This window comes from Myxocyprinus asiaticus, chromosome 37 (assembly GCF_019703515.2).
Source record: "Myxocyprinus asiaticus isolate MX2 ecotype Aquarium Trade chromosome 37, UBuf_Myxa_2, whole genome shotgun sequence".
NCBI classification, from domain to species: domain Eukaryota; kingdom Metazoa; phylum Chordata; class Actinopteri; order Cypriniformes; family Catostomidae; genus Myxocyprinus; species Myxocyprinus asiaticus.
In genome coordinates this window covers 30,055,348-30,127,393 of record NC_059380.1, presented here as the reverse complement: position 1 = coordinate 30,127,393, position 72,046 = coordinate 30,055,348, and the positions used below count along the sequence as shown (strand labels likewise).

General features: G+C 40.4%; 1 protein-coding gene across 1 annotated transcript; it reads right to left on the bottom strand.

Moving 5' to 3' along the window:
* Positions 1-12,446: 12,446 nt before the first annotated feature.
* ube2v1 (ubiquitin-conjugating enzyme E2 variant 1) lies at positions 12,447-42,181 on the bottom strand. Its single transcript, XM_051676693.1, has 4 exons — positions 42,086-42,181; positions 28,614-28,762; positions 20,606-20,731; positions 12,447-12,931 (listed from the first exon to the last, which is right to left on the bottom strand). Exons 1-4 carry the CDS (start codon positions 42,105-42,107, stop codon positions 12,785-12,787), a joined length of 444 nt encoding a protein of 147 aa, XP_051532653.1. The 5' UTR covers positions 42,108-42,181; the 3' UTR covers positions 12,447-12,784.
* Between the last annotated feature and the right edge of the window lie 29,865 nt (positions 42,182-72,046).

Genomic DNA, 72,046 nt, shown 5'->3' with positions numbered 1-72,046 from the left:
GTGAAAAATGTTGCCATTAGCTGAAAGGCAATTCTTTCACAGTTTGGACGGATAATAATCCTTGACATATTATGACAAAGCCAAACCTTGACACCTGTGAGCAACGTTGGGTTGCCAAACTCGAACCCTACACATCTGACTTAAAAATATTCTGTGGACTAATAATACAGTAGCAGATGCCTTAAGCTGAGATCTTTTCACTAGGTCAGTGAGTCAAAGGCTGATCAGTGAACCTTACATGGAGCCTTTGAAAGAAGCTGACAGACAGGCAATGCAGTCCTTTGAAGGTTCTTCAATGAAATCCGTTGGAAATCAAGATAGATGTGATATTCAAGCCCTTTGTGAGAACCATACAGAGTGGGAGTAAGCAGTGAACACCACAAATATTCACTTACTTGGCTCTTTCACTCAATTTGCTTCCATTGGACCAGATCCTCTCCAAGCACTCTCTCATGAAAAGCTGCAGCAGTGTCAAGAATCGGATCCCACTTTCCTTCGTAGAGCTCAGAACAGCCATCTAGACATGAGAGAAGAGAATGGAATTCCAGGGCTTTGATGTTACTCAAGCAGTGGAACTAACTCAGAGTGCAGGATGGAATCCTTTATAGGATTACCAAGGATCCTTTGAGCAGACTAAAACAGTTCCAGTCCATCTTACCTACAAGTTTGAAGGAGAAGGCTTTGGTTGGAGTCCACGATCTTGCAGGTCATCAAGGCCAGGCCAGGATGCTCCATCTGGCAAGGCAATGCTTCTTTTGGCCTAGAATGGAGGGTGACATTAGAGAGTATGTAAAATGTTTCCAGTGTTGTATTCTTGCAGAGACCCCAGAACCAGCCACCAGAGCCCCTTTAGAGAACATTCGAACATCTGCCCCATGGAACTTGTGTGTATTGATTTTTGATCTGCAGAAGACAACAAGCAAAGGTCTGTTGATGTTTTGGTCATTACGGACCACCTTACAAATTTGGCCCACGTGTTCCCCTGCAGTAATCAAACTGCGAAACAAGTTGCAAAGAAATTGTGGGATAATGTGTCCCGTACCACTGCTGACCACCCTTTGGGGAATGGAGGGACAGAAAGATTCAATAGAACACTTGGGACTATGCTACATACTTTGACCTTGAGATCCAAACAACATTAGCCACAACAGATACAAACTTTGACCTTTGCGTACAATGCAACAGTACATGAAACAACTGGGTATGCACCATTTTACCTGATGTATGGGCAAATTCCCAGACTCCCAGTCAATGTGGTTTTCAAACAAATTCTGAAAGACCTTGTTGTAGTGGACTACCACACTTATGCCAGAACACACTTGTCAGACCTTCACGAAGCTGCCAGTATTGCCCAACGGCACGCTAGTAAAGAGCAGTAGCATCAGGCTGAAGTCTATAACAGAAAAACCCATGCCGTAGGCTTGAATCTGGGTGACAGAGTACTTCTTGTTAATAAAAGAGAGAGGGGAAACCGTAAATTGGCAGATAAGTGGGAGCCTACGCTCTATACCATCATTGCTCGTAACACCCAGACTCACATCTACAAAATTGTAGATGGCAATGACAAAATGAATGTTGTCCACTGAAATTTGCTTTTGGATGTGAGCTTTTTGCCAGTGTCCCAAGTCAATGAGAACCAAGACCAGCCTGTAGCTGACAGTGCCAGTGATTCTGTAGATCATGATTTTGATCTACCCAGCATTCTTGAGGTTGAGGCCTCTGAGGAACATGCTCGTTCAAAGCTGAGCACTTCCAACAGTGATGAGTCTTTGATTGAGCAAGATGACATGTCTGATCTGTCATTAAATGAGTCTTGTCAAATTCCTTTTGTTCTCCTGGTGTTTGTGACAGTGAAACTGACATAAATAGTCCTGCTCAGATTTCACAGTCATTTAAAACTGACTATGCCATTGACGTTTTAGTGAACTTACCTGACACAGACATATCAGCCACTGTAGACAATCCGCAGACAGACAAGACAGATGCAATCTGACCAACACATACTGAAGCATTTACAGATACCAGAGAAGCTGATGACAAACTGACACAGAGTAACAGTAACCTAGATCCAGAGATTTAAAACCCTGTAGTTCCAACACAAGCAGGAAGGGTTATTAGGACTGTAAATTGGTTGATTGAGAGTATGGTGCAAAGACATGTTAGGAAAGGTCTTAGGAGTAAATAGCAAGGGTCAAACTCTTTTTTTTTTTTAATCCCCTTTTCTCCCCAATTTGGCATGCCCAATTCCCACTACTTACTAGGTCCTCATGGTGGTGCAGTTACTCACCTCAATCCGGGTGGCGGAGGAAAAGTCTCAGTTGCCTCCACTTCTGAGACAGTCAATCTGCTCATCTTATCATGTGGCTCGCTGTGCATGAAACTACGGAGGCTCACAGCATGTGGAGGCTCATGCTATTCTCCGCGATCAACACACAACTTACCATGCGCCCCACTGAGAGCGAAAACCACTAATTGCGACCACGAGGAGGTTACCCCATGTGACTCTACCCTCCCTAGCAACCAAGCCAATTTGGTCGCTTAGGAGACCTGGCTGGAGTCACTCAGCACACCTTGGATTCCAACTCTCGACTCCAGGGGTGGTAGTCAGCGTCAATATTCGCTGAGCTACCCAGGCCCCCCAAAGGTCACACTCTTAATTAATTTCTGTTTGAAACTGGCTTATTGAAAAGGGGTAAAAGCAAAAATGCACACAGACTAAATTGATGGTATCTCTTTTATTTGGGGTTTACAAAGTTATTTTACATTTACTTTGTGGTGAGAACTATGTGCCAAGGTTTTATGTGGTGTACAAGGCACCATGTCTTCTAGGAGGGGTAGAAGCCTGATTACCTTCTGTTTCCACTGAACTTGAGAATTAAATAGCTTTTATGATGGTATACCTTGAGCCAGATGTATTGGGTGATCTAAGAGTTTTTTTTTTTTTTTTTATATATGATGAAATTCAGGAAGGGTGAATGTAGCAAATATTAAAAACTCATTTCCAGTTATTTGTATGTTTCTTTTATTTTTTAATGCATTCAATATAAAGTTAATTTCACCATATTGTGAGCGATATTTTAATAGTCTGTGCTGTAAATATTATTTCATTTCATGAAATTCATGTTCAAATAAATTTCTTAGAGTTCATTCATTGGGGGACCTCTATTTTGAAAAAAGGTGTCCAGACGTGCTTTCCGTAGACACTCGTTGTCTACATTGGTTTAACATACCCACACTCAGTAAACCCGCTGAGCTTGAGACTGAGAGGTACAGTGTTGAAGCGCTCCAATATTGAATTTATATTTCAAGATTTATGTTTTGATAAATGTGTTAATATGTGTTTAATGTTCAAGTGGGTTAACGTGTAGGTGGAGTATTTTGTTCAAGTTGATTTTAATAGAGCATATAAATGTGGGGCCATAGGTGAATTATGCACTGGGCCAATGGGGCGAGTGACCAGGGGCCCTTGACTACCAGGGCCCGGGGGGCCCTGAGTTGCAAGGTCTCATGGCCCATCAACTTTAAAAACAAATATTTGTATATGCTTAAATATGTGGGCCCCACAGCTTATACAAGGCCCCCTCAACAGGGCCACGTGACTATGAGGGCCCCCAGCACTCTTATAGGACCCTTTTGACTTCCTGTTTCTACTAAAAAAATTTGAGCCACTCTTTAATCTTATAACGCTGCCTGGTGAAAGTTTCCATTCTCTTCTGGAAGTACAAGATCTTGTAAAATAATTTCCAAAATAGTTACCTTCATATTTTGATGCACTCATCTTTTTATAAGAACTCTTTTGATTTTTATAAAATAAAATTAACATTAAAGTTTTTATTGTTACTGATATTTCAAAATGAGTATTTATTGAATTCAAGCGACGTGCTTAAAATTTAATTATTTTATAGAAAAATAGGTTTAAACAGGTTTAAAAAATATACTTTTCTGACTATTATTTCATATGTTAGGCTTTGTATAATTAAGGTTCATTCTTTGTATGAAAGGGCTGTTGAACAAAAACATTATACCATTTATTGCTATAACTGCAGGTTTTCCCTACATTACAAAAAATAACTTGGCTTAGGTGGTTTGGAAAAATAAAATATTGATATTTTACTTTGTGTGGTTCAAAAGTACTGATTCAATTAGATACGTAAAGTTTGTTGAGACAAACTATAATGTTGATCTGATAAAGCCTTGCCTGAAAATTTCAAATGCTTGAAGGTTTAACAGAAAGAAAGAATGTAAAAAGACTGAAATGTAGCTCATTTAAATATTCTGTCAAATGTTATGTAGTCTAGGGGATTTTTGGACACTTTGAAAAGGCTTAAATTATGCCTTAGGCGGGCTTTTTGATGGAAGAGTAATAATGGTAGCCAGAATTTCCCCAAAAATTACCAAATGACCACTATTTTTGAGCCCCACACCTTTCAGCCCTTCAAAAGCTCTCACAATAGAGGGTAAAGTCTTTGAAGGAAATAGGGTGTAGGGATGATCACCTCTGAACAGAACACACACCATCATTCAGATCAGTTAGAAAAGATATAGCAGTGCGAGCCAGAACTGTCTGAACTCTTTGTCAAATTTCACCAAACCCTTGCATAGATACTGTAGGAGCCTACTGTATTTGTTAAATTCATCAATATTTAAAGAGTTTGATGAAGATAAAATATTTCATAATTTATTATGGCCCCTTTAAATATATGCATTTTGTCTGCATAATTTGTAGTATTTACATTGAGTTTACAATATGTATAACAAACATTAAAATGGTCTCTTTAAGAGCAGTGGCTGTTCAGCAAATATGTTTCGGTTGAGCGGTTTCTTTACCACATCTTGCTGTGTGTTTGAATTATTCTGACTGTAAATAACAGAACAGGTATTAAAAGAGACTTAAATCAATGAAAATCTATTGCATAGATCTCAACTTTAAAATATAATTTGACCTTCTAATTGGATTCATACTCAATTTTAAACCTTTATTTCTGTGATATTATTATAAATAAAAAAAATCTTTTGGTCAAAACTGTTAATTGAGAAAAAAAATTATAATATTATTTTCATATATTTGTTAGATTTTCATAAATAACTCAGTCTGCGCTGAACTTGAGACTGAGAGGAATGAATTCACGGCCAATAAACCAGCCAAGTTGAAATTGTATACCAGCATCTGATCTCATTACTCTATATATATACACACACACACACACACACACACACAAACACACACACACAATTCAGAGTGGTAGCGCAGGACAGCGCCGGTTACACTGACATCTAAAAGATTAACATACATTTTCTTCTGTTGGAACTTAGCCAGATCCATCAATAAGAAACAAGTGAAACATGACTTAATATAAAATGTAAAACATTCACGTAAAAATTTCTCATATTATTATTAACTAAGGCTGTATTGGCACGCAACCTTTTTAAAGTTAACCACTGATTCAGTTTCTGTACTAATGATCAATTATGACATTGTCCAAGGGTGCATCTCAAGCAGCTCCCTAGTTCAGCCCTGAAAGGCACTTCCAAGGGGGAACGATCGTGGCCGCCATGTTGAAGGGTTGTTCCAAACCGGAGGGCTCATAAATAGTTGCTTGGAAGGGCCCTTCAAAACGGCATTTCCGTAGAGTTCACCTGAAGTACACTTTGGGTGCTTCCACTTGTATATAAATAGAACTGGATCGCTGATGCAACGCTAAACTTCCAGCTGCAGGTGAAGCCACCAGAAGTGTTCGAGCGGCCATCTTAGTATGACCAACCTCTCATAGAGCGTCAATGACCGACAAGAGAAAACACCCAGTTTCATCGTCTCCGACCTGCGGATCCGACAGATGCATTTATTGGAAATCATGTTTAAAGGAATAGTTCACCCAAAAATGAAAATTTGCTGATAATGTACTCACCCTCAGGCCATCCAAGATGTATGAGTTTCTTTCTTCATCAAAACAGAATTTGAGACTTTTAGGATTTCATTTCAGGCCTCCTCCTCTAAATAATGCAATTGAATCAAACTAGCCGCCGGTTAACATGTTCACTAGCTACCTATGGTTTTCTTTGCAGTATTGTTTAGCTTCATCCATGACCAAACTCACTTGAAGAAGCTAACCAAGGTCTTCAGAATTGTTAGAAAGTTACAGGCAGGTGAGTTTGATCATGGTTGGCGCTAAACACTGCAGGACAGTGGACCTTGAGGGCCAGAGGTGAAAAACCATTAAGTACATGATTCATCGAATCAAATCTCTTTATCACTATTAATTGCACAAGTGTAACAGTAAGTGAAATTCTGTAATGCTTGTTTCATCAGTGTGCAGTCCACTTACACAATTTACACATTACAAATCAAAATATAGTCTGCACTACAGTATAGTCCGCTTTATGGATAATGCACTGCATTAATAAGTAAGTGACCTGCATGTTGACTTTTTGTTACATTGTATTTAGACTCCTGTACCGATCAGCAAGATGACCTGGAGGAGGCACAGACTTCCACGAGCAGTACTGCCTCATCACATACACCGAGGAGCAGAAGAGCAGGTAATGGCATTGCTTTGCACAACAAACATTATCCAAAAATATGCCTGTATGTGTTATTATGACACTAGTTTCCTTTAAATTGTGTTCGAATTTGTTACTGTTCTCTTACACAGAAAAAAGAAAACGTGACAGTAACTAGGACCTGCTGGAATATTTTCAAGCTGCAGATGAACGTTTCATGCTGCAAACAAGAGAGATGCATAAAGACATCATGACAAGTATGAATGATACCTCAGCATCTCTGCTTGGACTTCTAGGGCACATGGTCACCATCATGGAGGATGAGCAGAGGAAGGCGACCTAAAAACAGCTTTTTTTTTTTTTTTTTCCATGTCAGCACATTTGCTAAAGACATCTTACATAGTTTTTCATGCACTGGACATACTGTACATCAACTATTTTTGCACTTAACACTTTGTTTATTTTTGTGCAGTTGTTCAATGTGTTTGTGTGCTTGTTCAAAGAATGACACTTAAAGGAATAGTTCACCCAAAAATGAAAATTTTCTGAAAATATACCATCCAAGATGTATCTGAGTTTCTTTCTTCATCAAAACAGAATTTAAGTCTTTTAGGATTTAATTTCAGGCCTCCTGCTCTAAACAGTGCAAGTGAATGTCCTCCATTTTTTGACAGTCCAAAATGCATATTTAGGGTGCATCAAAATAATCCACACGACTCCAGTCGACAAATAAAGGTCTTCTGAACCCAAACGATTGATTATTTTTGGAAACAAAACATTACTTATATACTTTTTAACTACAAATGTTCACTTCCGTACATCTCTGTGATGTGCGCTCATGAGAGGGATGATGTAAGCTCGTTGGTAAGGTCACGCGGAGGAGGAGTCGGGAAGCTTGTCATTGTTTACATTAATTTTTTTTATTATTATTATTATTTGGAAATTTTTTTGTTTGTTTTATATTGTTTTAATATTGTTTTGGACTGTTTTGGTTTGTGAACAGCACAAGTTTCTCTTGTAAACAATGATGCGCTTCCTGACTCCTCCTCCATGTGACGCGTGACCTTACCAACGAGCTTATGTCAGTACCTCTCACAGAGATGTACTGAAGCGAACATTTGTAGTTAAAAAGTATATAAGTATTGTTTTGTTTCTAAAAATAATCAACTGTTTGCGTTCAGAAGAATGTTATTTGTCAACTGGAGTCGTGTGGATTATTTTGATGCACCCTAAATATGCATTTTGGACTGTCATAAAATGGAGGACATTCACTTGCTTTGAAATCCTAAAAGTCTTAAATTCTATTTTGATGAAGAAAGAAACTCAGATACATCTTGGATGGCCTGAGGGTGAGTAAATTATCAGCAAATTTTCATTTTTGGGTGAACTATTCCTTTAAACCTTGTATTCACTTTTTAATCACAATTTCTTGTTGTACATATTTTACATTTAATTGAATAAATCTGACTTTTAACACATTCTGTCTTGTTTCTTCACATTATATCCAAAACTAGCTACTACAAACTAACATATTAAGAACATTTATTTGGTGAATAAATCTATCATGAATACCAGTTAGTATATTAAGAATGTCATTCATCCTGCCTGCTGAAATAGTGGAATAATGCAGCTCGCACATCATTTCCTTCTGGTTGCCTATGCTCAGGTACTGGTTGGACAGGGGGCTGTATGTTTGAATGCAGCGTAGAAAGGTGATCCTCACTGAAACTGTCTCCATGTTCCTCACAGATATTATGGAGCACACAGCAGGTCAGCACCATCTTCTTTTCCAATTCCAGGTTGCAATCATTTCTCTTTAGGAGACAGCACCATTTTCCTTTCAGCCTCCCAAAGCTCATCTCCACTACAGACCTTGCACTGCTTAACTTGTAACTGTACGTCTGTTGTTGGGGGGGTCAATCTGCCAGTGTCTGAAAAGGGTTTCATTAGCCAGTTCTGCAGGGGGTAAGCAGGGTAGTGTCCGACATCACAGCCAGCAATGTTCATCTTGTTTTGACTTAACAGATGTACATCACTTAACCTCTCCCACAAGTGTGACTGCTTGAACACCCTCGCATCATGCACACTTCCAGGAAAGCCAATGCACAAATCCCAAAAACACCCTTTTTCATCCACTACTACTTGCAACACAACTGAATGCCATCCTTTTCTATTGAAAAAGTTCTGATGATACTCTGTGGGTGCAATTATTGGGATGTGGCTTTCATCTATAGCACCAACACATTGTGGTACTCTCCTTCGCTGTTCAAAAAAACTAGCCATTTCGACCAATTTCCTGGCATCTGGGAACCTGATGTGTACAGGAAGAAGTACCTTATTCACTGCGTTGCAAAAATCTTTCACACTGTTGAAAACAGTGGTTAGGCCTACCCCAAAAAGGTAACTTATACTTCTGTATTCACTTCCAGTGGCCAACTTCCATAGGGCAATGGCTACCCGTTTTCTCACAGGTACACACAAACGGTAATTGGTGTCCCTTCTTTCCAGAATATGACGGAGACGATGGCAAATGTAATCAAAAGACTCTCGGGAAACGCAAAAATTCTGGATAAACTGCTTCGGATTAAATCCAGGAACGATGGTATCCCACAAGTGGCACGCTCAAGGATATGCCCACACCACAGCCAAGCGTCTTGCCCTAATCTGCAGAGCTAGCTGTTAAAAAATGAACAACTGAAAAATAAATTAGTTTCAGTGTGATTATTATTATTATTAGAGCGTACAACAATAGCTAACAGCTGAACTGAGCTACCTCGGGTAAGCTCATCGTAACGTTAGAGGTAAAATATATAAAATATTAACGTATACTTACTCTTCTCTGTGCCCGTTGTCGTGCCTTGCGAGAAGCTGCACTAACTCCTTGCAGGCGACGAGCCAAACGATCGAAAGTGAGGTAAGTTTGTAAAACTAAAAACAGACATTTGATATCTGCTGCGAACGGTGCCATGTTTGTGTCTGTTGTGTAACTTCCACATTGTTGATGACGTAGTGGGTTCAGCTCGCATTGTTGATGATGTAGTGTGTTCAGCTCGCTTGTCAGTGGAAACGCGAGCCGGTTCTGAGCGAGTGCCACCTTCTGGCGGAGCACCGGCTCCAGCTCCTCCACCAGCCCTGGTGGGAAAGCGATATAAGCTGCAGCCTTCCGTTTGAGAAACCCAGAAAATAATTCCCCATGCGTTCCCTCTGGATTTTCCTATGGGGTTTTATAATGGGAGTTTTGATTTATGAGTAAAATAAGGTCTGTGGTTAACATTTGACGATACTTGGTCGTTTGTTCTACAACACACTTTGATACCTCAAACACGAATTTTGAAGCCGTACTGATTTGCATATGTTTTTTGTTTTTGTTTTTATCATACGGCGGCTTCAAAATTCATATTTGAGGTATGGAAGTGTGTAATATATGTTGTAGAACAAAACGTCCACGTACTGTCAAGTAATGTTTACTGCAGATCTTATTTTACTTTAACGTAAATTTATGTGACGCCGATCACCTCTGTTGACCCTGCGTTAGGCCCCAAAGAGCTCCTGACCAATCCTGACTTAGCAACTGTCGCCCGGCTGCCATTACTCTGACACGCGTTTGCTATTTTCCAGTGACAGCCTATGTGAGTAATGTGTGTTTGAGTATTTTTAAGCAAGACTGTATCAAAATAACCCCCCCCCCCAAAAAAAAGGTTGTTGCCATTTGAAATAGTGACACGAGTTACCCAGAGGATACCAGCAGTGTTTTTATTTACTTATTTATTTTTATTATTCTTTAAATAAATCTAGAGAAGAGCATGTTATGGATTTAACTGTGTCAGCCCTCATTCCCAAATGAACTGCAACGACACCTACAATTTCTGTTCACTTACGGTAATGTTATTAGATGTGTAATCGCTATTACATGTTTTTCTCTTTACAAGTGATTGTAATAATCGTTTGCCTTGATTCTGTCTCCGCAGTTTTTAATCAAATCACTGTGTAATTTAACAATTTATTTTACAAAAAACGTAGAAAATATGCATTACAGTGCCACTCTTCATACCAGCCCAAGTACAAATATTATCCATTCCGTTTATAAGAATATTTTTAATGTAGTCATTAAATCTGCCCCATTTTACACCTAGCATTAAAGGAATAAAAAACTAAAAAGAACACAAAGATATTTTAAGTTGTATGCTTTTTTTTTTGTCCATACAATTTAAGTCAATGGACCCTTTCCACAGACTGTGATGACGTGTTTAACCCTTATTTAGCGGCGTAAATCTAGAAATAAATTTTATATTTGCAATTTTTAAAATTTAGTGTAAATGTATAACATTACACTGGAATGAATTTTAAAAAACGAGTTACCACAAATACGATGAGATACAGCTGCTGAGAAAGTGACAGTAAATTTCCCATCTTCTTCTGTCATAATCGATCGTTTAAAAATGTTTTCTTAATTTGAAGTTGTGGAAACGTAAAAGTAGCATTTTTCTTTTGATGATGGAGCACATAGGTAAGCAAAAATTATTATATTTGGCATGGTCTCCCATTCACCGCTATCATAGTTTAACCTGCAATCGTTTACTTCGGCATTCCAAAACCTGGAAGTGTGAAAAGGGTCCATGGGGTCCAAAACTTTCATGCTCCAAAAAGGACAAAGGCAGCATAAAAGTAATCTATATGACTTGAGTGGTTTAATCCATGTTTTTTTAAGCGATATGATAGTTGAGAAACAAAGCAAAAAAAAAAACAAAACAAAAAAAAAAAAATCTGTCCATAGTCACTAAAACACTACTCAGCTCTCCAATGCACATTCATACAAGAGAATCTCATTCACCCATACTCACGCTTGAAGCAAGTGGGTTTGCATGTTCATGCGATAATTGGCGTGTAAGCAATACAACTGGAAGTTCGCACGTAACAAGGTTTTTTCATGAACATGTTTAGGAGAGCTGGGCAGAAGTGAAGCGTTTTGGTGAATAAGATTATCTTGAATAACTTATAACGTAATATTAACTTGACCACATTAAATGCCAGGTGTAACTGCAACCAAGATGCATTATAATTGGATCACTGAAACCACAATTGGAGGTGTTCAGAGACAGATTCTGACCACATTTAAAGGTGTAAATACATATGCACGTTCATTATCCGGATACAACTACAAAATTACCCAATGAGGTTGCATTACAGTCATCCGTTCGTAAAGCTCTGTAATGCAGGTTCTTGGCTTTTTCAATTTTTTCAGCCATCATTATGTGAAGAACACAATTAAGCACTACAGTCTTACCACCTGATTTAACAATTTCCCATTAATTATTCCATTTGAATACACTTATTTTGAGTGCACACATTTTCTAATCACTTAGCATCCTTTGTTGTGGAAATGTTTCTAGAGATAGATACCTTATTATTTAGCTGTCAAAGTGATGGATAGCATTTGAATTACCCAATGTTTTTAAAATTCTCTAAACAACATAATTACTGCAACCTCTTATGTAATATGCAAGTAGCCTTTTATCATTTTGCGCAGGTGTGATCTTTTCTCTGTGTCAATTTTTTTTAAAGTACGGTAAATGTCCACGTGACCAGCATGCCCCAAACACCCCCAAATTCTTTTAAATTCCACTGTAGCAAAGAAAGTACTTCACCTTTAACCATACCAGATACCTTCACCCAAAAAAGAAAAAGGACAGTTCACCTAAAATGTTCACCATCATGTTGTTTTAGATCCATATAATCCGTACTACTCTTCAAATGGGCACAAAAGAAAATGTTAGGCAGCATGTTACTGACTGGACTAACAACCTCAAGCACCATTCACTTGCTTGTGTGGAAACAAGATTAGGGTGAGTATATGACAGAATTTAATTTTTTTAAGTGAACTAACCCTTTAATATTCCCACCACACAGTCACATGATAGCACAAATAAATTTTCAGTTGCAGATCAATCTCAAATGAGGGTGGCTTTTACTTTTGAAAAACAAGGCACACAAAGTACACTCAATAAGATCATTTATGTTATTTTTACAATTTGCATGTATAACAAAAAAAAAAAAGAAAGAAAGATTAGTAAGATGTACAGTATTCTGCTGTGCACACCACTACATCCATTATTTCTGTTGTCCAATGGGAGTTCCTGAGGCAGGACTGCTCATTGGTTGCTGCAGCACAGGGGGAGTGGTCAGGAACTGGGAGGAACTGTCCTGAGTCCAGGGTAAGAAGAGGAATGCTCAGCCTTGCGTGTGTGAATGTGTTGTGAATGAAGGTAAAGGAGGACGAAAGAGAAGCTCAGTTGCTGTAGATCTGTCCCTCAGGCGGCTGAGGCAGCTTCATGTTCTCTTTGCACATCATGAGTCGTCGCAGCTCCTGCAGGACCACACGGATGCTGTAGGAATTCTGCCACTTGGCCAGTGAGGATACAGCTCGTATGTCAACCTGAGTCAACAAAGGACAATTACAGAATTCATTATTAGGGATGTGTGAGACTAGTCGACTAAACGGTTCTGATGCTGCTAGTCGACACTGGAATTACTAGTCGGTTAATATTTTTCCCCATTAAACTGTTCAACATTTTTACACATTTACGTTTGGCTTTATATTTTACAGAGGCTGCGCTTAAATTACTGTCATATTAATGCTACACATTTTAAATATTAAAAATAATATAAATATAATATAAATAGTCCTCTTGCAAGACAAGCAAACTCAGCAAAGTAAAGCTATGAAATTCACTTCGGTGGTGGTGGTGCGGGAAGCAGATTTTTGAAACGTTGGCTTGAAAGTCGGATGTTTTCATATTCGAGTCTTCCTTAAATCTGTTCGTGCTTTTAAGTTATTTTCCCGCTGAGCGGGCTTTTTCAAGCACAGGATAGCTGCCTCAGTTGAGTCAAGTCCCGTCAAAAAAAAAGTTAAAAAAGTATGCTTTTAAGTAGCCCAGAAAATGACTGTTTTAGGCAAGGAATGGAATTTTTTAATCTGCTGATTAAATCTATTTTCAACGAGGTGCCGACTTAACGCGTTCAACGATCTTTTATTCTGTGTGCACGTCCTGTTTAGAATATATTAGGTATATTGTAGGCTACATCACAGGCCTATTTTTTCTATAGTTTTTTTTTTTTGTTTGTTTGTTTTTTACATCGTAACTGTTATTGGTTAACGTTCTTTACAGAACAGCTGTCATTTTAGATCAATGGCTAATGCACGACTGCACATCGTTTCAGCACATTTCTCTCTCGTAGATTTGGCTTAGCCTATTTGTTAATTATTTTCAACATTGTCCTGAATGTTTAATATGTTAAGTAACTTTTACTTGGTGAATTCCGTACAGAACAGGCTATTAGGGTTGAGCTATTGGTCCTGCACTATTCATTCAATTGTTTTCAGTAAATAAACCTGTATTTGCTAAAGATGAATGCATGTCATGTTCTATATTTAATGTACAATGATTATAATGCATGGTGAGTATGTCGCAGATAATTGCCCCTTTTCAGCGGAATTTAGCGTCGGATTTGGAATAGATTAAGTATTTTAAATGGGTCGCATAAACTATTTTTTGACTTTTTTCTCCACAATTTGGCATGCCCAATTCCCAATGTGCTCTAAGTCCTCGTGGTGGCGTCCCATCTGGCACAAACAATCATCCATGTGATTATCTAATTAGCCAATCAAATCATAATCATGGAGATACGGGTCAGGAGCTTCAGTTAATGTTCACATCAACCATTAGAATGGGGGAAAAAAATTTGATCTCAGTGATTTGGACCATGGCATGATTGTTGGTGCCAGATGGGCCGGTTTGAGTATTTCTGTAACTGCTGATCTCCTGGGATTGTCATGCACAACAGTCTCTAGAATTTACTCCGAATGTTAGGCAGGTGGTTTAAATGTTGTGGCTGATCGGTGTATATATAGTTAAAGTCAGAAGTTTACATTCACTTTAGCGAAATACATTTAAAATCAGTTTTTCACAATTCCTGACATTCAATCGTAGAGAACATTCCCTGTCTTAGGTCAGTTAGGATCACTACTTTATTTTAAGAATGTGAAATGTCAGAATAATAGTAGAGAGAATGATTTCAGCTTTTACATTCAACATAAAGACATACACAGACAGCTTTGTGCGTCTCTCCCTCGAACTGCGGTTCCGGCTACACCTTATCCCTCTCCCGGCTGATTGCAATCATTCTCCCCCAGCCGTCCCTCATTGCTTGGCCATGCCCCCCCGCTCACCACATACCGCCATCACCAGACTCAGGCCAGGGAGCCATCCGGTCTGACTTACTCCCCCCAATTTCTGGAGGAGTAATATTGCCCTTTCGGCCCGTCCTGCTGCCGGATGGTTTTCCCTACCTCCTGGGAACAGGACGAGGGGGAGGTGATGGGACAGAGAGAACGAGATAGAGCAAGAAGGGGAGGGAGAACAGAGAGAGAGGGGGAGAGAGAGATGGGCTTGTCGGCCCCAGACACACTGTCGACTGGTCCTCAGCTGCACTACCTCCTAGCGGACGGCAGCGGGCTCCTCCGCCCCCTGACGTATGGCAGGGTGGAGTCCTCAGTGGTGAGGACTCCACAACACTGTATCCTTCCTCCTTCCTTTGGGTTTTGGCACCAATGTAATGGATTTTAAGGAATGCATGGGAAAGAGGACGCTGGGACTGGCTTGACAATCCACGTCACATTTATTGACAACACTTTTCAGTGTGACATACACAATAACGTTCAAAAACACTGCTTTTCAGCATCACCAAAATAGTCGCACACACAGCTTTGTTGCGTCTCTCTCTCTCCCTGCCTGCCGCTGTCTCCTCTCCTCTCCTTAAATACTCCCACCGCCCCTCACTGGAAAGAGACCAGTGTGGCGCAAAGGTGGAACTTGTTTACCACTTATTTTCCCCGCCTTACTCTGCCCAGATGCCGCTAGGCCCAGCCCTGCTCGCCACAGTAATATTCACTTTAGTAATATTATTAATAATAATAATAATAATAATAGAGTAATAAACAATAATCACAAGAAAGAGTGCTGTTGTACTGAATAAAAATGTGTAAAAAAAAATATATATACAATGGTATGTTGAAAAGTAATTGATTTTTTTTTTCTTTTTTTTTTAAGTTTTAAGAATTAATTTCATTATACATCATTTTGATGATGATGAAATTAAACAACTTTAAAACATGGATTTCTGAAAAAAGAAAAAGGAAAACAGTTTTTGGGAAAAATAAAAACAGATTTCAATAGGGCCTGGCTTAAAATCACTTAAGCAATGCATGATTAATTGAGAAAAACTTGAAGGAAACATGAATTTCTTTTAATTATTTACATTGAAATTAACTTTAAATAGGCAAAAGGAGTGTTCAATAGCACATTACCATATTAGCATATTTTTGCTGTGGTATCGAAATTTCACTGGTATCGGTACCAGCTACTAAAATTCTGGTATTGTGACAACACTATATAGAATAGTTTTTAAATTCTGTGAACCTTCTTGATTTGAACATGGGCTTTATCTGTCTGCATGACATATTTAATTTGTAATTATTGATACAATAAATGTTAACATTTCATGATATGCAAATCTATAAAGCATATATGATGGTTTACATAATCAGTTTGTATGTGTGGGTTCGCAAGTCATTACATGGCATCAGACATTACGCTATCCTTTATTTACATCGGATCTATAATGCATGTAACACTGGCTTGCTGGCTGGCCTGGGGGGGGGGCCCTGGGCCAGTCTGCTGGTGCTGTGGGGAACCTGGACATTTTCAGGACCAATGCCAGGTGATGGAGGTGGGGGCATTGGTTCGGGTACCTGATGTGCCACAGGCTACCCCCGATCGAGCAGGGACATACAGGATACCAGTGAGTATTCAAGGGGGTACATACCAAGCCTTGGTGGATTCAGGGTGTAATCAAACCTCTATACACCAATGCTTGGTTCAAGACGAGGCGTTGGATGCATTACGGAGCGTGAGGTGTGTACATGGGGATGTGCATGAATAACCTTTAGTGGCAGTCACAATTCAGTTTTGGGGACAAAAGCGTAGTGTTGAGGCTGCGGGTTAGTACCCGCCTCAACCATCCACTAATATTGGGTACCACTTGGCCTGCATTCCAAACATTATTGAAAGGAATGTGTGTGGATGGGCCCTGCAACAGAGTAATACGGTGTGGGGTGTGCAGCTCGCTGACTGGGGAGGCGGTGCTGGGGCAGTCCTCGTCTGGTCCTTGTCAGGATGACGCAAGAGAGGGGGGCTCATCTCTCCAGCCCTTTAGAGGGAATCCCCTAGGGGATTTCCCTCTGGAGCAGACGCAGGACGAAATCCTGAAGCACGCTTTTGACCAAGTGAGTAATCGATGGGCAACAACTTCAGCCGACGGTTGCTCGTAACCACATTTGTCAATTATAAAAGACCGGTTGTATTGGGTGACACAGGACACTCAGACAAAAGAAGATACAACCCATTTGTTAGTACCAAAGAGCTGGAAATGTTATTCCAGGTGGCTCATCATAATCCAGTGGCAGGCCACTTAGGGCAAGCGAAAACAAACCATCTCATGGCCCATTTCTATTGGCCAGGCATTTGCAGAGATGTTTGTAGGTGGTGTGCAACATGCCATGAATATCAACTGGTGAATCCACTGGCCAATGCAAAAGCTCCATTGTGCCCTCTACCGATGATTGGGGTTCCCTTTGAAAGAATTGGTATGGACCTCATCAGGCCATTAGAACAGTCAGCATGTGGACATCGCTTTGCATTAGTCCTGGTGGATTACGCAACACAATATCCCAAAGCAGTGCCTCTCCGCAACATCTCAGCATGGTGTGTTGCAGAGGCACTCTTCAAAATTGTCTCCCGAGTAGGGATCCCGAAAGAGATCCTCAATGACCAAGGCACTACTTTCATGTCTCGCACTCTATGCAAACTTTATGAATTACTGAGGATTAAATTGATTCGGACCAGTGTGTACCATCCTCAGACAGACGGACTGGTTGGATGATTTAAAAAAAAAAAAAAGTAATCCCCTTTTCTCCCAATTTGGAATGCCCAATTCCCACTACTTATTAGGTCCTCATGGTGGCACGGTTACTCACCTCAATCCGGGTGGTGGAGGACAAGTGTCAGTTGCCTCGGATTCTGAGACCGGCAATCAACGCATCTTATCACGTGGCTCATTGTGCATGACACCGCGGAGACTCCGCATGTGGAGGCTCATGATACACTCTGCAATCCATGCACAACTTACCATGCGCCACATTGAGAGCGAGAACTACTAATCGTGACCACGAGGAGGTTACCCCATGTGACTCTACCCTCCTTAGCAACTGGGCCAATTTGGTCGCTTAGGAGACCTGGCTGGAGTCACTCAGCACAACCTGGATTCGAACTCGTGACTCCAGGGGTGGTAGTCAGCGTCAATACTCACTGAGCTACCCAGGCCCTGGTTGAATGATTTAATAAAAAACACTTAAGAACATGATTTGTAAGTTTGTTCACGATGATGCTCGGAATTGGAATAAGTGGCTTGAGCCCCTATTATTTGCAGTTCGAGAGGTCCCACAAGCCCCCACGGGATTTGCCCCATTTGAATGACTGTATTCACGTGTTGGACGTCCTAAAGGAAAATTGGGAGGTGGGACCTTCACAGACTAAAAAGAATTCAGCACATTCTTGACCTGAGAGCAAATCTCAACACACTAGGACGATTATCACAGGCGCATTTGCTACAGGCTCAAGAACGGCAGTCCCAACTGTACGATAGGGGTACTCGGCTACAGGTGTTCGCACTGGAAGATAAAGTACATGTATTGCTACCCACATCGAGCTTCAAATTACTCACCATGTGGCAATGGCCCTTTGTGGTCACACGGCAAGTTGGGGACGTCGACTATGAGATACAATGAACAGATAGAGGCAGAGCAGGACAGGTGCACCACATCAATCTACTAAAATATTGGCAAGAGGAGATACCCGTGGCTTTGGCGATGGGTGATTTCGGAGAGGGAGGAGCTTGGACCAGAGGTGAATTTAAAACCCCAAAATCAAGTCAACCCGGTCCCTTGTGGAGGCCACCTCTTACCATCCCAAATCACGGAGGTGGCCAAATTGCAAAAGGAATTTTCTGACGTGTTTTCGCCTCTGCCTGAATCTCATAGAACACCACACTGAGATGACCCCAGGGGAAGTGGTACGCACATGCCCCTACCGGTTACCCTAGCACAAGAAACAAGTGGTATGGGACGAACTTAAGGCCATGCTCGATATGGGAGTAATAGAGGAATCCAACAGTGACTGGTCCAGCCCAGTGGTTCAAGTACCCAAGGCTGATGGGTCAGTTCGGTTCTATGTGGATTTTCGAAAAGTCAATGTGGTTTCTAAATTTGACGCGTATCCGATGCCTCGTATTGACGAGCTGCTAGACTGGTTAGGCACGGCTCGCTTTTATTCAACACTAGAATGACAAAGGGTATCTGGGCTTCCACTTGGGACATGGGCAAGTGCGTCCCCAAATTGATAAGACCGCAGCAATTGCGACTTGCCTAAGGAGTTACACCTGTGGGCAATTTTACTAACAGCTGTTCTGTGTTGCAGTGAGAGGCAACAGAGAGATAAAGGGGAGATGAGAGCCACACAGGACAGGAGAGTGACACGTGCCGTTCTGTGTGTTTTTGTGAGAACTGAAAAACGTAAGAATACTGAATAAATCACCTGTACATGAAAACTTCATCTGGCTCGCCAATTCCTCATAAAGTGATAAACCAGGAACATGTTACAGTAACCAAATATTCAATTTCAAGATCCATTGTGACCGTTAAGTAAAGAATCATAATAAAATCGAAGGCAAATATTTATACACCTAACATACAGTATAGTCATCTTTAAATCAAGTTAAAACTTGACATGGAAAAGAATAGGCCTAAAAAATAAAGCAATTAGGAATGAGGCTAAGCTATACTGTAAATATAGTCATGCCAAAAAGCCTTGTTATATATGACATGCAGCAGAGTACTATATTCACAACGTAGTCACAACTATTTTGCTCAAAATGTTAATTGAGTTTATCATTATCAATTCTAAAAATAAAGTCATGTTTTGCCCATGCTTTACTGCCACTAGAAAGAGAAACTCTGTAGGGTTCTCACACTTGAGTCTTCTTTAAAAGATTTTTTTTTACATTATTATTAATTTTATTGCAATGTACAATAGTAAAATATTTCTGTAATAATTTAGCATGCCGCATTGCTACACAGCCTCAAGCCTTTATTTTGGCAGAAAACTGAATGAAGACTATGTGTTGTTTTTGTGTGTTGCTGAGTTGACAACAGTTTTGTGCTCCTTCCAAACATTGGTGAAATGCTCTCATCTCCTCTGTCCTTTAGTTACTTTAGACTGAGACTATTTAGCAGAGATGGGCCACTTCTATCAAAATGAATGGGACAAATTGGAATGCCCAACGGTCAACAGATGCAGAAAAAGTAGTCCTGCCTTACAGGTAAAAGCAAATCACCTTTTAGATACAGACATCATCTGTCAATCGACTCGAGAACACGCATGCGCATTAGCTATACACTTTTTTTTAGCGTAATCTGAAGTAGTACAATTTATGATACAGCTGTTGTCAGACTTTACTGCTGATTTGAAATGTGTTCTTTGATCGTAATCATGACCAAACATTTGAGATGTCTTTCCCCATTCAAGTAGATAGGAGCTGCACTTGTATGCTTCTTGTTTACTAGCTGCCCAGCCTGCCAGACAGTGTTCCAAAGATGGCCGCTGAGTGGACTGACTTGCTAAATGCTTTAGATTGTTTTGGTTACCATTCACTTGCATCGAAACATCATATCTCAATTATCAATGTTTCATAGCGTTTCCTGTACCTGTTGAACAGTCTTGTACATACATTTTTATTTTTTTATTAAGTTTAATGTTAAGGCCAAAATTACTTGACTGATATATTATAATAAATTAAACACTGATAATTTGGATTGTCATGCATAAACTACACGTTTCACGTCATGTCAGAAGATTTTAGTAGAGTTCAAGTGAGGATTTTTACTTGACCATTCAGTTGTAGGTTTATTATTTGGTATCACCCCGGCTGTACTTACCACACCATTTGAGTTATGCACTCCATTCAAGTTGATCTTCGTCACAAATCGAACAAAAGGAGGTGTTTCTGGGTATCTTGGTCCACATTCCACTCTAAGACTGTACATCCTGTTCTCATAGATGGTCTGCATGAATAAAACAAGGATAACATCAATCCTTAACTGATGACTGATCACATCAGTGATTAAAAACTAAGATTCACATGGAGAAAGTCATTATCAGTTTGTAAAATGCTATTGTAATTGCGAAGTAATAAACCCAGAGCATTAGGGCTGAAACGATTAGTTGTCATTATCGACAATGTCGACAATAAAAAATGTAGTGAACATGCATAGGAGGGCTGTGTGAAAGTAGATTTATAGTAAAATAAGGACTTAAATATTGATCTGTTTCTTAACCATACCTATCAAATCGCTTCTGAAGATATGGATTTAACTACTGGAGTCATATGGATTACTGTTATGCTGTCTTTATGTGCTTTTTGGAACTTCAACATTCACCAGCATTGCATGGACCAACAGAGCTGAAATATTCTAAGAATCTTTGTTTGTGTTCAGCAGAAGACAGTCAGTCATACACATCTGGAATGGCATGAGGGTCAGTAAATGAGAGAATTTTCATTTTTGGATGAACTTTCCCTTTATTAAAAATTGTCAAGTATTTATAGGTATTTTTAAAAGATCATTGATCATGTAATCTTTTCTTTATTTTGAGTTTATTTTTAAGCATGTTTAATACAACCTCTTAACTTGAGGCACAAGCTGAATTGCTTAAGAGCTGTTGATTAATTGTTGCAATATTTGCCCCAATAGCTGATTAATCGTTCTAACAGGGCTGCAACAAACTATTATTTTGATAATCGATTAATCTAACGATTATTAGAACAATTATTCGGGCGATTATTGCAGTGATTAATAATTAGCTCTTAATCGACTATTCAGCTTGTGCCTTGACTTAAAATGTTGTATTAAATGTGCTTACTAACAAGAAAGAGGATAAAATCATGTTTTAAAAATACCTCTAAATGACATTCACTGAAATAAAAATAAATAAAAAAAAGAGTTTAATTCAATAAAAACATAAGATATTAAAAATTGCTTTCAGAGAATGAATCTTGAATTTGTGTATTTTGAACATAAGTGTATTATTTATCTTGTTTATACTTCTGTCAGTGCAGAAAAGTCAAAATATACTTCTATTCAAGATATATTCTCTGAAATCATATCTTATGTTATGTAATATGTTGCTTCATAAGTAAATGTTTTAAGGAATTTTAGATATTTTAAAATTATATTCAACATTCTCAGATAACAATTTTTCCTTCTGCAGTATAACTCCTAAAGTAAACGTACACTGTTTTAAAGGAGTTTTAGATATTTATATTGGAAAACAAGCCAAAACCATTTTTGTTGCAGTGTATAATGGGGCGAAGACTACCCTCTCTCACTTTTTTGTTCACATCGATCATTCTTTGACTCACAATAAACAAAACCTCTCTTATTAATAAAGATGCGTATTGTCGATTTTCTTTACGATAAGATACACACCGTGACGTATATGATTCAGTACGTCGCGAGCCATCACGTTTTCATCTAGCTGCATCAAGCGTGCACATGAGGGACAAGCGTCCCCGCGTCAAAGTGTGCATCAGCCTGGATGCAGTTTCAATCTCTCCCCTTTAGGTCGGGTCACTCACGCGACTCATAGAAGCGACGCTGACCACACAGAGAAATGCCAGTTTCAGAATTTGCACTTATTTACATGCCCTGCTTCCTTATTATTTGAATTTTAATAAAGGATGCATTAAAGATATAACGCAGACACACCGAGGTGTTTCCTTTAAAAACGCTCTGACATGCAAGTTTTGCCTAAGGGTAACGGCAGCTCCGGCTCTGCTATATTTCATATTTTGTATTTTTTGTACAATTTCCAAATACTTTGCGATCAACATCACCTAAAGCTGTTTGGAAAGCCTGGACTGTGAGCTGTTTTCTTCTCAATCAGGCACAAGCTGCTGTTGGTGCTCCTATTGCGTGCCCTAATTCTCATGTTAAGTTAAATGAGATCAAACAACAATTTTTCAACGAAAATTTGTCGATTTCTTTTTTAAAAAAATTGTATTGGCCGACGTTGTCGATAACGGCAACAAATTTTTAAACATCAAGATGGCGCCATGGATGACCACCTCGGTGTGGAGCGCTCCAATTCTTTTATTGTTTTTGTTTGTTTGCCGTCCTGTGTTTACAGGAGAACTGCCCAAATACAAACAGCACATTACATGCCCAACCAGAGATAGAAATATACTGGATCATTGCTACACAACAATAAAGGATGCATATCGCTCTGTCCCTAGAGCAGATTTGGGACTTTCTGATCACTGTCTGGTTCATCATATTCCAACCTACAGACATAAATTAAATCTGCTAAGACTGTAATAAAGACTGTAAAGCGATGAACCAATGAAGTATAGCTGAAACTACAAGCCTGCTTTGAGTGCACTGATTGGAGTGTTTTTGAGGCTACAGACACCAATCTGGACGAGCTCACAGATACTTTTACATTATATACCAGTTTCTGTGAGGATATATACATTCCTACTAGGACTTATTTAATGTTCAACAATGACAAACCATGGTTTACAGCAGAACTCAGGCAGCTTCGTCAGTCCAAAGAGGATGCTTACCGAGGTGGGAATAAAGTCATGTACAATCAGGCCAGGAACACACTGAATAAGGAAATCAGAGTGGCTAAAAGAAGATACTCTGAGAAGATGAGAAACAAGTTTTTAGCTAACGACCCTGCATCAGTGTGGAGCGGCCTGAAAGACATTACTTCCAGGGTTGGGGAGTTACGAAATACATGTAACGGGATTATGTATTTAAAATACAAAATATAAGTATTCCACTACAGTTACAGTTTAAATAATTGGTATTTAGAATACAGTTACATTCAAAAAGTATTTTGATTACTCAAGAGATTACTTTGCATTTTGTCATTTGTTTCATTTAATATTTAGTTCTTTCAGATGGAAAAATGTACACATATAAATGATGCGATCCAAAGTGCATTTGTACAGCGGTGAAACACTTTCTTATGAAGTGTTACATTCATACGATCAGACAGATAAGTTTGAAGTAAGTTTGGAGCACAATAAATAGAAATAAACCTCGTGTAAATTGTCAGCTTTACACTAAGCTAAAATGCTATTTCTAGCCATTTTACATGCACTTTACCAGGCACGATCATATTTATCAAGAAAATTCACATTGGATCATAATTTCTTTTTTCTAGTAAGACCTTTGATATTAGTGCAAAAATCTTATTCTTGATAATAATTTTGTATTATTGTTTTCCTGTAAAAATATCTAAAAATCCTTAAAACAAGATCAATTTGATTTATCTTGTTTTAGAAACAACACTGCATAAGATATTTAGATTTTTCAGAGAATGTATTTTAATGTGTATTTTGTCTTACTGTACTGGCAGAGTTTTTATAGTAAAAACAAGTGAAAAAATCTACCAGTGCTGAAGAAGTAATCCAAAGTATTTCGAATACGTTACTGACCTTGAGTAATCTAACGGAATACGTTACAAATTACATTTTACAGCATGTATTCTGTCATCTGTAGTGGAATACATTTCAAAAGTAACCCTCCCAAACCTGCTTACTTCAAGAAACCTTCCCCCAACACTGTAGGGAATCAACAACTGGTTGACGACTTGAATGTGTTTTACTGTAGATCTGAAAAGCCCAGTCTCACACCACACACCCGTTCTGACCTTCACTTCACACAAACACCAACACCTCCTGCAACCCCCCCACCTCCTGCTACTCAACCTGCACTTAAGATCTGTGAAGAGGTGTGCCGTGTCTTCCGAAAACAAATACAAGGAAAGCACAGGGCCCAGATGCTGTTTCACCCACGTGTCTTAGATTCTGTGCTAACCATCTGGCCCCCATCTTCACACTAATCTTCAATAGACAACTGGAGCAGTGTGAAGTCCCATGCTGCTTCAAACGCTCAATCATCATTCCTGTCCCAAAGAAACCAAAAATCACAGGACTTAACGATTACAGACCCATCACCCTGACGTCTGTGGTGATGACATCATTTCAGAGACTGGTGTTGGCCCACCTGAAGGACATCACTGGACCCTTTCTAGATTCAGTTCAGCTTTCAACACCATCATCCCAGATATTTTAAAGACTACATTACACCAACACTCTGTTCCCACATCTACCTGTCAGTTGATTACCAGCTTTCTGATGGACAGGCAGCAGCTTTTGAGACGGGAAAACTCACTTCCAGCACCTGTACTATCAGCACTGGTGCCCCCAGGGATGTGTGCTCTCCCCACTACTCTTCTCCCTCTACACCAGTGACTGCATCACCAAGGACCCCTCTGTCAAGCTCCTGAAGTTTGCAGATGACACCACTGTCATCGGCCTCATCCAAGAAGACAATGAGTCTGCATATAGAAGGGAGGTTGAACAGCTGGCTGTCTGGTGCAGTCAAAACAACCTGGAGCTGAACACGCTCAAAACGGTGGCGATGATTGTGAACTTTAGGAGGAACACCCCAACACTGTCCCCCCTCACCATTCTAAACTGCACTGTGGCAGCAGTGGAGTTATTCAGGTTCCTGGGCACTACCATTTCACAGGACCTGAAGTGGGAGACCCACATTGACTCCATTGTGAAAAAGGCCCAGCAGAGGTTGTACTTCCTTTGCCAGTTGAAGTCAACCTGCCACCGGCGCTGCTGATACAGGTCTACTCAGCAGTCAATGAGTCTGTCCTCTGCACTTCAATATCTGTCTGGTTGACTACCACCCCTGGAGTCGCAATTTCGAATCCAGGGTGTGCTGAGTGACTCCAGCCAGGTCTCCTAAGCAACCAAATTGGCCCGGTTGCTAGGGATGGTAGAGTTACATGGGGTAACCTCCTCGTGGTCACGATTAGTGGTTCTCGCTCTCAATGGGGCGCGTGGCAAGTTGTGCATAGATCACGGAGAATAGCATGAGCCTCCACGTGTGGAGTCTCCACTGTGTCATGCACAACGAGCCATGCGATAAGATGCGCAGATTGACGGTCACAGGAGGCGGCAACTGAGACTTTCCTCTGCCACCTGGATTGAGGTGAGTAACCGCGCCACCTACTAAGGACCTATTAAGTAGTGGGAATTGGGCATTCCAAATTGGGGGAAAAAAGGGGATATAAAAAAAAAAAAAAGTTTGGTTCAGCTACGAAATCGGATATCAAAAGACTACAAAAGGACATTTCAGACTGCTAAGAGGATTATTGGTTGCCCCCTGCCCTCCCTTCAAGAACTGTACATTTCCAGAGTGAGGAAAAAGGCTGGACCTAACTCACCCTGCCCACTACCTTTTTGAACTGTTGCCTTCTGGCCGACGCTTCAGAACTCTGAGCACCAGAACCGTCAGGCACAGGAAAAAAAAAAATTCCCCTCAGGCTATCCATCTCATGAACAGTTAAAACTGCCCCAATGAGCAATAATTATGTGCAATTCACAGTTTAGTCTTTTTATATTTATCCAACACATCCTACCTCTTCTGCCATTACATTCCCTTGCACTGTATATAACAGATTTGTATTTATATTTGCACTACGTATGTGTATGTACAGCCATTTATTATCACATAGTTGTTTGGCTCCTTTTTAAATCATAATGTTAACAGAAATCACCCAAATGGTCCTGATCAAAAGTTTACATACCCTTGAATGTTTGGCCTTGTTACAGACACACATGGTGACACACACACAGGTTTAAATGGCAATTAAAGTTTAATTTCCCACACCTGTGGCTTTTTAAATTGCAATTAGTGTCTGTGTATAAATAGTCAATGAGTTTGTTATCTCTCACGTGGATGCACTGTGCAGGCTAGATACTGAGCCATGGGGAGCAGAAAAAAACTGTCAAAAGACCTGCACAACAAGGTAATGGAACTTTATAAAGATGGAAAAGGATATAAAAAGATATCCAAAACCTTGAAAATGGCAGTCAGTACCGTTCAATCACTTATTATGAAGTGGAAAATTCGGGGATCTCTTGATACCAAGCCAAGGTCAGGTAGACCAAGAAAGATTTCAGCCACAACTGCCAGAAGAATTGTTCGGGATACAAAGAAAAACCCACAGGTAACCTCAGGAGAAATACAGGCTGCTCTGGAAAAAGACAATGTGGTTGTTTCAACTGTATATACTGTATGTGTGTATATGTGTGTGTGTGTGTGTTAAGGATGTGCGCTACGACTAATTTGACAGTTGTTTAAACGGAAGTTTTGTAACCGACTAGTCTAAAGAGAAACCAACCTTCAGAAAAGTAAAAAAATAAAATAAAATTATGCGACCCATTTAAAATACTTAAATCTATTCCAAATCCGATGCTAAATTCCACTGAAAAGGGCCATTTATCTGCGACGTGCTCGCCTTGAATTATGATCATTGTACATTAAATATAGAACATGACACGCATTCACTGAATCAACATTAGCAAATATTTAACAGACATATTTATTGGAAACAATTGAATGAATAGTGCAGGATTAATGGAACAACCCTTAAGCCTGTTCTAAATGGAAATCACCAAGTAAAAGTTACTTAACATATTTAAACAGTCAAGACTTTGTTGAAAACAATTAACAAGTAGACTAAGCCAAATCTATGAGAGAGAAAAGAAAATGCGCTGAAAATTCACGCGTATTTCACATCGTGCAGTCGTGCATTAACCATTGATCTAATATGACAGCTGTTCAGTAAAGAAAGTTAACCAATAACAGTTACGATGTAAAAAAAAAATAAAAAGTAGCTATAGGATAGAAAAAAATAGGCCTGTGATGTAGCCAACAATAAACCTAATGTATTCTAAACATGACGTGCACACAGAATCAAAGATAGTTTAACATGTTAAGCAGTCGGCACCTCGTTGAAAACAGCCTTCTTAATCAGCAGATTAAAAAAATGCATACCTAGTCTAAAACAGTTATTTTCTAGGCTACTTACTCAAAAACATAAATTTTTTGATGAGTAAAATTAACCCTTCGACATGGTCCGGTGAAAGACGGGGATTTGACTCACCTGAGGCGTCTATCGTGCACTTGTAAAAGCCCGCTCAGCAGAAAAATAACATCCAAGCATGCACAGATGTAAAGACTCAAACGTGAAAACATCCATAGGGACTTTCAAACATTTGGAAAGCCGATTCCCGCACCACCAAAGTGATTTCATAACTACTTTGCTGAGTTTGCTTGTCTAATGAGAGGACATTTTCCTGCGTGCGCCGCGAGTGAGAGGGAAGCAGCACGCGAGCCTGAGGTGAAATTAAACTATCTGCTCCAGATATCCTCTTTTTTTTTTTAAATAATATTTGTATTATTAATTCTATTTAAAATATGTAACATTAATATGACAGTAATTTAAGTGCAGCCTCTGTAAAAAATATAAAGCCAAACGTAAATGTGTAAAAATTATTATCAGTTTAATGGGGGGAAATATTAACCGACTAGTAATTCCAGTGTCGACTAGCAACATCAGAACAGTTTATTCGACTAGTGTCGCACATCCCTAATGTGTATATATGTATATATGCATGTGTGTGTGTGTGTGTATATATATATATATATATATATATATATATATATATATATATATATATATATAGTCTTATTGTGTATTCTCTATATACTTTATTTTCTATTCAATTTTAATTTTATTCTATATTTATTTATTTTTTATTATTATTTCTGTCTTGTTGCTGTATTGTATTGTTGTGCACTGGAAGCTCCTGTCACCAAGACAAATTCCTTGTATGTGTAAACATATCTGGCAATAAAGCCGATTCTGATTCGTTTCAGCCCTACGTTCTAATAATCGTTAAATTAGTCAATTATCACAATAATTGTTAGATGCAGCCCTACTGAGCAGCCATACATGGTTGAATTAAAAGATTTCCCTGTAGAGTATCTACAAGTCTATAGAGGAACTGACCCTTGGTGGTCCGATGATCATTCCTCTCCAGCGTGTGAGGGTCATATCTTCATCGTCCTCCAGACCCCAGCTCACTGTCCCATCACCAACACCCTTCTGACCCTCCTCAAGCTCCTCCAGTAGCCGAAAGTTACGGGGGACTTTCACGCCTGGTACAAAACAAACAATACACATGAACCTGAAATTTTCACATTGTTCTTAAGAGTATCAGACAAACAGATGTTTCACAGTACTTCAGATACTACAGGAGAAACACTGTCAGGGCTCAACATTAAGCACTGTCATGTACTTGTCCTTTAAACAAGTAAATTGGTCATTCAATTGTCCAAGTAAAAAAAAAAAAAATTACTTGTCTGGAGACAAAAACAAAAGGACGTAAGAAAAAAAAGCCTCCATCGTCATCATTTACAGCTAACAGGGATTAAGAACACATTGCAGAAAGATGTAAATCATTACTCACCCTCAAGCCTGTAATAACTTCTCTCTTCTGAGGAACACAAAATTAGATTTTTGGCAGAATGTTGGTCACAGTCACTATTCACCGTCACTGCATCTTTTTTCCCCCATAAAATAAAGGTGAATTGAGACTGAAACTACCATTCTCCCTAACATCTCCTTTTGAGTTCCACGGAAGATATAAAGTCAGACAGGTTTGGAACAACATAAAGGCAAGTAATGATTACAGAATTTTTGGTAACACTTTACAATAAGGTTCCATTCATTAACATTAGATAATGCATTAGCTATCATGAACTAACAATGAACAATATTTTACAGCATTTATCAATCTTAATGTTAGTTACTAAAAAAAAATAATAAAAAAAAAATACAATTGTTAGTTCATCGTGCATGAACTAATGTTAACAGATACAACTTTTTATTTTAATGTATGAAAATGTATTAATATACTGTATGTTGGAATTAACATTAACCAAGTTTAATAAATTATATAAAAGTGGTGTTTATTGTTAGTTCATGTTAACTGATGTAGTTAACTATCGTTAACAATTGGAACCTTTTTGTAAAGTGTTACCAAATTTTAATTTTTGGGTAACCATCTCTTCGAGAGTACAAGTCAATTTTCACCAAAACGGCTGTTCAATATTGACAAAATGCATTTAAATGTTAACAGATAAAATCCTGAGAGAACCTTGCTGCTAAATCGCTTATGTTGTTTATTCAAAATAAATATGCATATTAAAGATAGATATGTTTTCATTATGTATAATTTATTAATGTTACATTATTAATAGTATTATAATGTACACTGATCAGCCACAACATTAAAACCACTGACAGGTGACGTGAATAACATTTATTATCTTGTTACAATGGCACCAGTCAAGTGGTGGGATATATTAGGTAGCAAGTCAACAGTCAGTTCTTGAATTTCATGTGTTGGAAGCAGGAAAAATGGGCAAGTGTAAGGATCTGAGCGACTTTGACAAGGGCCAAATTGTGATGGCCAGACGACTGGGTCAGAGCATCTCCAAAACAGCAGGTCTTGTGGGGTGTTCCCAGTATGCAGTGGTCTGTACCTACCAAAATTTGTCCCAGGAAGGACAACTGGTGAACTGGTGAAAGGGTCATGGGAACCCAAGACTCACTGATGTGCATCGGGAGCGAAGACTAGACCGTCTGGTCCGATCCCACAGAAGAGCTACTGTAGCACAAATTGCTGAAATGCTGGCCATGACAGAAAGGTGGCAGAACACACAATGCATCGCAGCTTGCTGTGTATGAGGCTGCGCAGCCGCAGACCGTTCAGAGTGCCCATGCTGACCCCTGTTCACTGCCGAAAGCGCCTACAATGGGCACGTGAGCGCCAGAACTGGACCATGGAGCGATGAAGAAGGTGGCCTGGTCTGACGAATCACATTTTCTTTTAGATCATGTGGACAGCCGGGTGCGTGTGCGTCATATTCCTGGGGAAGAGATGGTAGCAAGATGCACCATGGGAAGAAGGCAGGCCGGCGGAGGCAGTGTGATGCTCTGGGCAATGTTCTGCTGGGAAACCTTGGGTCCTGACATTCATGTGGATGTGACTTTGACACGTACCACTTACCTAAAGACTGCTGCAGACCACATACACCCCTTCATGGCAATGGTATTCCCTGATGGCAGTGGCCTCTTTCAGCAGGATAATGCACCCAGCCACACTGCAAAAATTGTTCAGGAATGGTTTGAGGAACATGACAAATAAACCAAGGTGTTGACTTGGCCTCCAAATTCCTAATATCTCAATCCGATTGAGCATCTATGGGATGTGCTGGACCAACAAGTCCGATTAATGGAGGCCCCACCTCGCAACTTCTGTTGCTAATGTCTTGGTGCCAGATACCACAAGACACCTTCAGTGATCTTGTGGAGTCCATGCCTCGAAGGGTCAGAGCTATTTTGGCAGTAGGAGGGGGACCTACATGATATTAGGTAGGTGGTTTAATGTTGTGGCTTATCTGTGTATATTGTTATATACTTATTAAAATTGACTGATTCACATGGCTGAGAATATACCTTGGATACATACATTAGATGGAGCTCTAGAAAGATGAGAGATGTAACTGGTACATAAGTCTGTTTTAAGTGTTTCTCTTCACTCTACAGATGGTATTATTACACAAAGTGTTTTTGCAATTTCTGCCTTTCTTGCTGGATTATGAGGGAGCACCACGATTGACGAGACAAAATTAGATCTCTCCAATGTTGCGCGCTTGCGATGAAGACAGCTTTGTTGATTATAAACAGGAGCACTAGTTTTATTGCATCGCTCGCTTATAGAGATGTGGTACAACACCATTCGCAGGTCCAATTAACAGGTTTATACCAGTTTTTATATGTAAAATCTAAAAGTTCAGTAAATATGCGCTTCCCCACTGCTCGCACTCACAAGCTGCTGAATACTGCACCATGACTGACGACAAGAGGGAGGTGATGCGACAGAGGGAATTGCCCGCATTTTGAAAGTGAAACATGTGGGAATTATTAAAATTGTGCTCAATCCCGCGCTATTGAGCTAACATTCGTTTTTAATCATTCGAGATTTTAATCAGGCAACTTATCCGGTCGGGCAAGTAAAATTCTCTTTAATTTGTCCGTTCAAAATTGCACTTGTCCCGGACAAGCGTTAATGTCGAGCCCTGACTGTTCTTTAGTGGTAGAATGGAAGAGGAAGGAGAGTGAATACCAACTTAAATTTCAGTCTGTTCATCATGCAATATTATTGTATGTCTTCAGGAGACTTGGAAGATGATGCATGGAAGCTTTAAAGTGAGTCACTATCAACTGCTATTGTATGGAATTTAGCAATAGCGGAAATTAGCAAAGTCATTTAAAATATCCACTGTGTTCCAAAGAAGAAAGTCTTCGACATGAGGGCGAATATATAACGACAATTGTAATTTTTGGGTGAACTACTCATTGGGTGAATGACTGATCAAAGTGAATGTATTTATACAGACCAGAGAATTTATTCCCAACCAGGGGTAAAAAAAAATAAAAAATAAAAAAGATATTCAGATTAATCGCAATCTTCATTTGAGCAATTCCGATACAGATTCTTAAAGTCCACCTGAAGTGCCTTGACGAGCGCAGTTTTGTTTGGCCTGATGACATAATTTCTACTAAAACTTTAAATAGGGCTGGGACTTTTTCTTTTCTTAAAAAAAAAATAAAATAAATAAAAAATAGCCAATTGGTTTTAGTTTACAACACAGCACCTGGCAAAGCCACACACACACACACAAGCTGCTTCCCATGCCAGAGCTGGTGTTCAGCTGGTTTACGATTCGATATTCTCAATTCAATATGATAACGCAAATCACAAAGTATGGCAGAAAATTGAGTTTATTTTTTGAAAAATGTTTGCGCAAATGCACATTATAATTTCTCATCAAAATAAAGTTATTTAATACACAATATAAATCTTTGAAGTTTAAATAAGAGTTTCTCTGCTGAGTCACGATGCCATGCGAGGTTCGGACATGTGAATGGCGAGCTCTGTGCATTTTGCTAGTTTTAACACTATTAATGACATAAACCGGTGAGATTCGATACACTGTTCCATAACTGTTCTACGAGGACAATGTGTCAAAGAATTCAAAATCCTCAGGCTCTGGAGACATTAAAAGACACTTACATGCTCAAGCTGACACCCCTGAGCAGGCCCCAAGCCCGGGAGTCGATTTGGCCAGAGAAATGAGGGAAATTCGGCGAGAAATGTTGAACATGTCGGCAATGCTGATTAAGGTCGTTGCTGACTTGGTGGATCTTGCTGTAATACGTCGATCAATCATTGCCATGGAGATGAAATTCTCTGAGGTGGTTACAAGAGTGGGGGATATCGAGAAACGGATCAATTATCTGGAGTCATCGGAGAGGGAATTAGCTACTAATCCGCTAGTGACCAATGTGGATTTGGAGCGACATGGAGAACCGTAGCCAGCGGAATAACGTCTGAATCGTTGGAATTCCTGAAGCCAAAGAGGGTCAGGATATGGTGAAATTCCTGGTGGGCTCTTTCTGAATCTGCTTGACATAACAGGCCATAAGCTGGAAATCGAGCGAGCTCACAGGGTTCAGATTCGGTGATCTGCTGAGGTAGACAGGCCCCGATCAATTCTGGCCAAATTTCTGTGATCATCCGATAAAAATCTAGTGTTATGCGAGGAGTAAAGGAGGACTTTTTGGAAGAACCACAGCATTTTCTTTTTCCCAGACTTTGCGAATTCGGCAACAGAAAAATGTGATTGATTCAAGGAATCCAAGAAACTCTTACATCAACGGAAGGTCGCTTTTGCACTGATGTTCCCGGCCAAATTGAGAACAGATGCTAAGGATTGCCGTAAAACATTCACATGTCCCCAGCAAACAATGTCCTTCATAAAGTCAGTGGAGTAAGTTATTTTGTGGTATTCGCACTGTAGTCGAATGGACCATCTCACTGAACATTCACTTGACTGTGGTAACAGAGCACCTTTGTTTCTTTTTGTGCTGGTTCTGCCTAACGGCTGGAGTTTGTTTTGTGGAGTACTACTCCTTCAGGACTGTTTTGTGGATGAATCTGCACGTTCTTTGTGCTTATGCCTCCTATTGGCTGGAGTTTGTTTTGTGGAGTATTTCTTGCAAGACACTGGAATGATTAGGTCATTTGTTGCACTCATGTAGCAGCTGAATGGGCTAGCTCACTGAACATTCGTTTGACTGTTCATAGAAACTGAGCGCCTTTTTTTTTTTCTTTTTGTGCTGGTTCCGCCTAGTGGCTGGAGTTTGTTTTGTGGAATAACACCTTCGGGACAGTTATGTGGATGAATCTACACATTCTTTGTGTTTATTCTGCCTACTGGCTGAAGTTTGTTTTAAAGATTTTTTTTTTGTTATGTAACTCTCTATACAAATTTTGTGAGACAAACACCGGACTTGAGCAATCAGACAGCAAAGTTGTCATGGGGGATATCGTAGGCATGCATGGACTGTTTGAGTTTAGAGGGATGGACGCCAGTTGGCGCTGTCGTGCGCACGTTTTTCTTTTTTCTGTTTGTTTGGTTCGGGGGGGCAGTTCGGGGTTTGATTGTTGCACTAATGTTGGAATGTGGTCTTTATAATTTAGTTTGACACACAATCTATTTTTTCTCCTATGTCAAAATGTCAAATGTTAATATGAGCGGATTGTCTCTCTCCATGTGGAATGTGAATGGGTTGGGGCACCCCATAAAAGAAGGATGTTTATTTCTCTTCTTAAGCGTAAGAAATATGATATAGTGTTTCTTCAAGATACTCATCTCTCCCCGCAGGAAGCTGAAAAATTTGGGAACATATGGGGTGGACATGTTCTCTTTAGTGCTGGCTCAAGTAAGAGCAGGGGAGTCATTACACTGATAAGCAAGCATCTACAATTCAAATGTCTCAATCAGGTTAAAGATAAATTATGAAGAGTCATTATTGTTTTAGCAGAAAATCAGGGGCAAAGTCTTATTTTAGCTAATATTTACGCACCTAACATTGATGATCAGGGCTTTTTTATAGATCTGGAAGGGATGTTGCAAGCTGCTAGAACTCATGATATAATATTGGGAGGAGACTTTAATCTTTTGATGGACTCAGTCCTTGATCACAGTGAAGCAAAAGTGTGCAAGCCCTCTAGGGCAACATTGACAATTCACAGGATGTGTAAAAATCTTGGTCTTACAGATATATGGAGACTTTTGAACCCATCTGGTAGGGATTATAAATTTTTTTCCACAGTCCATAAGATTTATTCTAGAATAGATTTTTTTTTATTATATTTTAAGTCCATCATTTCATCTGTTGTTGATTGCTCAATTGGAAACATTTTAGTCTCAGATCACACCCTGGTGAGTTTAGAGGTGTTGCCACATATGGAGAAAAGGAAATCATATAGTTGGCGCTTTAATGCATCCCTTTTGCAAAATCCTGAATTCCAACAAATGTTAAAGGCTGAAATGAATGTTTATATGTAGACCAACTGGTCCTCAGTATCCTCTGTGGGCATGGCTTGGGAGGCACTTAAAGCAGTTCTTAGGGGCCGGATCAAACAGTATGCCTCATTCACCAAAAAATCCAAAGCACGAGAACTCGTGGAGTTGGAAGGGAGTGCCGAGGCAGAGCTGAAGCGCCGAATGCCATCTGATGGCCTCAGAGAATTGACCCAATTGAAATACAGATATAATACTATTTTGTCGCGGAAGGTGTAATTTTGGCAATCAGGGCAAGACATTCACACTTTGAGTCGAGGGACAAAGCAGGAAATCTTCTGGCTAGATATATAAAACAGAGAGAGTCTTTTTCTATCATTCCCTCAGTGAAATCTGCTGGTGGTGAAATATTTACCACCATTGATATTAATAATGCTTTTAAAGAATTCTATATTGATCTCTATAGTTCCACGTCTTCATCTACTGATGAGAATATTAGAAACTTTGTGGGACCATTAGAACTTCCTAAACTGACAGCTGAGCAAAAAAATTCTCTTGATTCTCAGATAACCTTGGAGGAGCTTGGTAAGGTAAATAAGGCCTTGCCTATAGGCAAGGCTCTGGGTCCAGATGGCTTTGCCACTGAGTTTTTTTTAGATCTTATGCTACAAAATTGGCTCCACTTTTGCTAGAAGTTTATACAGAATCATTAAAGAATGGAAAACTTCCTCCAACCATGATGCAAGCCCAGATCAGTCTGATTCTTAAAAAGGACAAAGATCCAAGTGAGTGTAAGAGTTACCATCCAATTTCCCTGATCCAGCTAGACGTTAAAATATTGTCAATTTAGTAGTAAAAGTATAAAGTAACTTAAAGTTATGACATCTCTTATACATATAGATCATGTTGGGTTTATTCGGGCCGTAGCTCTTCTGATAACCATAGGCGTTTCATCAATATCATGTGGTCAGTGGCGAATGATCAGACTCCGGTCGCTGCCATCTCACTTGACACCGAAAAAGCATTTGATATGGTAGAATGGGATTATCTTTTTAAGATTTTGGAAATGTACGGGTTCAGGAATACTTTTATTGGTTAAGTTACTTTATAGACACCCGGTAGCAGCGGAAAAAACGAATGGATTAATTTCTGATTTTACTCTGGATAGGGGCAGCCAGCAGAGATGCCCTCTTTCCCCATTATTGTTCTGTCTTGCCCTGGAACCATTAGCAGCCGCAATAAGAAAGGAAGATGATTTTCCAGGGGTGGTGGGAGATGAGGCGCATAAGCTTTTGCTTTACGCAGATGATATTTTATCATTCGTCTCTGACCCCACTAGATCTATGCCATGCCTCCACAGAATTATTCATTCCTTTTCTAAGTTCTCAGGATACAGAGTTAATTGGTCTAAATCAGAAGCTTTGGCTCTGACAGCGTACTGCCCGTAACGGCTTTTCAGCCAGGCACCTTCCAGTGGCCCAAACAGGGCATTAAGTATTTGGGTATTTTCTTCTCAGCAAATTTTTTTTGATTTAGTTAGAGTTAATTTTGACCCTTTAATAAAAAGGTTTGAGCGATGTGGGCAGGTGGGCTTCACTACATTTATCGATGATTGGGAAGGTTAATGTTATTAAAATTAACTGTATTCCAAAACTCAACTACCTGCTACAATCTCTCCCTATAGATGTCCTCCTCTCTTATTTCAAGTAATTTGATAGCATAGCAAAGTCCTTCATTTGGAATGGTAAACATCCCCTACACGAGATTTTGTTTTATTATTATGCTTTCGATCAGACATTTGGCTCATTGGTCACTTCCACCTGAGAGAGCCCCTCCCTGGTTTTGTATTGAACCGGAAGTTCTTACCCCTATTTTGCCATTGCAAAACCTATCAAACTAATCAGAGAAGTTACACCCCATTAACTCGCATTTGCACTCGGTATGGACAAAAGTGTCCAGTGTGTTTAATTCGGACATATTTCAATGTTGCCTCGAGCATATGGCTGAACACAAAATTATGTATTAATAATTCCTTTTCTGCTGGTCAGAGTGGATTGTGAGGGAGGTTAATATACTCTGTGACCTATATGAGAGGGGAGTGTTGAGATCCTTTGAAAATTTGGTTCAACATTTTGGGATTCCCAAATCTCAGTTCTTTACAGCTGCGCCACCTTCTCTGTACTATTTTTGGGAGTAGAATACACCCCCTAAAGCGGCAGAAACTCTGGAAGTGGCGAGTACTGCTTTAGGAAAAGGTCATGAGGCATCAGTGTATTACTCCCTAATAATTCAGAGTCCGGGGGACAGAGCTTTAACTTCTATCAAGAGATTATGGGAGAAAGATTTAAACTTGGTATTGGAGGATGGAGTGTGGGCTAGGATTCTAAAAAATGTCAAGTCTGTATCTAGAGATGCAAGGGTGCGCCTTATGCAATTGAAGATTTTACAGAGATTCTATTGAACCCCCTCTAGATTGTATAGGCTTGGTCTTAAAGACACACCCACCTGCTGGCGATGCCAATCAGAAAATGGAGACACAACCCATGTTTTTTGGTGGTGTGATAAGATCCAAGAATTTTGGATGAAGATTCAGAGTTTTATGTGTGATGTATTGGGCACTACAATTTCATTTTGCCCCAGACTCTTTATTTTAGGCGATGGGGTGGTCATCAATTTAGGGGATAAACACATAAAAAATTGGGTCATAACCAGTGTTATGATCGGCAGACAAATTGTTTCAAGGGGATGGAAGTCAGCTGGAGCACCCTCTTTTCAAGAGTGGTGCACGGAGTTGGGGAGCGTGGCGGCTTGAGGAAGTGTCAAGTAGAAGGCAGGAAATCTGGGATTCATTTGATGGGAAATGGGGCAGCTATTTGGCATTTTTGGAGGGCTCTCATGGAGGGGCAGTGGAGAGAGAAGCATAGTTTTAAATGTGTGTGATTATTATTATTTTTTATTTTGTGTGTGTGTGTGTGTGTGTGTGTATACTTCACAGCTATTCTGTGTATATATGTTTTGCTTTTCTTTGTTATCTGTATGAATCAATAAAAAAATGTTAATCAGAAATAATAAGAGTTTCTCATATACCTTTCTCTATAAGAAAAGATCACAAACAAATAAGCCTTCAAAAATAGTGGGCTACATTCAGGCTTTTCAGGTGCAGAACAAGCAATAGAACTGAACCTGTCCAGAAAAAGTATGTTTTAATAATTTGTTTGTCTTGATTATTATAATCACATTTAAAAAAAATTTAAATAAAAATTCTACTTCCTATCAATTAATATTATGTATTGGAATTAATAATGATATGAGCTGTCAATGTTTGGAATAATGGATACAATTTACCAGTAATAACATTGTTTAAATGCTTTTTTTTTTTTTTTTTGTATAACAAGCGCTATAATGGTACTGTCAATTTAAGAGTTTAACACACACCTCACAGACTCACACAGGTGTTGCGGTTCATTTATTAACAAGAGAAAAGTCTTGTATTTTTTAGCGTATCCATGCTATTTGTGATTAAAATACATTTTGATTTTTACTTTGACTGTAAAGAACAGAAAGACCGTTAAAAGACACATTATTCAACTAAAGGAGAGTATGGGATCTCATCTTTGATGGACACACATTACATGGAAGAAATGGCCCGTTTTAATCTCATGTACTTTTCCACAAAACAAGGTGATTTTCCAGGTATTCAAGAGCTAAATTCAAGCACTTTAAGCACTTCAATTGGACCTTGTACAAACCCTGTAAACAGTGTAGGAAAAAAGCACAGTAGGGGTAAAATCAAGCAAGAGAGAGATTATGATGTTTGACGAGTCATTTCATTTAAGATCACATGGACAGAAAACAATGTTTCAAATTTTGAGATATTGAGTTTTGTCTCTATATTGTTAGTCATTTTTTTGGTTCGCAATATATCGAAATTCAATATATTGCACCATCCCTACTAAACAAAGAATACAGAACATTTACTCGTGCTGTACATCCCAAAAAAACTCAGAAAAACAACATTAAACACAAAGATAACTCCATCAGCTTTCATCTCATCCAGCTCCCGTGTGAACGTTCTATTCAGTGATAATCCCTATGCCCTATTCCCTTAGAAGACAATTACCATCCATTGCAAGAGCTTCAGATGGCTGAAAGGTGGTAATGGTCATTCAAAAAAAAATTTTTTGATTCTTATTAGCAATTCTGTTTGGAACGACCCTACAGCATGGATGGTGCTCCCTTTGAAGTTCCCCGTGAAAGCATCATCAGTTCAGGTTAGAACATGGTCATGTGCACTGAAAATATGTAGGAGGAGTGTACATTCTTGTTCTAAAAAGCATTTGATTGAACAAAGTTTCTCAACCTTTAAGTGATGTCATGGTTTGTCCTGGGTCTGTCTAGCAAAAGATGCATATTAAGACCACTGCAACAAAAAATGTACAATGTGCTCAAACTTTAGGACGTGCTTTCAGTTCACTCTGTGCTGCAGTCGCGCGTAGATCCGCAAACCACAATTTGATGTAGGCTACTGCTCACAAAAAAGACTGGCAGAAGCTGAGAGGCCGGCGATCACTTAAAACACAAGATATTATTGTTTTTTTGCCCCAAGGGTTTGTGAATATCTGGATGCTTAACTTCGAGAGGACAAGCTTTAAGAGTGGTGAACTCTTGACTCAGAAACTCTGGATTCAGCATTTTCAGAGATTCAGAACACCACAGTGGAATGCGTTCCAATGGTAGATTATTCATATTAGTGGTCAAAAGATGAGGGGTTTCTGGTGGTCTGTTTATAAACCATTAGAGTAAATGTATTAATTTACATTTATTAAATATCTAAGAAATAGTGGAGAATTCACTAAGAATGAATTGCAGCCGGTAAAAGCACCAGTTATTTGCATGTGCTGTCTGTACTGGTTTAGCGACCGATTCACTAAAGAAATGATCAGGCAATTATCAGGCAATGGCACAAACTCTGAACGTAATTAGCATGTGCAATTCTGATTTTGCAGACCTGTTCTGAACGCTATAGTGAAGGATGCAGTAGATCACTGTTATCTGACACACTTTGACAGGACTGAACAGCATATCACTGAGTGACTACTGTAATTCAGACACCTGAATCATCTATTTAACATCTTTAAAGTGTGCTTGACTACACCATGCATCAAGATATATGCAAGATTATAACGATCTTCTCCATCATTTGATGAATTATTGCTGATTTGATCATTAGAAAATGTACACAAACATGTCTTATATACATTTTACCACCCGTTTTCATTTGGCAGTTATAACGCGATGTAAATTGCGCGGGGCAATTCTTGTGAATGAAGCACAATCTGTAATGAGCCTAATTTACATGGAAGAGAGGCGCGTTTGCAATGAAAATAACCATTTAAATACTCAAAATGCAGCACAATTTCAGTGCTGATTGCGGCTGCTTAAGCTAGATAGTGAGTGATTAAGACAGGTTTTTGCGCTTAAATACAACACGCAAACTGGTACAACTGTTTAGTGAATTTACCCTTAGTGTTTTGTAATTAAAAGCAGGAAATAAAAAATTAGGGCTACATAATGTGTGTTGTATTTGAGTTTTAGAAATTTCTATAATTTATTGTAACATGAATTTCAATAGTATTAAAATATGTAATAGACCTTTTCTTTGGAACAAGGAAGTAAACGTTTGCAGGGTAAACTTCGACAGCGGTGAGTGGGAGAGAATGGGAGACCACAAAAAATATTGTTTTCACTTACCCATTTGCTCCAAGACCAAAAAAAATAAAAATAAAAAATCTACTTGAATCAAAGTTTGAATGACTTTCCAGAAGAGGGAAAAAATAGAGCGCGGTGGAGATGGGAGAAAATGCCAAATTTACTGTCACTCTCTCAGCAGCTGTAATAGAAACCCCCATCGCAGCTGTGGTCATTTGTTTTTTAAAACTAATTCCAGGGTAATATAACAATAAGAATAATGTTATAAATTTACACTCAATATTTAAAAAATTATAATATAAATACATTTGCTTGATTTACACTGCTAAATAAGGTGGAAACATCATCACAGTCTGTTAAAAAGGTCTATTATATCAAAATGTGTTAGGAATATGGTTTTAATGATAAGGTGACAATTTATTTTTTCTCTCCCGTTTGTTTTAGTTGATATACTTGTTAAACACAAAACATTACCACTAAGACAAAGTTTCAAGGAAATTTAAGTTTTATTTAGAAGTTACCAGGCAGCTAAAATGAGCACCTCTAATGATGAACTTTAGACTTACACTATGATTAGATTTGCCAAAGCTTCCAAAGTTAATGGAATTTACTTAATCTTTTAAAGAAATTCAAAAGCAGATTATTTGATTGATTATTTGAATGAGCTACCACTTTGTTTCATGTCATACCACAGTAAATAATAAAAAAATAAAAATGGACAAGTTATGACCACCATAGCCATAGTAAACTGTCTACATAGACAGCATTTTTGGGCACGACATCAAACCTAGCTAACTTTCCAAACACAAGTTGTCATCATGACAGTCACAAAAACTAGTTACATGCTTTCCTAATCAGCGTTTTTCCACCTAAGGAGTTCAGAGAACCAGGAAGGCACATATGCCCAAAACTGCAGACTAAGTAGGCAGCAGCTCACTAGGTTTTGAAACAGCCCGTGAATTGTGTTGTTTCTCTATCATGACGCTGCAGTTGAATAAGCTACATGGCTAACTGACCAAATTGACGATTTTAATAAAAACCTGGTGCACTTTCAACCGTTTACAGTAGGGTCAATACATTTGGTTCATAAGTTATTTAAAACAGACTCAAAACATAAACTGAATCAACATTTAAGCGGATAAATGACAAGACTTTGACGTGCTAATGCTGCGCAAACACACCCACATTTATAATGAGACCGTATAAACACAGACATGATTATACACTTTAGAGAAAGTGTCCTTCTGCAGTGTTTTGTCATATCACTCATTTTACACACCACAGACACATTAAATTGAACACACAATTTTTTTTTTATCTTCTCTAATTTACCTGATCCGGCGGCGGCCGCCATCTTGTTGCTCAGCAGCGGGGACGAGCACGTAACAGTACACGGGCACGCGCAAATAGAGACGTTCGGTAACGCGTCATGGCATGGGGGCGTGGTTTAGCTCTGGGGAAAGCAACGTCCCGCTTTCATGGGCTGTGTCTCGTTTGGAAGGCTGCGTCCTCAGGTGGTTGCATTTGTCGGCCGCATACGTCATCGAGGCTGTCTCCTTTCAGAAAAGCGAATAGGACACTTCGAATGCAGCCTTCGAATGCGACATTCTTTCACGGGAATTCGGAGGAATCATGAGGTGTATCCTTCGTGGGCACTCACAACCCACAATTATTTGCTTCAAAACAAATGACGCCAATTTGCCCGTAAATATGATGTTCAAACGCAAGTAATGTTAATTCCCAAGTTGATGTACCTCAGTAGATGGGTGCGGAATATATAATATGTATAATTATATTAATATATAATTAAAGTATTAGACTAAAACTACACCTGTAAAATCTATTTTCTTTTCTCTTTACATCATTTTACCTCATACATTCACTTCCAAAGGGAATTTGTTACCTTCTCACTCAAAGCGCTGGCGCTTGTTAAAGAGTGGCGTGCTGTCATAGCAACCATGTTACGTTTACGTTTAAACGAGACTTGTTTAAAGGAGGACGCATACCGCAGTCTTCAAAGGACGCGTCCTACCTAGCATGCAGCCTTCCAAACGAGACACAGCCATGATAAATTGAGTCCGCCTGGTAAATCAAGTCCCCAGGCGTTCTCAATAAGTACGCCAAGTTTGGACTTGCATACTTGGTAGTTCGGACTTGGCAAGTTCGACATGGGAGTACAAACTCCCAAGGACGGGAGGACACAGTACAGTCATTTTGCAATTGGAACAGCAGCGTACTTGATAACGTCACCATCTCAGCTGGTCTTGGCAATACGTGCCTACTCCGGTTATCTTCACTACAATGTATATTTACAATAAAATGAAATATGATATAAAACACAACCCTGCATCTTTTCGTTTTCATTTAAAAAATATTCATATGTATATATTTTGAGTGTTCCTAGATCTGCAGCCTACATAAAAAAAGCCAGTGGCAGGGAAAAGGTTGTTGTTGTGGATGTTGGTGAATGAATGAATGAGGAGAAATAAAATTTGACATCGGACATTAGAAAATTAGACAAAAAACATCAAAATGGATCAGAAAAAGAAGCAAATCTGTCAAAGAAGAGCCAGGAGTTCCCGTTTGTTGTTTTGACTGTCATAATTTTTTTATTAAAGCCTGCACTTAGATCCTACGTCTCCTCTCAGCAACCATTCGTGACAGAAGAACTGACCATACAAGATGGATCTAGTGGCTTTATTTATCCAATTGAGCCGGGCGGATTTACCCATAAAGGAATACTCCCTTTGTTTCAGCGCCATTGCCAGTGTCACAAAATTTGCTGACATCCATCTCAAGTCAATTTACCGGATCGGAAAAACAGGTGGAGGGAATTGACGGAGACAGGAGACTACACATGGCAGGAATATGTGAGGTTAACGTTAGAAACTCTAGCTTCAGAGGATCCTCCTCTCCCTACCCTGATCCCGTCTTTCAAGCCTTCCACGCCTGAGTCTGTTCCACGCTGTGTCACAGCCAATTCGGAGTCTGCTCCACGGCGTGTCACAGCCAAGTCGGAGTCTGCTCCACGGCGCATCACAGCCAAGTCGGAGTCTGCTCCACGGCACTTCACAGCCAAGTCGAAGTCTGCTCCACGCCGTGTCACAGCCAAGTAGGAGTCTGCTCCACGGCGTGTCACAGCCAAATCGGAGTCTGCTCCACGCTGTGTCACAGCCAAGTCGGAGTCTGCTCCACGGCGCATCACAGCCAAGTCGGAGTCTGCTCCACGGCGCTTCACAGCCAAGTCGAAGTCTGCTCCACGCCGTGTCACAGCCAAGTTGGAGTCTGCTCCACGGCGTGTCACAGCCAAATCGGAGTCTGCTCCACGCTGTGTCACAGCCAAGCCTCCCAGGGCTCCTTGCTCCAAGCCTCCCACAGCCAACGAGCTTGAAGCCTCGTCCGTCCCAGAGCAAGCGTTGCCAGTCTCGTCCATCACAGCGCCAACGAGCCAGCGCCCACGCCGGCCGAGGCCAACGAGCTTGAAGCCTCGTCCATGCCAGAGCCAGCATTGCCAGCCTTGTCTGTCCCAGTGCCAGCCTCGTCCGCCCCAGCACCAGCGTTGCCAGACTCGTCCGTCCCAGCTCCCATGCCGGCCACGGTTACCGTCCCAGCGCCCATGCCTGTAGCCTCAATCGTCCCAGAGCCAATGCCTGTAGCCCGGACCATCCCTGTAACCACGCTCCCAGCTGTCCGGAAAAGGAGGAGAAGGAAAGGGACACCTTTTCCCCAGTCTCTGCCTGTACCCATGACCACGGAGGTCATTTCCCAGTCATCCAGGACTCTTAGCCTCGAGCCTCTCATGGCTCCGCCTTCCACGGCTTCACCCCTCGAGCCTCTCACGACTCCACCTTCTGTGTCTCCTACGGCTCTGCCCATTCCACCACGGTCTCCACCACGTGTCTTAAATCCTCGAGCCTCTCGTGGCTCTACCTTCTATGGCTCTGCCCCTTAAGTCGCCACCTCCTGCTACCAGACCTCCTCCTGACCGTGGCCACCTCCCAGGCCTCCTGACCCTGTCCCGGCCCTGTGGCCGCCTCCCGACCCAGTCTCTACCCTGAGGTGCCCCCCCCCCAGACCTCCAGACCAAATCCTTACCCTGGGGTCTCCTCCCTGGCCACCTGGTCATCTTCCGCGTCCCCTTCCTCACCAGTATCTTCCTGCCCTCCTCAGCCATCTTTGGGGTGCCAGGAGTCACCCCTTAAAGGGGGGGGGGGGGGTTATGTCACAGTCTGTCTCCCTCATGTTTCCTAGGACTCTTATTTTGAAGTGTTTCCCCCAGTCTATGTTTCCCATCATGCACTGCCCTCATCACCGCCATCTGTTCCTGATTGTTCTCACCTGTTTTCCATTCACTAATTAGCTCTTGTTTGTGTATATATACCCTCTAGTTTTTGCATTTCCTTGTCAGTTCTTGTTTGTTGTGTTGAGTTCCCGTTTGTTTTAACCGTCATCATTTTTATTAAAGCCTGTCTCCTCTCAGCTACCATTTGTGACGATAATAAACCGGCAAGTACAGGGGAGGTTTGACAGTTAATAATATTGAAATGGATTAGCCTACATTCCACATGCATACCTGTTTGTCGTCTTGGTACTCAGACAGCAAGAAGTTGATACTCAGTCTGACAGGCTTTGTACAGTTAGGTGCACAAACATCACTATACATTAATGCAAGAAGTACCTGTACCTCATCTGTGTCACGTACATCATTAGTCATTAACCAGGAGGACAGACTTCAACACAAACATTTTGTGTCTATGATACAGTAATCATGTAGGCTACAGTAACTTTTTGACTCAGAACCTGGGAAGACAGGTGTGCTCTTATACTGCCTATCAAGCAATGAATGAAATAGAAACCTTCTCAAGCATAAGCAAGTACATGACCAAACAGGTCAGATGTTAGAGGGAAATTTAATTCTGGTAGACTTCAACCATTCATATCAGACAATATATTTATAATACAGTTGAATAAATATTAAAAAGTAAAAACAAATAAATAAGCAATAAATACATAAATATAACAATTAATAAACAATGTTAAAAAGAGATTTCTTTTTTTAACAGGACCAAAGTCCCTTACAAAAGGTATGCACAAATGAATGAGCATGTGCCTATCCTTTCCATGTTCTTTTCTGGAGAATTTTGCCTGCCGGTGAAAAGGCTCTCGTTGGCCGTCCACCAGTCAATGAGGGCCCGGGTTTCCTCAATTATCCCTTGATTAAAATATTGCTTAAATGTTAGTTTTAATGCACAATAATAGCCATTATAACAATTATAACAAGTTTGTACAATAGGGAATAAAGACAAGCAAACAATTCGGTCAAAAGTACAAAGGCAGAGCTCTAGTACAACATTAAAATTCAATAAAAATATAAAGTTATGAACCTTAACTTTGTCCTCAGCCAAACCGATTTGCCCGGGAACAAATAATAGATTTAGACTCTGAGACCAAAGATTGCCTTTTAGATATACCCAAAACGAATTACATCTCATGTTTAACCATGACTATAGAGACATCAGAGCCAGCGGCAAATTTCAAAAGGACTTGACAAAATAAGGCTGTTCTCGGCGGGGTACCATGAGCGCTGACCGTCCGATCATCTTGATAGATAGCGGGATTTCACATCTCTGAAAACGTCAGAGCACATTTTCAAGTAGGCTCCATCTTGATAAATCGACCACAATTTGGAGTTTAAACAACTAAATACTTGCCTAAAAAAATCTTAAAACTACATTCCATGACACAACTAAGCTATTTTAACAACTAAAAACATGACAAGATTTTTTGCTTTTTTTTTTTTCACTTCAGACAACCATCATTTTCAGCAAAAAAATGGCATCTGGCAGCAGGCAGTGCATGTCTGTCGGAAGAGTAGCCGGCATTCACAGGCGTTTGGCGAATGCATGCTACGACTGCTATAAGATACCGGACTATGGCCACGTTCACACAGCAGCAGAATACAGCTGTCAGTCCTGTTTTGAGTAATTAAAACAGTTACGTTCACACACAGTTCAGGTATTTCTGAGAGTGACAACCGCATTTTATAACCGACCTGACCCCCGCAAATTTTCAGGTCTCACAACCGCATACTCAGCAAACTCGTGCTGTGTGAATGGAACCAGTCTGGACAAATAGTTGTTAGTCACAGCATGTACAGTAGAGCCATGCTGCACCTTACACGAGCGTGCCTTGTGTTTTATGTGGGGTTAGTTAACTCCCGAAGACGGGGAAATGAGCTGTATGATCCGAAGCTCCAACCGCTGTGTTCCACCAGAGCTTCTTAAGGGCATGAGCCGCTTGACACAAAAGCTGAGCTCTGCACTCATTTAAAAATCATTCAAGGCCGCTGCCTGTTAATTGATCTAATGGATGAACTCACACCTCAATTGGACTAATTTATTTAATAATACAGCGGCAATCGTGATAAGACATGTCGGTGTTTTGGAAGTCGCCATATTTTTAGTCACTATCACTGTGGTTTGAGCTGTTAGAATACGGTTGTGACTTCAATTGTTCGTTCATACAGACAGTATTCGAGCAGCTACTGTAAGCTGTTGTATGAACAGGACATTTCAAGACTCACACCTGTAAGTAAATACGGTTGTCAATCCCAAACACTGACTGTAGGAATGTAGCCTATTTCTCTTCAGGAGTTTAGACTCATAAAGATGTCTTTACAGTCCTTCAGACTTGAGTTATACAATTGCAGGTATCTCTAGACCTCCACACATGCGCTCTTGATGTGCACATTCACTGTTGTTGTTTTTGCCTCTAGGTGCGTCCCAAACCACATACTTCTGCACTATTCTATGCCATTTTGTAGTGCAAGTAGTATGTTTACACTGAAAATGCAACAAAATGAAGTGTACAATGAGTACCTGGATGATTCAGTTTTTCAACCGTCAAAATGGAGTGTGGAGTTTTGGACACTTCGTGCTCTCAGTACTCGTGGCTTGCTGTACATAGCGGAAGAGGCGGAGTTACTGGCAAAACAATTGTAAATAAGGAAGAATATGGCAACTAGCGAAACTTCTGTGAAGACAGCACCTTATAATAGTGAGTTAAATGCTTTCCCATCATACCATACTGTGCGAATATGTATATTATTGAGATATAAGTGTTGAACTGATGCTGGATAGCACGGTAAAGCTAGCGGCAACACAACGCAATTGCGTTTGAAACATCACTTCCTTCAGCTGTCTAACAGCGAACACTTCCGTGTAGTAAAAAATCTTTTAGTGTTCTTTTGGGATGATACTACACTTTGAAAATTCATACACTACATGGCTGAGTGCATAGTATATTTTGTAAGTGCATAGTGTATAGTGTGTTATTTAGGACACAGCTTCTGTATCCTGTTGTTTAGCGGCGATTACATCTTCTTCTAGCGCATCTTAGTGACAACAACGGCTCAAATGTGAGTGTTGCCACCTTGTGGACACACTAATTAGTGCAAATAATTCCAGGCACATGCGCATTCTGTACGTTCAAAGACGCGTGGTTAGAAAAATCGGGCTGAGCTTGTTTTTTTTTGTGTTTTTTTTTCAGAATCTTGGTTTTATTTCAAAACATAATCATAAATCAATTTTAACTTTTTGCTAGCTAACATTGGTGCTTTTATTATGAAGGAGGAAGAAACTTCTTCCCCTCAAGCAAGCGAGTGATTGGATGCTGCCAACGCCAGCCCCTCCCACTTTCAGTTATTTTGGCAGGTACCTGCGGCTGCCATTGACTGCTGCCAGCTGCCGATTTTTCTCTAAACACTTACTGCAATTTCTCCCATTCATTTTAATAGAAGTGGCCAGTCTCTGCTGAAGAGTCTCTGGCTTTTGTTGTGCCTCACCAGACATCGGTCTCACTCTCTTCAATTTTTACTCAATAAAATAAAGCCCATACATTAAAACAAAGACCTGATTGCTCAGCGAGACATTCCAATTAATCGTAAATTGGATTAGTCTCTCCTCTGAACCTTTATCAGAATGCAGGCTGATACCAAAAGGAGCTGTGCAAACGACCCACACATTACGATCACCGAGCTAATCTTCTCATCCTGATACAACAAAGGGCATGTAATCAATCATGAAGAACAACCTACTCGAACATTTGCCCCAATTGTCCTCACAATGGGGCAACTAGGCCCCCAATGGGGCAAATATCCACCTTATTTTGCAACGCGGATCTAAGCAGCAGCTGCATTTCTGGCGAATGTGTAAATGTTCCGCTGTTATTGACCGCATTGTAAATAAATAGAAGGATAATAATACCAGAATTTAGTGATATAAGTTTATAAACTATCACACAACCACAGGATGTACAGCAGAATGATGGCCTAATGTCAGATCATTTTCTAACTTCAGCATTTATAGTAAAAGAGTAAGTAAATAACTGACTTGTTGCTGTGTGTTGTATTGAAGAGACGGTAATAAAATCTGCTTCATTTTTTACCTAGATTGTGACGATGCAGTGTTTCTTGTCTCCATATAAACCTCCATTTATATGTACCTGCATAACCTCCAATGATGCCTTTGTTTGTTTACAGGTGATGTTTCATATGCCATGCTGAATGCGAGATTTGCGTGTCAGTTTACTATACACTGCTAAGAAAGAGAGAATGCTCTCTGATAAGAACAGAGTGTAAAATGCATTTATTAATTTGCCAAGATGAAACAAGATGCAATTTTGGTGCAAAGAAAGTTAAAGCAGCATTTGCCCAGCAGCTTTCTGCTCTCTACTGGTTGTGTAAAATTTGTGGAGGCGTGTCAGATGGCGTGGAGGACTGTCCTGTCAGCGCTTGATTTCATTAATTCTGCCTGTGCAAAAGTGTGATACAACGATGGCAAAATGTGATATACAGTAAAACTATATGCGTTCAAAACCAACGAGTTTATGAAAATCATAATTAATGATAATAATATGACAACCTGTAATATAAAGCAGCTTAATGTAGTATTTTTGTGGTTGATACCGGAAGTGGTCCACATTCAAGCTTGATAATGGCGGCTCCCTAGTTTCGCTGAAAAATAAGGTGGATAACCGGGCCATAAAACCGAGCAGATGTATGATAACCCACACATCACCTGTCTAGAGTGACATCTTTCTCTCCACTCTTGTTCCATCTTCTCAAGAAAATAGCAAATCAAAGGACATAACATCAAAGAACACAGAAACATTCTTGACCCCCCTAATAGGTTATGACTCACTGCATGAAAAGAGTCAAATCTGGAAAAATGTGGGAATAGTAAACTCCCACTTCAAGTTTGTCAGATGTATTAGGGAAAAAATTGGACACAAGTAACATAAAACCGTTAACGTACACAAAATGCCACATACCTCATTTCAGCGGACATGTATAGGGAACCATGAAGTTCAACGGAAATTTACAGTTGAAATTCGGCGGATTGTGATGACTGATGGCAGTCCTGCTAAGAAGGCCTTTTATATGTTAATGACTGGCAATTGTGATTGAAAGGTGTTAGGTGATTGCTGTGTTTTCAGAGCACAGGGGAAGGCAAATAACTGAAAGTTTGGCTTATTGTAGGCTACAAACAACATTAATGTACAGACAAACATGCTAAAATAAACACTCTGAATATAAAAAAACAGAGACGTATCTGTATTTTTTTTCTTTTTTTATGTACATTTTCAACACCTACACTGTTACCATGTGCTGACATAACAGTAAATTTAAATGGCTAATGGATCATTCATAATAACTGCCTAAAGCATTTGGTCAATAGCCATGATCACTTGGTCAAAAAATGTCAACCAAACAGTATTGCAGAAAATCACATAAGAGTTTATGATTATACTTATATAATTTGTAATTGTTTTGTTTTTCCAAAGTATGGGTACTAAAGAAATTGAATGCAAACAATTTAATCTATCCAATTAAAAAGAGTTACTGTACAGTACAGTAGTAAACCAAAATAAAAAAACCCATTAAAAAACAATTATATTGTTAAAAATAATCTGACGTGTTCATAAAAAACCCACAATATGAAAACTTTAGGAATCATATAGGCCAAAATCTCAACCATTGTGCAGAGTGGTATTACTACTGATACCTTCTCTTTTGTCTAATTTAACCGCACAAATTAAGTACTAAGTACACATCTGACTGCAATGCGTTCCACAGGTAGGAACAAACATTGCTGCAGAGTCAGTCTGTGTGCCCTGCAAACTCCATACCTCCACAGGGCTCCCACAGAAAAAAAAAAAAAAAAAAAAAAAGTGTTCAACAGCTTCTTTGCAGCCAGTGATTTAAAGTTTGTGTCTACACAGAAAAGACTTTAAAAAAATAAACTTACCAGAAATATTCACTGGAGTAAAAAATTGTAACAACTAGCCCCAGTCTCCCCCATTGTTGACTGTTCATGATTCACCTCCTAATTCCACCCCCCCAACACACACCTCCACCTCACACCCCAACCCCTCCTGCACAAACTTTTGTTGTTCTGATCTCTGGTCAAACTTGTTGAGGAGTTGGTTCAAACACACCTACTGATGCAACAGACAGTCAAGGCCTCGATATACTTCTGTAGAAGTTCTTCTTTGTTCTTTGTTCTTCGTTCCGCGGTAAAAATAAGTTCTAAACAGACGAGCAACGGTATTTGAACATTCAGACACCCGTCACACCGATGTGGGAGGCATTTAGAAGTACATTTAAATATGAGGAAGCTATGTAAAACCTTAAAAATGTGTTATCAATGACTTTATGCCTCATTCTGTGTAGAATTCACATGAGGTCAGTAAAAGAAGTTGTTTTAACCACTGGATGATGATTTAAAGTAACAGATGCAGTTGAAAATGTTTCATTTGTATTGTTTACATTATGAATTTATAACGCTAATGCTCTAACATGCTACATGCAGCCATAATATGCTCCAATTACATTCTGTTATTGTAATTTATTAGGACACTGATACCATAGCAAAGATGAGTGTGTAAAAGTGTTAATGTGCAGAACAAAGATAAAACAATGATGACAGAGGCATATTTTACTTTAGACAGATGTATGAATGGCTTTTGCCTCAGATGGCACATGAGTGAATGGGCACTTGAGAGTATTTGAGAAGATTTGATTCCTTTAGTAGACTAAAAAAATAAATAATAATCACATGACATGGTCTTGGAAAATGTCTTTAAGCGAATGATCGTGCAGATGTTGCACCAGCTCGCTAATAATTCTGCTGCACAGCGATGTGTTCATGTGGACTCATTTTGACTCACTAAACAGCGTAAACAAAATTAGCCATCGGCCTCAAGGTAGGTGGAGCTCCAAGTCACACCTACTGATGACGTGGACCAATGGCAGTAAGAAGGTGTTTAGCAGCCAATAATAATTTTTCCTAAAAGTTCTCCCCAGCGAGCTGTTACGAACCACCGAAACGAACGCAAAAACACCTTTTTGGCCAGATTTTGTTCTCAATGACGTCACACCCGTTCGTTCTTCGATTTCATAGGAAGTATATCGAGCCCTTCAGACTGCAACATTCAAAGAAGAATCTTCAACAAAAATAATCCACTAACCAGGTGAGACCGATACTTTATTAAATGCCAATACTGTATTTAACTTCATCTGATTTTACTGTATTATAATCTCTTACATCATGATTCCTCTTTTCCACAGAAATGTTTTTTCCCACACGACCAGACTCAACTCATCTTAACACTAATTGAAGCTTCACACTGTGTTTCAGATGTTTGCATATTTTATTACACTGTGTTTATTACACTTTGCCTTTGGGACAGCAGGGACACCAAGGTGCACTACCACAGGCAGGACTGGCCACAGCAGACGGAGTTCTTTGTGGGGTGGAACAACATCAAGTGGGAGCCACTGGTGGACCCCCAGAAGGTGCTGATGCCACCACTGCACATCAAATTGGGTCTTATGAAACAATTTGTCAGAGCTCTAGATAAGGAGTCGGCAGCCTTCAAGTTCCTTCAAGACTTCTTCCCTAAGTTGTCTGAGGCAAAGGTCAAAGCCGGTGTCTTTGTCGGACCACAGATAAAGAAGGATTTGGGATTCATATGTTGTTTTTTTTCTGACTTTATGTGAATGAAAAGACACAAATTTTCTCATTGGAAAGAGGTACATTTCAAAATGTCACTGTCCTGGTCACAAAAGCAAAGTTTGTGGGGAATAATAGCCATTTTCTATACTTTTGAGACATAAGCAATTAAGAAATAACACTTGTGTTACATAGTGTTATTTTATGTTTTCCTTTAAATAAATATATTTAAACCCAGTTATTGTCTTAGCATTTATATTGTGTCAATATTGATTAAAGGGCTGTAATAAGAGGCATAAGCTAAATGCTGACTGAGTTTTCGGTGGGCTAAATTTTAAGTTTACCAATAAAATTGAAGCCAATGCATGTGTTGGGCCTCATGTATTCAGATAGAAGACAAAGGCAGGCCTAACACGGTCGTAAAAACCTAACTCAAGCCCCCACATTCCAAGTCGTAAATTATACTGATAAGAATCGCGCCAAAATCAAACAAAGGGAGTCCAAAACAGACTACAAATCCCATGAAGCCTTGCTCATTAAAGGATCGAACTCTCAACTCCTATTGGATGAGGCACACAACATAACGCACCTCAAACCATGACATCATCAGGAGTAGAAATACCTCTGAAATGCTTCTGGGATTTGCTTCCAGCAACTTTGTTTGCAGTGTGTATATGCAGCTCATCGCTGCTCTCAGGTGCAACCTCGTGGCACAAGGAAGTAACGTCCGACTTGAAACTGTGGCCATACAATCTCCATCTCGCTGGACGAGTTGAGATTACTCTGTGTTCAACCGAACACTCTAACGGATCCGAAGGAGACCGCAGAGCAATCCGCAACTTCATCCGTTTGCCTGCAGAAGTGAAGAGATTAAAGATTTCTCTTCCATCTTCAATCAAGTCGACATTTCTGAGTTCTCCGCCAGCCTGCCGAGAATCAACAGCCGTGCCCGCCAACAGAGCGAGGAAACGGCCTCCCGTCATCACCCGAGCCTCAAGGAACCGGGTCGGAATTAAAGGACGGATGAACACACATTCTGTCCTCATGCAATTCAAGTAAGAGGTTTATGTCTGGGCAGAGATAGAATATTATAGTGTGTTATTCTTGTGTTTCAAGGTTTTTGCTTGTACAGTTTACGGACCACCATGTCTGGTCATTATTATTACTCAGGGTATTAATTATCACGAATTTGTTTTGCTGTATTGTGGTCCAACCAAATTGGACTGTTGTGCATTTTTGCCACGGGACTTTTACGAGCCGTCCACCACGTATCTGAGCAATAAACTAACAGCTGCTTTCTCTCCCACTATTGCGAAATCGGCTTTAGGGCCGTCACTTAATTCTCTCTCTCTCTCTCGTACTAACCACACACACACACACACACACACACACACACACACACACCTTATATGTTATAGGATTATTCTTATTTCCATATCTATTCATATCACTGTTTAGTTTGTAGTTGTAAGTCGGAAGTTTATTGACTGCATTGTATTAATTATTAATTGATATTACTGCATAAATAAACTTTGTTTATATTACAAAGAGAAGTGTTTTGGTTTGTTTTGCATACGCCTGTGTCATGCTGACGGGATGTCAGTGCTCGGATTCAAGCCTTCATTCATTGTTTTTTTTTCCCAAAAATCGATATTCTTCAGATGTCGATTTTCCTAAGAAAACAATCTAATATTGAGACTGTTTTACTGTCTGGTTATTAGTCCCTGATTCCAGGGTGGTGCCCCGTCAATGTTAATCCTTATTAATATTCTATTGATTTTTGATAATTGATAATTATCTTTGATGATTGTTGAATTTGAATGATCAATAAGCTAGTGTTAATTTTAATTAATGTTTCATCGATGTTAACAATTAATGATTATCTTTGATTAAAAAAGCTAACGTTGATTCTCATCAATGTTCTATTGATTTTAATAATTAATAATTATCTTTGATAATTATTAATTATTGCTAATAACCAAACTTGCTCCTAAACGTAGCACACTACATTTACTGGAGCCCCATATGAGGTTTTAATGAGTTAGATTCAATGAATTAATTTAAATATTAATTAATAACTAAAGAAATAATTATTAATTATTTCTGATAGTAACACTGATTTAAACAACCAGTAAAGCCCTACACATGCAGTGGCCCAATAGCTGTCAAGATTAAAAGATGTGCTAAATAAACTGTAACCAATCAAATGAAAGCCAGTATATACAATGATCCAATAGCTGTCAAGATTTAGGAGTAGGTTCATTTTAAGGGAAGCCAATTCAGTTTGAGATAAATGACCAATAGGAGTTACCATTTTAACCAGAATGTGAGAACTACAAATGTGACTCGGGTATGAAAAAGTCCCCTGACAGACAATTTAAGAGGATCACTTAGCATGGCAAAAAATGACCATAACATGGAAGAAATCATCAGTCACTAACATCCGAAATGGTATATAATCGGATTTATATGAGCATGTGGAATTTGACACTCCCGGCCAACTTTTCTGAATACGTCCAAAATTCAGCGGTTTCTACAGGTGTCTATTGGTCCGGATACAGCTCTTTTCATGCAGTAACTCTGGCACAGAAATGCTGAACTCTGGATCCTTCCATCTTACTGATACATACAGAGACACACTTTTAGGTACAGTACATATATGTTATGCACATTTAATCTTAGAGTAGATCTACGTATCCATCACATCTTTGCATGTAATGTTTTCTTGCTGTAACCTTAGGAAATGTATTAGTATGACTTTTATTAATATGATGTTTTTAATGCATGCTTAAATATTTAGTTGACCAATCAATGTACCAGATACGTCATGTTTGATACCAGTGTGATCGGTTTTTCATTACCTGAATGCTGAAGTATAGTGTATAAAAGTAATCTGCACTGTATTGCCATTATAAGAATGAATTCTAAATTGATCCATAAATTCATGATATGCAAATGAGGGTGGTCCTATAAGGATGAAGGAAGAGTTTCCCACCTAAAATGCAGCACCAGGATTGGCTAAGACACCTTGCAAGGAGTGTCAATCCTAGGATTAAACCCCACTACTTGGAACCAATAGTTAGTTGTCGATCTTCATCAGAAGATTGCTGCTCACTCTCCTGACTCTTCTCTGGATCAATAAGACCACTGCTGCAGCAAGACCATCCAGCCCTCAACAAACTACTTCAAGGCTCAACTTATCTCTCTCTCCAACGCGGGCAACAACAGAGGTGAGCACACTGTTCATGCATTTCATTATATTGAACTTAGAGTTATATACTCTACTTTATTAGGGTGTGATTAGGTGAAGCTTACTGGTGGTTCTCCAAGTAGTGGTCTGTAACACTTCTCAGTGTAAGGAAGAGGCGAGAAGCAGCTTTCCTGGTTCAGGTAAGGATTTTTATTTTTCTCTCTGCAGCAGAAGTACACTCTCAGAGTTTTTGTGTTGTTCACTAAGCTACTGTAATCACACACACCACTTCACAAAATAACCTCTCAACATTTGTAATAACAAACTCTTTGCTTCGTACTCGGCTCTCTGGTGCCAAGGCTCTCTCCCCAACCTGTGGTGTGGCTCTCTATTTATGCCGCTCTCCCCGTGCTCACTGAAATTAGAGACAGGTGTTAGACATAATTTAACTTAGGTGTAAGCGCCCTTACCGCTTTCTCTCTCTCCGGAGAGATGCTTGACCACGCCCCCACTGCCACATGGTCTGTCTTATTTCACAAACTGCCATAAACTCAGGGTCTTAGCTTTTCTCTTTCACTCCATTTTCTTTTCTTAATTTGTGTACTGTGTGTGTGTATGTGTGAGATAGTTTGTTGGTTTAGTGTGTAGTATTCCCCTTTTACATTAGTTTGTCAATAAAATATCATTTGTATTCACATGTTGCTGTTTGATAATTTTTATGTTCACAAATTAAGGTCACTAGTTCAGGTTGATCTTTACTACCTTGCTCTAAAATAATCACTCTTAATCTATATTAAATTGTTTAGTGACAGTGACAATTTAATAGAATTGATAGGCATTTGTATCAAATATTCAGTGGATGAATACGCTGATTAGTTGTCTAAAATTAATTTCCCTCAAAATTCCCCGAATTGATTAATATTCCCAAATTAATCAGATAATTTAATAATGATTAATTAAACATTTTTGGTGTTTTTTCCCTTTGAGCTCAATTTTCCCTACACTTTACTCTTTACTTTTCATTAAAAAAAAATAAAAAAATGTAACAACAAAAACAAACACCAAAACATTACAATTAAATATTGGAATGACAGGGGGCATCTCTTTTTTTTTTTTTCAGCAAGCCAGGGTCCTTTCTAAATATTTTAACCCAAACTGAGTCCCAAGTCCTCATACAGAGACACAGTTCTTATTGCTTTCAAGTTTTTTGGAAGTTCAATAGATTCAAAATACATTTTCATTTCATGTTTGAACCTCAAAAAGAGCTGTTTGCTTTTGGAGAATTTGCATTTATGAATGATATTTTGCTAACAGAAAAATAATGTTTATGATAAAAGTATCATTCACATTCGTGAAAACCAAAGATGACATTTCTATTAGTAAATACAAAATTGGGATTTACATAACACTTAATGAAATCACTTTTACTGTATAAGTACAATTCCAAAATGCAAATACATTTCAGGCTTCTCTAAGCTAAAAGAACAATTTGTATTAATATAATTAAGTCTTTTGAGAGAGCACTTATCTGGATAAAATCTATGAATCAGCTTAAATGTTATTTCTTTCACTTTGTTAGTTACAAGATATTTGTGGGGTAAAGACCACACTTTCTTTCAAGGAATATCGCTTGCAATATCATTCCAAGTTATCAAAGAAGGAATAGAAACCAGTTCCTTCTGAAACAAAGCTCTGATTTTCTTATTATTTTTTGATGTAGAAGAAAAAGCACTGTTTACCTACAAATGTTTCACACAGATCCACTGAGTGAGAAGAGAGTGTCACAGGTCAAAACCCCCAGAAAAGCATAAGTAATCCTTGTGGTACTGCATCAGCCATAACGGCAAATTCTTTTCCGGCAAAATCCATGTTTTGATAAAAAATCTGAGTAATTACAAATTGATCCATTTTGATTGAAAAGTTGAGATACAAAAAGAATAACATTTTAAACCAGCCATCAAAGAAAAGAGATGTGTTTACACAATAGGTCCTTATTGTTTCAAATGGGGATATGTAACACTTAAAATTAGGTTTAAAAATTTTGGACCAGGCTAATGACATTTGCTTATGAAAGATGGACAATTTGACAGGGATTTTAATTGTTATAACTGCATATTAATACAAATCTCTAACTACCTAGTTTTGAAAAAAAAAAAAAAAAAAAAAAAAAAGAACATTAGGGATCAGATTCCAAATAGAGGAGGGATTATTAATAAAGTTCATTATCCAATTTACTTTGAAGGTGTTGTTCAAAGTGGTGAAGTCAAGAAAGTTTAACCCCCCCATTCCCAGTATTCATTATTACAGATTTGTTTTTACAGAATTAGTTTTATTTTTCCATACAAACTTAAGTAGCATTTTATCAGTTTTCTTAGTAATGATAGTGTCAACATTCAGAGAGAGAGAACAGCATATGTTAACCTTGACAGACCCTCTGCTTTAGCTAGTAAGATTCTACTCCTTAAAGAGAGATCTCGCTGGAGCCATAAATACAGCCTTCTTTGACAGACATCAATTCACATTTTGATAGGTTCAAAAACAGGCTTGATGCTTTGGAATATTGCTGGATATACTCTAGTGCTAAAGAAACTTGGGTAGCATCTTGCAAAAAAAGAGTGGTATCGTCAGACTGATGAGTATCAGTTTGTCAACAATAGAGATACCACGGAGACTACTATTGGAAATATATTAAGCAACTATTTGTAACACAAGTAAAAACAAATAAGGGGATATTGGACAACCTTGTCTTATTCCATGTGACAAGTAAAATCTAGGGGAAGTGCCATATTTTGAACTTAACTGAACTACTACAGTTATTATAAATTGTTCTTACCATTTTACAAAAATATTCATCAAAACCAAATTTTTGCAATGATTTAAAAATGAAATTATGTTCAACCAAATCAAAAGCATTAAAAATCTAGAAAATGAATAAAACTGTTCAACCAAATCATGATAATCAAGTAAATCTAAAACTAATCTAATGTTGTTAGTTATGTGCCAACTCCTCATAAATCCATATTGAGTCTCATCTATAATGCTATCCAAGTATACTTTAAGTCTTTTCGCAAATAATATGGCCACAATTTTTGAATTATTATTAAGGAATGTGATGGGCCGCCAATTGTCCAAATTGGTGAGATCTTTCTTTGGTTTGGGAATTAACGTGATAATACCCTGTGTCAATGTAGGAGGCAGAACTTCTTTATCAATATTTTCTCTAAAAGCATAAGTCAAAAATGGAGTAAGTTCATCAGCAAATAATTTGTACAGCTCAGCTGTAATCCTATCACATCCCGGGTATTTATTGGTTTTCAGACTCTTGATTGTGCTTTGTACTTCTTTAGGAGTAATAGAGCCATCGCAAAAATTCCTATCACTATCAGAAATTACTTTAATATAACTAACTAAATTCAGAAATGAAGCTGTCATCTGCTCAGAACATTTGGAACTCTAAAGATTTTTATAAAACTTGGCACAATTAGCTTCAAGCCATGTTTTCCTGGATCTTATATATGCACCCCTAGCCATCACTAAATATATTTCATCCAATTTAGTTTGCAAAGCTGAAATTTCAGATTTTTCCTCCAAAGACGTGCAATCAATAATAATGGGTTTGAGATCATTTCAGGATCAGGCTTCTAAAGCTCTTCTTGTTTTGGACAAATTTGCCCCAACTCTTCTTAAATATATTCCAATCTCAAATTTAAGTAACTCCCAAATAGTATAGGAATTTTGAATTGTGGCTGATTCCCAAAAATTAGCGATTAACACTTTAATTTTTTACTACTTCTGGTAATTCTAAGTGAACTGTTAAGTTTTCACAAAGAGGCTTTGCTATGGCTTGGTGCATAATCTGCTGTTAAAGGGGTATTAATAAAGATTGTTTTGTGATCTGTCAAGGGAGTACATTGAATGCTAACAGACAGGTCATAATTGTACATACATTTTTATATGAGCCAATAATCAACACGAGATTGTCTTGTTGGCCCAGGTAAACTCAAAATTGTCAGAGAATCTTTCTCTCCAAATGTCCACAAAACCAAATTTATCTATTAGGGCTAATAGTGCTGGGCTAGAACAAGCTGTCGTCTTTGGTGGATATCTATCCAAAGAATTGTCAATAGTTACATTAAAATCTCCTCCTAGGATAAAAGATGCATTAGGGAATTTATTCGACCAATATGTAAGTTTCTCATCTAATTTGTCCAAAATAAATAAATAAATAAATAAAATTATCCAGTGAAGTGTTGTATAAATATATGTTGCCCAGAATTACTGTTTGTTGATTCAATGAAATCACCAACAAATAAAAGTGACCCAAACTACTGGAATCTGACTCTAAGCTAGACATTAAATAAACGTATAGTTTTCTAAGACAAAAAAAAAACAAAAAAAAAACATTGTCTTCCAATTCTTCTGGAAGTCAAGTTTAATTCTGGTTAAAAATAAACAAGATTGTCCAGAGCAAAGGGACACACACACACACACACACACAAAAAGCCACACACAGTTACAGCATTGTTCATGTTCTGAATGTTGGTTACACCTTTAGCGGTCAATCTTTTACCCTCAATGACAGCAAACACGGAAGAGTCGTTGCATCCTTGTCTTTCTGCGATAGATCCTCAAAAATATTAATTTACTTTTCCTTGAGAAGGTCAGAAGTTTTGGCATCTTTCCACACAAAATGTTGTCATCAGTGATGTAGACAACAGGTATAGTAGGCTATTCAGTGGCGGTTCTAGCTTGTATGGCGCCCTGTGCGAAACCCACTTCAACACGCCCCCAAAGACATGCAATGTCTTGATGAAAGGTAAATGTCAAGATTAGAAAATGTTTTTGATAATTGAAACACTGTTTTTGATTTAGGTTTAGTTCACTGAATACTTAAGCTTAATTGCACCTATCAACAGTTGATGAGGAGCAGCTAGTGAGCAAAGTTCAACAATGGGTGTGACCGAACTCCAACCTGACGGTTTATGTATGCCACAACCGCCATGTGGTTGGATTGGATCAGTGAGTGAAAGCCCTGCATGACAGACTGGAAAGCTTTCAGGGCTAGAAAGTGTATGGAAATTACGGTAAAGGCCCTTTGAACCAGAATTCTTTGAACCGCCCGCCTATAGTTATTATAGGCTTCACAATATTCAATCCAGTCAGCAGGGACTCTGGGCCAGCAGTCAATTGCTGAACCTGCTGCAATTTACTGGGAGGTACCAGACTTTCAACAACAACCTGTACATCTGCTATTCCCAAATTTTGCTGTCTTGCTACAGTATCTATCTTATTCCATAAAACTTTGTTTGGGTTAAATAGTTTAAAAGGTTCTAGCTCCACAATTAAGGTATTTCTTTCCACAGGAGTAAGCCTATGTCATTCTCCTGAATCTCCCCCAGCTGCTGTATTCAACAGATTTCTAACTTCACTGTAAAGAGTATGAGACTGGTTCTCAGGCTTGGGGGTGGTACTTGAGGCAGCAGCCATTTGGACAGACTGAGGAGCGAAATCTGGAGCCGTGGGGTTTAGCGCAACAGCCAAGGTTTACAATCTTTGGTATTGTCTATTATTTCACAGATCTCTTCCCTGCTCATTAAAGTTATATTTTTTATTTTATTATTATTATTATTATTATTATTATTCCATGTCATAATATCACTATGTGAACTTGAGCTGTTTTAAGCACATTCTATCTCATCAAGATTCTATCACTAGGGAAAGTGCAAGCACTTTAATTTTCATGGGCTATCATCAATGGAATCCAACTAAGTGAGCTGAAATTACTCTCAAACACATTCGGTCCTCTGTTCGCCCACCGGCCTTTCTGTAATATGAGGGTACTCTGTGGAAAATTTGGGGAGTGACCGAGCCAATAGGTCACTGTATCGCCGTCAATTCAATAACATTTATGTTTGCCGCTTGGTTCTAGAAACGATTGGTACAGTGCCGGATTTAGGTTTAGATCCTCAGAGGAATTTAGGCATGGGTATCTGACCCATGATGGACAGCTGTCAAAAATCTTGCAGTCCCAATTTTCCGTAAATGCATAAATTCTGCCTATCCAGAGTGAAATTTTAATCCACATCAGAAATGATAATGTGATCAGAATTATCAGCACAGTTGAGAGCAGAATGACCAATCTGATAAAAGATCACTTTCAGCCTTCTTTCTCTGAAAACAAATTTTTGCAGAATTAGCAACTTCAGTAAGTCTTCTGGGTCAGCCATCTCTATCGACAAAAGACTGGTTCTAGAATCAGATTAGTAAAACACCCAAATATAAGACACATGAATGCATTTAACATTCAAGGCTGACTTATGAGGTATGGTAGTTGTTTGGTTGTGACCTTTCTCGATGAGTTTCACCTGTGACCATTGTCTCCACACTGTACTTAGTATTAATTGTCAATAACACCTGGTAAGGCCCATCAAAATTTTAGACTTAGAGGAGAGAAAATTTCATGCTGTAGCATCACAGTGTCTTCTACTTCAGGAAGGGCTGGCATGTTAATTGCTCTTTATTATCTTTGTCAGCTTGACACTGACACTAATCCTAGTGTCTTTTCAGGCTGTCATCTAAGGCTCTTAAATAATTTTGAAGAGCATCTTCCAATGGACCTGACGGTCCCTCATGCTGTAACGGAGCATCCCAAGGGAGATGTTCCGTCTGCATCTGCCAGTCATTATCTCAAAAGGACTGATTTGAGTCATTTTGTCTGGGCTGGCTCTCATGCTAAAAAGAATCATAGGCATGGCCGAGTGCCATCCCCTCCCTTTTTGCTGATCAAAGAATAAGCACATATAGCTAGAAATTAGTATTTTTCTGACTCTTTCTTTATTTGTAGCCAATTGAGTTGCTGATCAACTTTCCAATCAGAATCAGAACCCTGACTAACCATTCTTTTAATGAGCTCAGAGATATTCTTTGAGGTGAGAGCTTCAGACCAGAACTGTTTACAGCCCTTGCTCTGGTCTGTTTCAGTATCTAGGTCAGGGCTGACCTTGCTACCCATTTTGACAGACATTCCTTTGTCACTGTTGAAACCCACAAGAAATGATCAGCACTAGCAGCAAAAATGAAAATACGGCTGTAATCTTGAATAAACACAGCTTGAATACTGCACAGTGAAAAAGCAAAGAACACTTGGTAATTTTTCTGTTTAAATTAGGGCCAAATTTTATCTCAGGTCTGTTCTTGATGTACCCATGATCAACCATCCTTATCATATATATTTTTGGTTTTGATAGCAGCTAGGAGATAATCCCTGACTGTCTGATCACTAAATTCGGGGTGCCCCTATCTGAGTGGAAGATTTTAAGGAGCTGCTGACAGCGGACATGCACCTTCAGGCAACTTTAAGAGCTCTAAACACCCAAGTTACCTGAAATATTAAGTGAAAAAACACTTACAAGCAGCATGGAACTCTCAGTTTTTAGCTGAGAGCTGCACCCACTCCTGAAACGAATTACGGCCGAACAGAGCAACGTCCATGTTCCCTGAAAAGCCAAGTGAAAACACTTACGAGAGATGTGGCACTCTCAGTTTTTAGCTAAGAGCTGCACACACTCCTAAAAAAATTGCGACAAATACTCAACATCAGTGGGTCTGCTACTGGCCACACAACCGCCCCTTCAACCTCTTCCACCAGATAGCCCTAATAATTAAAATCTGCCTACCATATTGTTGGTTGATCAGAGGTTACATCGAACCATGCTTGGTGACCATAGAAGAAACTGACCCCACAACTTTTGTCAAAAGGTGGTACTACAGAGCTCCACAGACACGCCCATGTGTTAACTTTTGCCCAGGCCTAATGGCTGACATCACTGATGTGTGTGCAAAATATAATAAAAATTCAAGCATGCCAAGTACCTCAAAAACGTGAATATACATAAAGGAATAATAACATTTAATGTGTATTTAAGATATCAAGAATCCCTTCAGAATTTTAAATCTGCACTGTCTTGACATTATTCTATTTTTTTTTTTGATGCAATTCATGTAAAAATAAGAGGGATATTTCCCCCGAACATGCCCATCTTCTAGGTGGCACTACAGAGCCCCCTCCCCCCCGCAACTTTGTCAAGCCCTAATGGCCAACGACTCTGATGTGTGTGCAAACTTTCAAGAGTTTCATGCATGTTATGTACCCCAAAAGTACCGAAAACCATGAGAAGAAGCATAATAATAATAAATATAGCTGCGAGCAGCGAAGACGGGCCCAAGCACCATGGGTCCATTTCCACCCGTTGGCTTTCGGAAAACAATGCAAGGTGGACACATGCTTTTTGGCATTATTCTAAAAAAATTTAAGCAATTTGGGTAAATATAAGAGAACTATTTTAAAGTCTTTTGGAGAGCCACACTTGTTTATGACTCAAAATAGTAAAATCCGTCTGATTAGCCCCCAACAAACATCTCAGTTTTGATAACACCATTTGCATTTCTGACGGTTTATACATGTGCGCACTCACACTAACTCAAGCGTCAGCTGCTAGATGCACTGACAGGCTCCAAGACACTGATAAATGATTACTGCCAGAGTAACATTTGCATACTTCAGAACTTCAGAATTTCACAAATAACACAAAGAAGAAAGTATTCCTCTCACTTGGTTTTGCTCACGTGTCCCTTCCATGTGTGAGTGATGCAAAATCAATTGGGATTTTACTAAAGTTAGCCACTGAAAAAGTTTGCTCACAGACTTGGCACTAAACAGCACATGCAGCCTCATGAATGGACAGATTTTCTGCATCAAACATTTCTTTGAGCATAATATTGCACTATTGAGGGCTAAGTATTTTATTTATTTATTTTTCGAAGATCACATGCAAGGTTGCCAGATTGCATAAATTGAGTATGACAAAAGGCGAAATATTTCCTATTTGTGCAAGTATAAATGTCTGCTTGGGGTGTTTTGCACTATTATTTGGCAACCCTGAGCAAGAGCCCTGTGTATGGGAATCATTCAACAATGGAGCTTGGATTCCCTCTTTTGGACATTTCTTGTAATTGCCACTCTGAGTGGAACACACTGGGTTAGACTTAGCCTGGGTTCCCTATCTGTCACTCACTTGACGTTGTGTCGATGTAGTGACACTAGGGGTCACTCTTGGGAGCCCGAAACACCTCTAGTCTTTGAAAAAAGGCCGGTGAAAATTGGCAAGTGGTATTTGTATACCACTCCCCTGAACATACGGGTATAAAAGGAGCTGGTATGCAATCACACATTCAGATTTTCTCTTCTGAGCCTAATGGTCGATGCTCACTGAGCTGAATTCCCACGGTTGTTCATTCACCTCTGCTGGATCTGACGGCGCATTTCAGCGGCTTCTCCCCCCTCTGCACTGGTGCACTGCAGAGAACGCCCCTGGGCACTTCGGCAGAAATAAAATAGTATAGTCTAAAAAAGAGTATATTTCTCTAAAAGAGTGGCACACATGGGACGTCTTTTTAAAGATGCGTTTTTGTAAAGATGCCTTTCCGTTTGTGTGTTATTCCTGGTTGCGGTCGTTATCTCTCGCACGGAGACAGCGTTCGTGGATGGGTCATGTACTCATTGCAAGAACATGTCCATGGCAACGATGCGGTCGCGGCTTGCCTTCGTAAGAAAGCAAGCCACCCCAGCAGCTCCCCGCCCTGGTCCTTCTACTTACGGGTATGAGGACAGCGCGGCTAGCACTGGGGGTGATTTGGGGACCCCAATGGGACCACCTCCAACGGGTATCCCCCCACAGACCTCCCATTCCCCAGCACGCTCGTCTGCCCCAATCGAGCTTCCGGATGAGTCCACCGGCTCGTCTCACGGCGAGTTCGACCTCTTGTTCGGAGCCCGCGAAGGTGACGAGCTCTGGAGTGCAGCATCGGAGAGCGGGCTCGTCCAGTTGAACGTGGAAGCCTCAGCTGGGCTCCCCCCCTCGGGTACGGTCGCCCAGTCACAGGCTAACGCGGAGATGACGGACACGCTTTCCCGGGCAGCCATGAGTGTCGGGCTAGAATGGAACCCTCCGCTCTTCCCCTGAACCCTCGTGGCTCGATGATTGGTTCCTGGGCTCGCGGCACTGCTCACAGCCACGCCCCGCCCCAGTTCCTTTCTTTCTGGAAGAGCATGAGGAGCTCACAAGGTCGTGGGAGGCACCTTTTACTGCCCGGTTCTGATCTTTCAGCTCCCCCACCCTCACTACCCTCGATGGTGGGGCAGCCAAGGGCTATTCGGCAATCCCCCCCGGTGGATAAGGCGCTCGCAGTGCACCTATGCCCGCAGAGCACCGCCACCTGGCGTGGGTGCCCAAAGCTCCCATCCAAGGCCTGTAGGTTTACGTCATCCCTGAAGGCCAAAGCCTATAATGCCGCTAGACAAGCCGCCTCCACCCTGCACGCCGTGGCTCTCCTGCAAGTCCACCAAGCCAAGGCGCTAAAGGAACTGCACGAGGGTAGTTCCACCCTAGGATTGATGCAAGAGCTGCACTCGGTGACCGACCTCGCTCTTCGGGTGACGAAGGTCACGGTGCGGTCTCTCGGGTGGGCGATGTCCACCTTGGTGGTCCAGGAGCGCCATCTTTGGCTCAACCTGGTCGAGATGGGAGAGGCCAACAAGGCACGGGTCCTTGGTGCCCCCATTTCCCAGGTTGGTCTGTTTGGCGACACCGTCGAGGACTTTGTCCAGCAGTTTTCGGCGGTGAAGCGGCAGACGGAAGCTATCCGGCACATCCTACCCCGGCACAGCTCAAGATCCCGTACCCCGTCTGCTCGTCGCCAAGGGCGTCCTCCACCGGCTCCGCCGCAGCCCGCCCCTGCGGCCTGGCCCCAGCGTGGAGCCCACCACAGGAAGTAGGCTTCGAAGTGCCCCTGAGACGGGCGACCCAGGGATGAGGAAACCCACTGCTCTGGAGCTGGTAAGCAGACCACTCCATCCCCCGGTGGAGGGGCGGCAGGATAATCTTTTGTTACTTTTTTATTTAATTTCGCCGTATGCCCAAGTGGCTGCAGTACCCAAGAGTTCAGCAAAAGAGCGGTTTCCTTATTCCCTGGGTCACATACCCAATGCGCACGGCCGTCATTATGACCACCATCCACCATTCCATTTTGGCAGGTTTGGCGCTCCAGCGGCGGTCTCCCCGCCCCTGCGCGCCCAGCTGTGGCACAAATCCCGATGTGACGGTCTCCACGGGTCACGTGCCAGGCTGTTCCGGGGTGGACACAAGGAGCCAGGTAAGTGCTTCGATGTCCCTGAACTCAGCACGGCCACGACATGATGTGGCACCTCAGGCTCTGCACCACCGCAAGGCCCCACCCGCCGGTACGTCCGACGAGATTGTCCCCTTGGTCCCCCTCGCCCGGGCTGGTCCGGATTGTCCGACTCGGCTACACGATTCAGTTCGCCAGGCATCCGCCCAGGTTCAGCGGTGTCCACTTCACCTCGGTGAAGGGCGAGAACGCCGCTACCTTGTGCGCGGAAATCGCTACCCTCCTATGGAAGGGCCTGTCCCTCCAGCCGAGATGAAGAAGGGGTTTTACAGCCCCTACTTCATTGTACCGAAGAAAGGCGGTGGGTTGCGGCCAACCTTGGACCTGCGAGTACTGAACCGGGCTTTACACGGACTCCTGTTAAAGATGCTGTCACAAAAACGCATTCTAGCGAGCGTCCGGCATTAAGATTGGTTCGCGGTGGTAGACCTGAAGGACGTTTACAACCACATCTCGATTCTACCTCGACACAGACCCTTCCTGCGGTTTTCATTCGAGGGTCGGGCGTATCAGTACAAGGTCCTCCCTTTCGGCCTGTCCTTGTCCCCTCGCGTCTTCACGAAGATTGCAGAGGCAGCCCTTGCCCCGTTAAGGGAAGTGGGCATTTGCATCCTCAACTATCTCAATGATTCCTAGCTCACTCTAGGGATGTGTTGTGCACACAGGGACCTGGTGCTCTCGCACCTCAGCCGACTCGGGCTTCGGGTCAACTGGGGAAAGTGCAAGCTCCTCCCGGTTCAGAGCATCTCTTTTCTCGGCTTGGAGTTGGACTCAGTCTCGATGACGGTGCGCCTCACAAACAAGCGTGCACAGTTAGTGCTGACCTGACTCCGCTCAGGTTGATGCATATGAGACAGGGGGGGGGTTGTTGCTCCCAAGGGGAAGACACCACGGAGACCACACCCCACCCAGAGGGGGGGTATTTTGAGTGGAAATACGTCACATGGTCTTGCCGAGCTTTGTCGGAAGTATGTCATGTGGAGAAGTCCCATGGTAGAAATGTGAGGTTGGTCCAAGGGCTGAAGAGGCGGTGACAGACCGGCGTGATGGCCACGCGATGTGTCCCGTGGCGCCATTCCCATCTTGGGATCATCTTTCAGCCAGTACTGAAGCGGTCTCATATGCATCAACCTGAGCGGAGTCAGGTCAGCACTAACTGTGCACGCTTGTTTGTGAGGCGCACAATCATTTTTGGGGAGAGAAAAAAAAGAGAGGATAAGAGGCCACGACTGGGCTAGCCTGTCTCTATCTTTTGGGCAGTCGATTTGTCCCCGAAGGGCCGTTTGACACTCATAACAGCGTTGGGGGTGGTTACGTGTTGGCCTGGTGCGCTGGCTACGAGGCACACAGTGGTCTGCCCATCACACACCGCCAGTTCACGTAACGCAGTTCAGCCAGTTGTGGCGTTTTGTATAGGGACCCCTAATGTCACTACATCGACACAACGTCGAGTGAGTGACAGATACGGAACATCCTGGTTACTTGCGTAACCTCCGTTCCCTGATGGAGGGAATGAGATGTTGTGTCCCTCCTGCCACAATGCTGGACTATCCGCTGAAATGGCTGGGACCTTGTCTTGGCACCTCAGCACAAAACCTGAATGAGTGGTTGCATACCAGCTCCTTTTATACCCGTATGTTCGGGGGAGTGGTATGCAAATATCACTCGCCAATTTACATTGGCCTTTTTTCAAAGACCAGAGGTGTTTCGGGCTCCCAAGAGTGACCCCTAGTGTCACTACATTGGCACAACGTCTCGTTCCCTCCATCAGGGAATGGAGGTTACGCAAGTAACCAGGACATTTTCTAATATTTTTACATTTCAGTTGATATATTTATCATATTTTATATATAATTTAATAAATATGTTTGTTAACAATAAATTCAAACATGCAAAATATCGCAAAACATGAATATACACAAAAAGGAATGATGAGATTTAATGCATTGTCATGGCAACAGTATTTAAGATATCAAGAATCCCTTCAGACTTTTAAATCTGCACTGTCTTCACATTATTCTAATTCAGGTTAACATAATAGGGATATTTTAAAGTCTGTTAAAAGTGACACACTTCCTTCCGCCAGTTGGTGGCGCTATGGCCGTGACCCACAATAGCCACATCAATGTGATCAGCCTGCAAGGACAAACATTTGGCTCAATTTTGATGTTTTGAATTTTCTGCACGCAGAAGATATGAGACATTTCCTTATTCCATTTTTTTGACGTTATTTTATCGCTTCACCATGGCAACACCGTTCGATATATCAAAAATCCCTTCGCAATTTAGCATCGTCATTGTCTTGGGATGATGTCGCCCACATTTGGTACCTGTAACATGAAATCCCTCTGAGGAGTATATCAAATTCCAGAGCATGCATTTTACAAACAATCCAAAATGGCCAACTTCCTTTTGGGCATAGCTTATGACTGTCAGCACTAAAGTTGTCTGGCTTGAAGAGATCTACATGTGTACAAAGTTTGGTGACTGTAGCTCAAAAGGGATGTGCTACAGAGCCCCCCGAACAGTCCCATGTTCTAGGTGGTGCCGCACAGCCCCCCCTGCATGACCCCCCCTGCAAGTTTTCCACGCCCTAATGGCCAGCGACTCTGATGTGTGTGCAAACTTTCAAGAGTTTTCACGCATGTTATGTACCCCAAAAGTACCGAAAACCTTGAAAATAATAATAATAATAATAATAATAATAATAATAATAATAATAATAATCCATAGAAGAACAATAGGGCCTCCGCACTTTCAGTGCTTGGGCCCTAAATATAACTGTGTAACAAGTTCTTAGTTTGGGGCAATGGAGGAGTCAGGAGACAACGAAGCAGGTTCAAGGTCAGTCCTTTTATTGTCCTTTTGAATCATACACACAATCGACAGTAACCGTTCATAACAAAGGAAAAGGATTTCTAATAACTGAAAGTACTCTAAACATAAACACAAACTCTCTCTGGGTACGGGCTGTCATGCTTGACGAACACTCTCTCTCCCTCTGATGCTTCAGCGTGCCTTTTAAGCCTCCCTCCGCCATCACTATAATGAGAGACAGGTGTTAGAAATAATTATGAGCCAGGTGACGAGCCTTACCACTCACCCTCTCCAGCAGACTGACACATGACCACGCCCCCCCATGCCACATGCCCCCACCGCTGACTCAGGCCTGTGGATCACCTTGAACTTAAAGGGCTGGAGAGCCAGATACCAACGGGTGATCTGTGCGTTAGTATCCTTCATGCGGTGGAGCCACTGCAGAGGAGCGTGATCAGAACAGAGTGCAAAGGCCCACCCCAGCAGGTAGTAGCGGAGGGTCAGGACAGCCCACTTAATCGCAAAACACTCCTTCTCGATGGTACTATATTTTGTCTCCCTGAAGGAGAGCTTGCGACTAATAAATAGCACTGGCCGTTCCTCCCACCCCACCTCCTGCGAGAGCACCACGCCCAGCCCCCTGTCAGATGCATCAGTCTGCAAAATAAAGGGGAGAGAGAAATCAGGTGCATGTAAAAGCGGCCCCCCACACAGTGCGGACTTTACCTTAAGGAAGGCCTGTTGGCACGACTCTGTCCACTTGACCGGATCGGGAGCCCCCTTTTTAGTAAGGTCAGTCAGTGGACTGGAGACATCAGAATAACTAGGCACAAACCTTCGGTAGTAGCCAGCCCCAAAAACTGCCTTACCACCTTTTTGGTCTTGGGCGCCAGGCAGGCTACGATCACTGCAGTTTTGTTAACCTGTGGACGCACCTGTCCGTGACTCAAGTGGAACCCCAGATACCTAACTTCCACCCGTTAAGCCGGTTGGCCATGAGTCCCGCCTGTCTCAACGCTCTCAAGACAGCCCTCAGGTGTTGCATATGTCGCTGTCAATCATTACTCTAAATGATGATGTTGTCCAGATATGCGGCGGCATATGCCATGTGCAGTCTGAGGATCTTGTCCATAAGGCACTGAAACGTGGCCGGGGCTCCAAACAAACCGAACGGAAAAGTCATAAATTTATGTAATCCGAATGGTGTTCCTGCCGGCCCTCTCCGAGGACATCGGAGTTAAAGGGATCTGCCAATAACTGGCGGGATTAATCTGTTCACAATTTAGCATCTTCGATACACACAAAAATAGCATACATTTAGGTGGAAGCTGTGGGTATTGAAAGACCCTTAATTAATTTTGTATTATAATTTTCTGCCTCAGAGAATGCAATAAAACTTATCTAAGTATAAAATAGATGTACAATTAATCTGTAAGCTAAAAACACAAAAGAGGATTAAGTAATTAGGCCTGTTGCCATTATTACATTTTCTGAGACTTAAGTCTGGTATATGGCCATATACAGCCATGGCCCACGCAGTCTAGGCCTTCAGTGTGATACATTCCATTAAGATAACACAGTTTCACAATAAATAAGACACCGTATGCCTATCATATATTACGTGGTAGTCAACTAATAATACAAATTGAAATTTTAAAAACACGTCCACGCTCAAAAGCCAGAACCAAGGAGGTCTAATATCAAGAAAAAGCTCTCTAATAATATTTGCGATTTAAATTTTGCTTTCAATAATTTTTGTTTTGTCAGCGTACTTGGTTACTTTTCAAAACTTGATCCGACACCGAATGCTCAGTAATGATCTCTTTCTCAACGGCAATACCAGCAGTGATGACAACCGACTCCTCAGCAAGATCTCGTGCTCTTCGCTTTCAAATTATGTACATCACTAATAGCGTGATTGCGTCACTCGAGGCCAGCTAGAAGGCCTGAACTGGGACATATCCTAAAGACCACACCCACAAGAACAAATAAATCAATCTGATTGGCTGATGAATTTGACAATCT

Coding starts and splice junctions, on each gene's coding strand:
- ube2v1 (XM_051676693.1), bottom strand. CDS start 42,107: ATGGCGGCCGCCGCCGGATCAG. Junction 20,732..28,613: donor TGATCATCGGACCACCAAGG/GTCAGTTCCTCT, acceptor TTATTCATGCAG/ACCATCTATGAGAACAGGAT. Junction 12,932..20,605: donor TGCATAACTCAAATGGTGTG/GTAAGTACAGCC, acceptor TTGTTGACTCAG/GTTGACATACGAGCTGTATC.